At 32.3% G+C, this 72,089-nt stretch overlaps 3 protein-coding genes and 1 long non-coding RNA gene across 4 annotated transcripts in view; 2 read left to right on the top strand and 2 right to left on the bottom strand.

The window, feature by feature from the left end:
* Positions 1-34,948: 34,948 nt before the first annotated feature.
* LOC127734868 (uncharacterized) lies at positions 34,949-47,684 on the top strand. Its single transcript, XM_052244912.1, has 3 exons — positions 34,949-35,303; positions 44,800-45,172; positions 45,894-47,684. The coding sequence occupies exons 1-3, from the start codon at positions 35,145-35,147 to the stop codon at positions 46,895-46,897; spliced, it is 1,536 nt and encodes a 511-aa protein (XP_052100872.1). The 5' UTR covers positions 34,949-35,144; the 3' UTR covers positions 46,898-47,684.
* A 17,332-nt stretch (positions 47,685-65,016) lies between these two features.
* LOC127733527 (putative ATP-dependent DNA helicase Q1) lies at positions 65,017-67,539 on the top strand. The gene is made up of 3 exons (XM_052242879.1): positions 65,017-65,592; positions 66,209-66,350; positions 66,959-67,539. The coding sequence occupies exons 1-3, from the start codon at positions 65,209-65,211 to the stop codon at positions 67,537-67,539; spliced, it is 1,107 nt and encodes a 368-aa protein (XP_052098839.1). The 5' UTR covers positions 65,017-65,208.
* Positions 67,540-69,181: 1,642 nt separating this feature from the next.
* LOC127734876 (uncharacterized) lies at positions 69,182-70,807 on the bottom strand. Its single transcript, XM_052244926.1, has 2 exons — positions 70,643-70,807; positions 69,182-70,098 (listed from the first exon to the last, which is right to left on the bottom strand). The coding sequence occupies exons 1-2, from the start codon at positions 70,800-70,802 to the stop codon at positions 69,356-69,358; spliced, it is 903 nt and encodes a 300-aa protein (XP_052100886.1). The 5' UTR covers positions 70,803-70,807; the 3' UTR covers positions 69,182-69,355.
* Positions 70,808-71,324: 517 nt separating this feature from the next.
* The window catches only part of LOC127734887 (uncharacterized), a 3,254-nt gene continuing 2,489 nt past the window's right edge, over positions 71,325-72,089 (bottom strand). The window contains exon 3 of the long non-coding RNA XR_007997808.1: positions 71,325-71,730. This is a non-coding gene — a long non-coding RNA (uncharacterized LOC127734887). The remainder of the gene's footprint in view (positions 71,731-72,089) is intronic.

The raw sequence follows: 72,089 nt of genomic DNA on the forward strand, positions 1-72,089 counted from the left end.
TATGTTTACTTATATTTTATGAAAATATTTTAAACTACAAAGATACTTGCATGCAGGGGCTCGGGCATACCTCAAGTAGTCTGCGAAATGTGTATTTGTTTTTATGAAAATATTAAAAACTGCCAAGATATCCTGCACAAGGCTCGCGCATGCCTTAAGTAGTACGTGGAAATAACTATTTACTGTTAGAAAATATTAAAAAACAAGCTATATTGGATTTATTAACTTACATGTATGTATGGCCTACTTCAAACACACCTTTTGAGTTGCTTTATATTTGTGATCAAACGTGTCAAATTATAACCGGTAATATACAACATAATTTACAACACAGTTAAATACAATATACTACTCAATACCATAAAAAGTTTAAATAATTCGGTGCTCGTCATAGTACCCTAAACTGTTTTTCCCAGTTTTTTACCATTCAATCTTAATTCTATTTTTTTTTATAAATTAAAAGAAAATCCAATAAGATATAAATAAGTATTAGGTAGTACAACGACCAGGACATAGTCAAAGTTGGTCAGGTCAAGTTTTTTTTACCAAAAACATATATTTTTCCTGTTTTTTTTTAATAAAATAACACAGAAATTTTCATCGGTCAGGTCATTGCTATTGTTGGTCAGGTTATTGTCAACGTTAGAAAGGTCACGTTATCTGAATATTTTATATTTTTTTCTATATTTTTTTATTAATTTATATATTAAATGATTAAACTTTATTATATTTCAAATTTAACATAAACCCTTTAAGAAATAAAAAAGTTATTAGCGTTTTCATTTGGTCCTGGCATTGTCAGCGTTGGTCAGGTCACGTTTAAAGAAGATTTAAAAAAGTTTTCTATATTTTTTTTCCTTATATCTATGTATTGAATGGTCTAAATTTATAACAATTTAAATTTGACATAAATCCTTTGAGAAATAAAAAAGTTATTAGCGTTTTCGTTTTGGTCCAGTCATTAGTGTAACCCATCAAAGGGAGATAATTCGTATTGTGAGGAAAATTGCACAATGATCATTTTTTAGAAATTAATTTCGCATGTTTCTAGGTAGATTCCCCATAACTTTTTTTGAATTTTGACTAAAACAAGAATGAGATTAATTGTTTTTGTGTTTCTTTTTAATAGATGTAGCCGCATAATTTCACAACACTACACCAAATATTGTATTTTTCTCAAAAATCCCAACTTTCTCTGCTGTTACCATGGTAACCAACCAATATATATATGGGTTGACATTATTTTTCTGGCTAATCTAATAGGATCTACATATCAGCCAATTTTCAGAAAAATCGGTGACTATGTGTGCCGAAAAAATTTAAGTGGTTACAGAGAATGAGTATTAAAAACATGAGCACCGACAAGAAATTCGACATATAATTCGATTTTGCTAGTTTTAATTAAATTGTTACTAAACATAAGCACATGGACATGGGGTCATAATAATGTATCCTGCACTCCCCTCCAGCTATTTTTTCAACTTTTATATAGTTTGCCGATATAAAAATAGCTGGATAGTAAAACAGCACAAATAAGTAAAAATATCAGTATAGATGACCAGGAATAGATAGGTAAACGTCATTTGTATAAATGGCTTTAAATCAGAACTTTTACAAAATATTGCCTCGTAAAAAAGAGGGAGGACAGGGTATATCATCATGACCCAATGTACCTGTGTAAATAAGATTTGGTATGAGTGCCAATGAGACCACTCTCCATCCAATATTTTTGTATGATAATTGATATCGGATTAACGTATTTAAGAACCTACATTGTATACATAATTATTATAACAAAACTGGACACACTTAAATGTCTTCCCTGTTTTAGTGTTTATAATTGAAGTTATTTGAAAGTGAACATTTTTTTTTACAACAAGCAATACATTAAATTATCAATTCAATGATCAATGAACATGATGTCAAGGTGAGATAAATCTTTTCAGACAGACATGGAGGCCGTATAAATTCATCCCATGATATACCAAATTAAGTTAACTATCGCTTAAAGTATCTCGGAAGCAAACATCATCAAGAAATAAGAACTTTGACTAATGAACCATTAAATTAGGTCAAGGAAATATGACACAAACCAGACAGACAGTCATGTACACCTTACAACCATTCAATACACAAGATGTATACATGACTTTAATATCACTTATAATATCTGAGAAACTGTCAAAACTATATATCAAGCATTTCATTTTAATTCTATCAGTCTTCTCACAAATAAACAGCTGGCTTGACGGTTTTTGTAGTAAAGTTCCTAAATTTTCTAAAAACATATCTTCCAACATTATTTGTATTTCAAATAACTTCAATTTCAGTGAGCTTTTAACCTCAATTTCATACTTAATACAGGAGATTAACTGACAAAGTTACAATGTAGCGTGACTTTTGTATTAAGTTAAAGTTTTTATTTCATTTTTTTATTCTAGATTTGACAAATTTCTTAAAATTAGACAAGACGGCACGCGTACGGTCCGACCGTATACGTATTTTGAATAAGTTCGTCTACGGTCCAGACCATATACGCGTATGGTCTAAATGCGCATATGGTCTGGAACATCCGTACATTGGATTTGATGTGATTAAAGTGATTACAATTTGATATAATTAGTAGGTGAACTACTAAAAAAATGTTAAAAAACAATTACATTATAAAGTTATGTTGATTTTTACAAAAAGAGGAAGAAGTTATATTTTCATTTATTTAATGCTGAATGACTGTCTATCAGTTACTTGATGTGTGTGGTTGTCGTAATTTTTATACTGCAACTAGTTGTGTTTTTTTATACTGCAACTAGTTTTGTTTATTTCCTAAATATAGTAACACAGCTATATTTTGTGCAATGTCAATTTCATCATGGAACACTTTCTCCACAAACAGGGGTTCATTAAGGGATAAAAATAAGTTTGACATTTGTGTTACAATTTAAATAGCTATCGATGTAATAATTTAAGTTGCAGTATAAAAACAATATTAGGTCAATGTCATAAAAATATAAACTTTTTTGTATTTGGCACAAAACTGGATGGGCTCGGTAAAACCTCGCCCTTCCCAGTTTCTCAGCCTCATACAAAAAAGTTTATATTTTTCTGACATTGACCTAATATTGTATATATATATTTCGTTTTGCTGCCTCATGTGTATTATGATTTCTATGATTAAACCCAATGGGTAATTATATAGAACAATATAGGGCAGCTATCAGGTTATCTAACTTATGTAGATACACTTTTAGACTCTTTAAAAGAAATATTACTTACCAATTTCAGATGCTCGTTACTCGTCGTCTCTCTCTCACTTCTCCAGAGCTAATTCCGAATATAGATATTGTTTTTCTGTTATTTGTTTTAAATTCCATCCTAATTATTGGAAATATTGAGACTAATCCAGGTCCGAATACAGATATTATAACTGATTCTACTAGTATCAATGAAACCTCACTATCCATATGAAACATAAACGTACGTACATGTAGTCTAAGAAATAAGCTTAATTTTCTTCAACATTTTACTGATGAATTTGATATAGTAACTATAACTGAAACTCATTTAGATCCAAGTGTTAACATAGACGATTTGCAGCTTTTCTCATTTTCAAAGAATATAATCCGAAAGGATCGTAACAGTGCCGGCGGAGGCATTGTAATCTATGTAAAAGATGATATATCCATCTTACGTAAAGGTGAACTCGAAAACCACATGGATGAGACAATATGGGTAGAGATTAAAGGTAAAGGCCAGTCATTTCTTCTTTGTTGTACTTATAGGCCTGAGTGGACGGACAATGACTATTGGACAAGACTTATTTATTCACTGGGATTGAGTTACCAACTAAGTGAGAATATTGTGATAACAGGAGATTTGAACTCTGATTTATTTTCAATTCATAATGATAAATTATATGATACAATGAATCTTACGGAAGCGTATTAGCGCCACACATTTTTTTTTTATATTTTTTCCTATGTTTGCGTTATAACGCAAACCTTTGCGAAATAACGCAAACATTTGCGTTATAACGCAAACATTTTGATTTTAATTATTCATTAAGTTTTGAATATTTAATAATAAAAAAACTATATATAATATTAAATTTACATTTTATGTTTATTATATAATTTGAAAGCAATGTTTTGTAAATGTCGGTATTTGCATGTCCGTCTGTCATCAAATTTCGGTTGTGATTTAGTTAAGAGAAGAACCATGAACATACGGCCAAATCTTTATAATAAATATGCATAGAAATAAAGGAATACTTGAAGTGTAATTATACACAAACTAAGAATGGAATTTGCATCAGAAAATTATATAGATTTAACAAGTAAATAGATATGGTATAGGCAAATTTTAATTGAAAGACCAAGATTTTGAAAGTTTTGATTAACGGAAAGTGGTAAACTAGATAAGAGCAAAAATAATGTCATACAATTGTGAAACTATAAGTCAAATAGACAAAATGATCTTTCTGCTTAAAAATTTATCATTCAGAAAAAAAACATTTTTTTTAAAATTTTGATGTAAGAAATCGTTTGTTGAAATCTCAGAATATGATAAAGATTCTTTAAAAAAAGTCATGGAATTTTAATTTCAATCTATTGAGGTAGCTATTTAAGATGCTTGGGTAGCAATTTGTATGTAGAGAACATAATTATAATAAGATAACACCTTCATCTTATACATTTATGGAAAAAGGGTAGCTTGTTTGAATCTAACCAATCTTACACAATGCTCAAACGAGCGCTTACTTTGGAAGTATATTTAAATTCGGCTACACTAGCGGGGTTGATTTTTTATTTTCTTCGGTATAACTTCAATTTACTCAATTTTCTTTGTAATATATATATATATATATATACATGTATTATCCTGCTCATTATTATCCCATGATGAGTGCTAAACACTCAAGCATTTTACATTGCAATGAGTACAAAGTGTGATAAATTTTGATATATGCAGCCTCCTCCATTTATAACAGCTGCTTCCTTTGAAACTCAAATAAGAAATAAAATAAAAACAAAGGTTTGCGTTATTTCGCAAAGGGTTGCGTTATAACGCATTTAGGTTTGCGTTATAACGCAAAGGTTTGCGTTATTTTGCAAAGGTTTGCGTTATTTCGCAAAGGTTTGCGTTATAACGCAAATGTTTGCGTTATTTCGCAAAGGTTTACGTTATAACGCAAACATAGGAAGAAATATAAAAAAAAAACATGTGGCGCTAATATGCTTCCGTAGAATCTTTTTAATTTAGAAAATGTAATAAATAAACGACAAAGGTGACTGGACACAGTACCACATTGCTAGACCCGATAATATTCAGCGACACTATATAAATAACACATAGCTGAGAGGGTGATAGAGCAGATTGTTACCCCGAGAAAACAATGTCAACTGAGGCGAAGCCAAGGTTGACAATGTCTTTTCGAATGGTAACAAAATGTTCAACAGTTCACCAGCTTTTAGACATTTACAACTGTATTTTAAATTCACTAGAAAATAAAGAAATTAACTGTTTTGTTTTCTGTGACTGCTAAAGCTTTTGATAAAGTTTGGCATCAAGGATTGCTACTTAAAATGAAGTCATACGGTGTGAACGGGAAATTATTGAATTGGTTTAAAAGTTACCTGAACAACACAGGCGGAAACCCAGTTGAAATAGAACAAAAGAATCGAAGCGCTTTGTTAGAGAAGGCGATAAATGCTAACTGTAATGTTTACTATAGTAACAAAAATTTTAAAATTTAATAGAAACAAATAAAATGACAGTTTTCGGCTAAATTACGAAGTATTTTATCATAAAAACACCATTTGCATAAGTTTTTAATTTATCTATTACTTCATTAAGCAGAACAATTAGATATCAAGTCGACGACATGGTTGTCTATTCAGTTGGATCAAAAAAATGCATATCCGATTTAAAAAAAAAATGCCACGGACGGAGAAAATATCAATCTATTTGTTCCTTAATTTTCGTTTCTGCCCTTCCATTATGTGATTCAAGAAATAATTCCAAAAATGGGTAACAATTGCATTGAAAAGAGAAAATCGAGTGCACCTTTTTATGTCTGAAAAATGTAAAAAGCAAAAGTATTTGATAAATCATTTCGCTTCAGATTCTATCATTTTTATATATCAAGGCTACAGGTTGACTTTATAACATCGGAAATTCACAGTGCTAAAAAAATGAAGTATATGGGTCAAGTGAAATACCTTTCTAATGAATCACAAAAACAGAATAGGTGTGTTCGAATATCAATTTTTACTAAAAATACTTGACGACAGACTTTTAAGTTGGATCTTAAAAATGCATATCTTCGAAAAAAACTTCATTTTTTGTGTGTGATATCTAGGGTTTATAGTCTTCAACCACTGAAACTTTTAGTCTGCCCTTCCACCAAATATTGAATTAGAATTTTTTTTAAATGTTTATGAATTTTCGAAAATTCCACCAGACAACCGATCAGACAATAGTTTTAGGTTGACTAAATGTAGACAAGTACATTAGCTGATGCTCATTAGCTAGTAGATACATTTGTCTTTTAAAATACAACTGGCATATAAGGATCGTAATGGTGCTATGTGGATAAATTTATCGGTTTTCAAGAGCTAAATTGGCAGCGCGTTATCCCTACAATGGCTTCCATTTTTTCGATTGTAAAAACGAACTGGCGTAATGGGGAGATCATTTTGACAAAGTAGAATCCTGAACAGACAACAGCGAGTTGTTATTAAACAATCATCGTCAGAGCTTTGTAGTATTTCAGCTGGTGTCCCACAGGGTTCTGTTTTGGGACCGCTCTTATTCATTATCTATATAATTGATATTGCTGAAAATTTGATCTCTTTATGTAGATTATTAGCAGATGACACATCTCTCAGCTACTCTAGTCGTGACACGTCACAAATAAAATCAGTGATCATTAACGACCTGAGTAAGCTGAGCGATTGGTCTTAGAAATGGCTAATATCCTTTAACCCAGAGGAAGTTACAATTATTTCATAATATTCAACATAATAATGCACAAGCCTATCTTTACAATTTAATACCACCAACAATCCAAAGTACAGCTGTTTACCCCTTACGTAATGGGAATGATATAATATACCCTTTTTGTAGACTTTCATTGACCCAAGAATCCTTCATACCTTCAACTATACGACTGTGGAATAACCTTAATGTGGTGACCGGCAACATTGACTCTTTAGGTAAATTTAAAACCGAATTAAAAAGTCTTAAGCTGAATTCAAAAGCCCAAATACCCAAACATTATGAATTTGGCAATCGTAAACTCAACATCATTTTGCTCACCCTCTTTTTTGAATTATGATCTTAACAGAGTCAATATAATTTCAGATCCGTCTTGTAGCTGTAGTGCTAAGCGTGAAGATTCATATCACTTTTTTTGAATGTCCTAATTATACGAATATAAGAATCAAACTATCTAACAATCTGAACTTGTTACCAGAGAACTCTCCACTAAATTTGAATATCTTAACCTCAGGTGAATCGTCATTAACTAATGATGAAAATGAAAGAATTTTAAAGAATGTATATGAATTTATTGAAGAGTCAAAGGGGTTTCTAATTGTGTAATATAGCACACTAAAGTGTATATACATGTATATTGTGTACAACCATTCACATCATCACACATCATCATTTTACATATCCAATATATATAATGTATTGTTTGCATGCATGCTTTGTAAAAAAGTCTATTGTTATAAATTGTTCATGGGAGAAGACTTTATAAGTTTGATTAACTTGTGTCTCATCCCTTTTGCATATTTATGCAAATAAAATATGTTGAAACTAATGAAAAAAAGTAATTTTCATTAATTTGGTATGAAAATTGTAGCAAGTTACAAAACTAATTCTAGTTATAAGTATACTTCCATAGAAGGCCTACTCTGACAAAACAAAGCACTTTAAATGTTGCTGATTACTTAAATTACACGTAGCAAATATAAAAAAGAAGATGTGATATGATTGTCAATGAGACAACTATTCACAAAAGACCAAATGACACAGAAAGTAATATCTATAGGACACTGAAGGGCCTTAAACAATGAGCAAAGTCATACCGCATTATCAGCTATAAAAGGCCCCGAAATGACAAATGCAATTCAAACGAGAAAAGCAACGGCCTAATTTATGTACAAAAGAATGAACGAAAAACAAATATATAACATTTGCATAACTAAATTTTTTATGAAATATAAATATATATTTGGACGTCTACGAGCCCAACTTTTCTTGGCTATGGTTTTGCATTGAAATACTTTTGTAGATATGCTTCTACATAATATTCTCATCAAAGTTATTCAGAAAACCAGAGTGTTGCTTTAGTAAAATGCATTAGGTGACTTCCGGGAGATCACCTGTCCTGCATTAACTTAAAATTTGCATATTGAAAGTTAATGCATGCACACGCAGGCTAATAATTATATAATAATTTTAAGACAGCTGTGAAAATTGAAAATTGTAGTTCAATAAATCATGATTTCGAATTGGTTGCATGTCAACGTACCAAAATTGACCTATTTTCGTGGATTTTTTTCTTTGTTTACATAAAGTCCTCTGTTGTTGACTTTGCAGCGATTTTTTCGTGCGATTTAATCAATTTATTTTCATATTTATTTAAAGAAAGTAACTGTAGAGTTTATTATTTCCGCTTTATTGTCCTACTTAAAAATGTCGAGTAGATAAATTGCATAACAAAACTAGTTGGTTTGAAATATTATCTTTCCAAAAAAGTCAGATTAAAAAGAAACCCCATGACAGTGCGCGAACTGTAAACTAGTCCGCCATTCCATCTAAAGCTTCACTGTAAATAAAAGTGTTAAGAATCTGAACACTTTTTGAACGCCCTTTTGTAACACTTCTGAAACGTGTAACAGTGTTCTAAATATCAACATTGGTGTTCCAGTTTTTAACATCATGTGTGCATATTTCGAACGCTATGTGTGTTATTCTTGAACGGATAGTTATTAAAGAAATCTGCTAGGATTATAGTAGAAGCTGACATAATGACATCATCCAGTTTGTTGTTTAATAGTTTAAACTGGTTAAATGTGGAAAAACGCATTCAATATCAAAAGGCAATACTTGTATTTAAATCATTAAATGATATGGTTCCTAACTATTTACAAGAAAACTTTCATTTTATTGGTAATCAGAATTATAATTTACGTTCAGCTGATGAAAAACTATTAAATCTTCCGAAACCAAAAACAAACTTATTAAAGAAAACATTCACATATTCAGGTTCTCAAATATGGAACAGTTTACCAAATGAAATAAAAATGAGTAATACACTTGTATCTTTTAAAACAAAATGTTACACATTTTTCATCAATTGTGCAAATTAATATGCTTTTTTCATTATTATCTAGATACAATTGTATATTGTGTATAATATATCATTATAATACTGTATGTACTTATAAATATGTTATTATTATTTTGAGGACTCTCAGGAAGATTAGTTTTAACTAATGGGATTATCCTCTTGAAATAAAGATTATTTATGTTATTTATTTTATTTTACTCCTTGAACGCCTAGTGTTTGAATCTGGAACGCGAAACGGTGTTCTAAATATTAACATTGGTGTTCCAGTTTTTAACATCATGTGTGCATCTTTCGAACGCTATGTGTGTTATTCTTGAACGGAGTGTGTACTCCTTGAACGCCTATTGTTTGAATCTGAAACATGTCCTTGTGAGCAAAATTGTACGCCGTTACGCTTTCCAAGCCTTGTAACACTTCTGGAACACCAAAACTTAAATGTGTCATTAGTGTTGCATTATTTATCAGAAGAGATAATTAGATTACAGTAAGATTGCCCAACTGAAGGCTTTTGTCGGTAATGTTTTGTAAATCTTGAAGATTTCTTTAATCAATATTGTTGCCTCCATTGTCAGTAAAACCACGCCTTTCAATATTTTGTTTGTGGTTTGTTTACATGTAAATTCTGAATGCTCGTGTTTTAAATTTCTATTGATAAAGAAACTGAGCAACTTAGCTTTGTAGAAAGATGTCAAGATGAAATAAATGAGTTTTCCTAAAGTTTGTGCATTGCTGTTGGACTGTTAAGAGGCCATCTTCTTTGTGTCTTAATTTGGCAATTTCTTTCAATCCCGCCTCGAAGTACGTTTTCATAAGAACTGGCTAGGTGACTTTTAGAAAATGCTAGTCACTGAGGGAAAGGAAAGACCCACGAAAGTTCATCTGTATATTCAATTTTGAACATTAACATACGATCTGTTTGCCGTCTTAATTCCACATTTGGCACACTTGACATTTTTATCAAGGATGGGCTTTGGGTTTCAGTTTGCATGACATTGTAGTTCACAAAGTTTATGACAAAATAAAGATTTGATTTGATTATTAATACGACATGCCAAGTTATGGTCCGATTACCCTGACGTCCAACGGCTGTTTTGCAAGACAAGCTGGGGCCATGCTTGTCTAGGAAAACAGTCGCTAGACGTCAGAGAACTAGCCAAGTTATTCTAAAAAAAAAAAGCTCCCCGCATGCTATTCATATCAAAGAAATACCAAATGAAAATACTCATGATTTTTGAACAAAGACAAAACTATTGCGTAGTGTGTAAGTATTTCAATTTTTCATTTTTTTTAACAGATTTGAATATGGAAGATGCGCATACCTGCACATCATAAAAGTGCAAAGTCTGTTCTTTAACACACGTGGTTAGTTTGGATCACATGTTTTCTAGTCCTATATTATAAGAATTCGAAGGTTCATATCATTTACATTCAACGTTTTTATGGGATTTTTTTCACTATCAATGTTGAACCTCGAGGTTACATTAATAGTAAAAAACATCCGATAAAAAACGTTGAATGTAAATGATATGAACCTTTAAAGTTTTATATTATAGGACTCATGTTTTTCAAACATAATATGTAACAGTTGATCATTTATATTATGATAATTTCAATACACTTCACATTAGGTAATTTGTCACGTGTATTGATTACATTATATCGAGTTGTTCCAACGATACACTTATCGGTGTGCTCGATCATACGAATTTACAGACATTGATATAGACAAAATGACCCAACTTTGAAAAATTCTTGTGGCGAAACTACATTTTGAAAAATTGGATCCTCAGAAAGCTACATTATTAAGGTTTGATATATATTTAAAAAAAACCCGAAAAATATGCAGTCAAGATTGGCAGTTTTTTATACACCCTATGTTGAGCAATAAATTGTTTAATTAACAGCATATTTGGCAACTAAAAAATCATATATCAACAAATTTAGCTTTAAAATATACTTTACTTATAGTGGTTGTATAAAAGTTATATTATGGTTTTGTGTTTTAAGAGATATTCATCCCTATGCATATCGAGTTTTATGTGTTAATTGTCTTTTTTTTTTTTTTTACCTTTTCTTCTATCTCTTTCATAAGAAGAGTTACTTTTCTATTGTTCTAGTGTCACTGGAAATCCTACTGATGAAAGCATGAGTAAAACTGCTATTTTCTCAATGCTGCAATAAGTAATAGTTATTGAACATGCAAGCTGGTATATGTCATTTAATCTGCACGGCTCGGGTGACCCTACTTGCCCAGAACGACGTAGGAGTTCGGGTGAAAGGGTCATTCCGCCCATGCAGATTTAAAAATGATATACTGTGGATTCATTATTATTCGTTGGATACCAATTTTCGTGGATTTCGTGGGTACAGGGGAACCACGAATTTAAAAGTTCAACGAAATACAAATTTTCTATATGAATATATGTAGACTTTGGCAAAACCACGAAATCAAATATCAACGAAATTGGAAGTTTATCTCAAACCACGAAAATTGGTACCCACGAAAATAAATGAATCTACAGTATACCGATTTCATTGGACAATAACTGTTTTAACACATGACGCCATCAATTTACATGAACGTTTTGGAAATACGAGGACGATTTATTCAATCCACACCTCCGAGGAAAGTTCTCTTGTAGTAAAAGAAAGGGGAAAATAGTAAAAGGTTGGTAACTTCTAAATTGTGAACTTTTTTTTTGTATTCATGATTTCTCCTAGATTGTTATATTATTTGGAAAATTACGTTGTAATGGAAGATCTTTAATTATTTCTGTTAAATTTATTCACAATTTTTATATGAATCGTTACTTTTAGAACTTGACATATTGTGCAGACACCTGTCTATTGTTGGATACTATATGTTGCCCTCTAGATGTCCTTATGTTGTTTTTGTCGTTTGATTGCTGTCTTATTGACGTATAACCCACATCTCATACAGTTTTTGATTCGTTTGATATACTTTAAAGTTTGGATCGGTTTCGATAAACCATAACTGAAAGGATTATTGAGTATAGATTTATTGCTTTTCTTTCCATCAAGAATATACTCAGAGGAAGAATCATCGAAGAGAGATGAACCTAAATTTATAGTGCGAAATAAACAGAAAAAAGTTTCACTTATCAACCTTTAACCCCAAAATATCATAAAATTATCCCAGTTTAAGGAATGAGAAACACTTTCTTTTTCATATTTTGAAGCGACGAAGTTTGTAAAAAGTTGTTAATTGATCAACTATGTCGTAATTGCAAGGCCTGTGACGGATTCAGGTTGAGAGGAGAAAGCGTACATGTATGTCTTGTTTTGATTGAAAATTATGTAAAACTTCGGCGGTATTCTTCAGTTTTATGGAATTACGCACACCTTTTGAAAAGTCCTAGATCCGCCCCGTAGGTAAGAAGAAGTTTCTTAACTTATGGAATCTTTTAATTGACAATAATAAATTTGCTTTCTTAGCAGAGAGAAGCGAACTGGTCGATTTTCGCAGATGGTAGTTTTTTGAGCAACTACAAAACCTTCAACATAAGGCTGTTTCAAGAACAATAAACATAAGTTGCATTTTAGAATTATTCCTCGACCTAGACACCATGCATTTATTTGGTTTTGGACGTATAAATATTGATCACCGAAGATATATTTTACTTTTTGAGCATTTTCCCTCATTTTTGGAGGATTTATTTTCTAATGAATTGCAGTTTTCTATAAATTGTATCAGGTAAAATGTTCTACATTTTCTTCACAAATACCTCAACACGATGATTTAACATTATATTACTAGTATTCAATCGAAGCTCGAGGATACTGAAGGAGCCATCTGAAAACAGTTATAAATTTGCAAATGATTGCTTTGCTTTTCATTTATACATTATCTATTTTCACCGGGCTTTAACTTATGAAGTCAGAGGCGGATTTTATATTTATTTCTTTTCTTTTCTTTTTTTATTTGGGGGGGGGGGGGGGGCACCGGGGAACGGACTGAGCTGGAGCTACATATATGGTAAATGTGTACACTTTTTTTAAGTGCCGCTTCAAACGTTGCCTAATTGATTTAGAAATGTCGAATATTGAACGTTATATTCAATGGGTTAACACAACACCCAAAAATTAAAAAAAATACATGAAATTTAAAACAAAAAAATAAAAATAAAGCCAAAATATATATTGATTGATTGATTTGATTTTTGGTGTTTTAACGCCACTTTTAAGCACCGCTTTTGGGATATTTCGTGGCGGCCAGTTTTTATCGGTGGAGGAAGCCGGAGTGCCCGGAGAAAACCACCGACCTTCGATAGGAAAACTGACAATCCTAGTCAATTAAGATTTGAGTCGAGTGCACCTGCACGAGCGGGGTTCGAACTCACAACCTTAGTGTTGACTGGCTAGTGATTACAGTAGTAACTACTTAGACCACTCGGCCACCGAGGCCCCAAAAATATATATTGAAGTTCATAACCAATTTAACAGCTACATATCTTATGCACATCTTGCAACAGACTAGATATATCTAAATATACACAAAATGTTCATAGTATATATCAACAGATGAAGTAGTCACTGAAGAAAGTAAAATCTACGGAAACGTCGCCATGCGACGTCCACAACTTTTAAAATATGTTACTGACATCCATTTCTTGAAAAAAAAAAGGAAAAGTAAGCATAGACTATTGTTATGAATATTTGGAGAAATAAAACAAAATATCAGTTATTCGATTTTTACGGTTGGGAATTAAAGCATAGAACTTTAGCAGTTCGGTTCAAACTTATTTTTCTATCATTCAATAAAGATTCAAAGATAAAATGGTGGAACTATCTATTATAGTATATAAGGATACATCTATGAAATAAACACAGAATAGAAACTTTTGTCAGGATCACAAACAAACGTATTCAGTGGTTGTCGTCTGTTCATACATGTAAGTTTTTATCGTTTCTCGTTTTTTTATATGAATTAGACCGTTGGTTTTCCTGTTTGAATGGTTTTACACTAGTCATTTTGGGCTCTTTATAGCTTGCTGTTCGGTGTGTACCAAGGGTCCGTGTTGAAGGCTGTACTTTGACCCATAATTGTTTACTTTTTACACATTGTGACTTGGATGGAGAGTTGTCTCATTGGCACGCATACCCTAGTAAGTGAAAAACCTGTTTATATAGGTTCTATGTGAGTACCCTCACGTTAAGATTGCATATTAGCAGTCGTTGTGTAGTTGTATCATTATTGAAGAAAATACTGGCAAGTTCGAGCCGCAAATGTGTAATATATTTTTTTTGGAAGTTGAAAGTTAGAATAATAGATAATTTAGGTTGACAAAGGATTCTTCAAAAATAATCTACTGATAGAACAATAGACTGATGTCTGAGAAATGGGTTACAGACCAGTACCCGGAGATCCCTTTTATTTAATAAAGCAAATGTCGTTAATATATTTTCATTTCATCATTGATATCTTTACTTTATTCTGAAAAAAGCGGATCCCATTTATCAAAATTCTTCGTCAACTCCTGCAGACAAAACTTAATACCCGAAGTAAAGAAACAGACCACACTATAATAACTAATACCGAATCATTCGTCACAACTCGGCCGATAAGTAGCGGATTCACCCGAGGATTGCCGATTGCTACCAAATATCAAAAACCTGACGCGAGCGTAACAGACGTAAATCGGAAGTTACTAAAATTTGGTATACAAAAAGGCAAACTGTATCTCAAAAAGAAATTTGTTTTTCTAAAGCGTTTAGAAGTAGAATTTCCTGTAAACACAATTTCATGAAATGATTCAATATATCTGATAAGCGCATGTGATGTAACTTGTGCTTGTAACTGCATGTACTGGTTACAACTCATTTCCTTCCTCCTAATAGATTTTGACATACTCTGAGTATCCTTAATATGTTAGGTAAGTTTAAAAACTCATTTTGCATGTTTTAAGATATAAATCTATACAATGTTTGTTAGTTTTTGAACGGCAGTAAAAGAACACATATTTACAATAGAGCAACTAAGCAACAAAAAGCAACACACATATATATATATATATAATTGACCACACGGTCGTCCATAACCAGCAGCTTAGCCATATGCATCCTATAGCTTTCTATATAGTATGTTCTTTTGCTCATTGTTAAAGGCCACATGATGATCTTTAGTTGCTAACATCAACGTCCTTTGGTCTCTGGTTGATATGCGTTTCCACTGTGTGTGTCTTATTGGCAAAAATACCGCATCTCACTTTCTATATTAAATGGACGCGTTTACCTTATTCAATATAAATCTTAAAAACAATTCAAAAGTTATAGAGAGTCTACCCAACATCTGATTTGGTGCTAATAACTTTCCTTTTATTCCTATTTTATTTTCTTGCTTCAAGTCTGGAACATTGGAAGTGTTCCCTGTATAAATATGTGCACACTAAACGTTGTTCTAAATTATTTAAAGGTACTGCCATAAAAGATTGTGCTTGTCTCATCCTTCTGGTCTATTCAATAAGGACTTCGAAGTTTGTATGTCATATGCAACCATAGGGATTCTGTGGAACGCCAAAACTGTCTTGGTATGCCCATTTTCTTTATATGATGTGCATTTACCTTTATATGATGTGCACTTGTCATTATATAATGTGCAAACACCTTTATATGATGTGCAAATATCCTTATATGATGTGCAAACATCATTATATGATGTGCAAACATACTTATATAATGTGCATATATACTTGTATAATGTGCAAATATACTTATATGATGTGCAAATGTACTTAAATGATGTGCAAACATTTTTATATGATGTGCAAATGTACTTATATGATGTGCAAATATCCTTATATGATGTGCAAATATACTTATATGATGTGCAAATGTACTTATATGATGTGCAAAGATCCTTATATGGTGTGCAAATATACTTATATGAAGTGCAAATATACTTATATGATGTGCAAAAATCCTTATATGATGTGCATTTTCCCTTATATTATGTGCAAACATCTTTATATGATGTGGTTGTGTCATTATATTATGTGCTTGTAATCTTATATCATGTGGTTCGGTTTACTTCATTATATGATGTCGAAACGTCATTATATGATGTGCTTTCATCGTCGTTATGGTCAATGAACATGATTACGATTAGAATGATTACTAGCTGTCTACGTCATAACTGGTTCAGATCTGCTACTGCGGAGTTAACAAAACCCGGCTCAAAGGACAAGGTATGATAAGGGGCGTTTTTGGCCCCCTCTCAAAATAAGCTTATATTCATATCATTGATAGCCTTTGTATAGAAACTTGTGAAAACAATGATTTTTTTATGTTCCGGTTAAAGGAAGGTTGCCTAGCAACGGTTTTATTTAATAGCAAAATTATCACTTATGGATTGCATTATCTATACAAATGAGCTCAATTCCAAATGTTATTGTTTGCTTTAGAGGGACCTGAAGTTACGATCGAACGGTCACGTTAATTTTCAGTTTACTAAAATGCTTAGCAACAACCTAGCAACAAAATTGTTGCCTAGCAACATATCAAACAATGGTAAGTGTTTCCCTCTGAGGTATTTAATAGCAATATTTGTAGATTAAGCATCCATAAATTGTTTTTCAGTCTTATATAATAGTTCAGTCATCTTTTTCTTTTGTCGATGTTCATATTGAGCATAGCAACACAAATATTGCTTAGCAACAGTCAAAAATGAATAAATTGAAGAGAAATATAAAAACAAGTCTTTTATTGTACAAGTTACAATAAAAGCAAAACTGATTGGCATATAAGAATAAATAACTGTAAGAAATAAAAGTAATTTTAATTGAAGTTCATGTTTATCAACAACGTTTCAACCAAAATAGTGCCTAGCAACGGTTTAATAATGATTCTTTTTTTTTATCTCAAGTATGAATTTTGCTATTTTTAAAAACTTACTTTCACATATGGAGTACACTATGATATGAATATCTTATTCAATAGTCTTTTTTTATGAAGTCCATATTGTGCATAGCAACACAAATGTTGCTTAGCAACTATCAATCATGTTAAGATTAAAGACAACTAGACTAGTATTTTCATATTCTACAAATAAATAGATTGTCCAGTTCTGTACAAGAAGACTAGAAAGAAATAAAAAGGCAGTTCAATTATAACTTTTTTAGTAATTACAACAACCTAGCATGTGCATATATATAATTTTCCAACAGAAAATAGTATTATATACATTTAAACAACACAGTTATCATACTGACATCCAGCTAAAGCATATCCAGAAGAGAAGATCGTCATACCGACATTGTTTGCTTTTAGTTTAAATTATAATCATAGTTTGTTTTAATGTATGAATTTAAGAACGTTAATTAAAATTAATCATTTTTTTTCATATCAGATTTCATTCATACGCTCGCACAAATAAGCATTGATAATTATCAATTTCATATTAAACAATCTGCGTTCACATACAAAATAATTCAAATGTATCTTGTTCATACAATTTTTCATTCTCGTACATACACTTTCTCATGAACTTTTATGATTCCATCAACAGTAATTAACCAATATTAACAAATTGATTAACATTAAAAAGCTTTTAAGTGACACTTATCTTTATAAATATTAGTAAGAGTCAAAAATAAAGCATTGACCCTACCGTTTTGTAAACTACATTAAAACACAAAGAGATTAAAAATACTATTGAAAATTGAGTAACAGATCACGAAGTTTTCTGTATTTGTAACAAAAGCGTGTTGCTTCTAGAATTCAATTTTTTATCTGTTGGTGAACTGTTAACCAATTACAGGGACATTTTAAATACGTAATAGCGAATGAAAAGTTCAGTGTTCTTGGTCAACACTTAATAAAAGAAATAGGCATAAAGATGGTAAACTCCATGAACTATTTCATTTTTCTCTAAAAAAATATTATATTGCTAGATTTCTTGAAATTAACACATATGGTCTCGTCTCATTTGCAATCATACCACATCTCTTTATTTTATACAGAATGGGACACATATGTGTATATGGAAAGATAATTATACATATGTACTTGGAATGAAATATTTTACAAAAACTCTACATTTTAAATTGATTAGATATCTTAAACGTCCTTTTACAGTATGTTAATGGTGTGGCCAATAGTATCAAGGGAAATAGACACAGTTACACGACACACTTGACCAAACACGACAAGGAGATTTATACAAAGCGACATGTGTCCAGTGGGTATGTCTGCAACAAAAACATGTGTAAACAAAGCGAAAAATTGAAATAAATACCAAATCAAGTCTTCCACTTCTTACACTCAAACATGTTCCAACGAGACACAGAAAAGATAGGTGGCCATTCTTCAAGTTAGGTTTTAGAAAACAGCCATTACAAGTTAGATAAAATAAATCTCGTGGTTAAAAAGTGCTTTTTTTCAGAAAAATTATATAAATGTGATGACATATGGAATGTGAAACAGTACCTTACTTAAATGACCTTCATTCATTTTAGATTATAACAGCAATGTACATCTTACAAATAAACAAGAATAGTTGCGAGGCGTTTGTTCAAGTCATTCTTAGCTACGGTTAAATTCATTATGATTGTAAGTTATTCTTCTATATATGAATCAACACTTTCTACGTCAGACAGATCGGACTCTTCAGGAACATCTTTAGCATTGAGTATGGAACTCGAAAACTTTCCGGAAGCATTGACAGATTGAGCAGTCCCAATATTCCACCTATGATATCCAAGATACCAAACAACGCTGGCGATGTGGGCACAACACCCAACCATACGTGACCCAACTTTACAAGTACAGTACCAACCAGTGACTTCATTTTCATCGTACTCCAACCACAAATGGTAGCATCTTGAAGATGAATGGTGAGAGTGCATCTTTACTCGCAACAGATCTGGCCTATCCTTGCAAATGAACAATACATAGTTGTCGTCCTCCTGATGGGCATCCGTGTACCTTTTAGCTGATTTGATTTGGTAAATACCCATTGTAATTTGTCTAAGATGGTCTAGAGATATTCTGGGAAACATATCAAGCTCAGTCGCACCATCAACTTCTTTGTAGACCGTTTTTCTTCTCAAAAGGTTGTGCTCCTCTACATATGTTTTTACATGGTTGTCTAGTTGTGCCTTTTCAATCATTTCTTTACTTATGTCATCATTGCCAAAATCATTTATAAGAGGCGGTCTAAAACAGTTGACAAGTGCACAGACAATTCTTACAAAGTCCCCAGTGTGTGGCACGTAGTGGTTGGCAACAACTTTATCCAAAAATTTCCACTGTTTTATTCTACCATTTGCACTTTCCACTAACCAGCGAACTTTAGTCACCAGTCGCGTTGTATTCGCTTCATCAACTGTTTGTTGTTTTGCTCCCTTAGAAAGAAAACAAGGCATCTCAACTTTGAAATTCATTTTTTTCAAAAACTCTTCTGCATCACGGAATCCTCTGTCTACAACCATGACATCATCCTCGTGCATCCATGTGTTAATCTCATCAGCATTAGTCTTAAATGCATGCTTTATGATAGAAGCATCAGTGTTATGACCGTCAGCATAATATGGGCCGAGGACATTAAGAATATAACCGTCTGTAGCGACAATCATCATGGGCTTGACTAAGGACCTCCTTTTATGCATACTGTATGTCTGCTTTTGAAAATGATGGTGGGAACTTTTCTGTAGGTAAATGTAAGTCCCATCAAGGACAAGAATCCTAGTATCTAGTTGATTATCTGCAAACAAAGTTCTCGCTGTTGGAGTGGTGTGGTCCCTAGTGAACTTGTCGTGGGACATATGTTGAAAGCCGAGAAACGAAGGCACGAATGACTTCATCAAGGATGATCTAGCTGCGTGTGTCGCTCTTTGAATTTGGTGTATTTCCAATGAAAATAATGTAGCTAAAATGGAGTTGGAGAGTCCAGTCCTAAGTTTAACTAAAAGAATGGCCAAACATGTCTTTACAGATCTTATTTCAGATTTTCTTAGGTCAGTTACTGTATTTGCAACAGCTTCGAACTGATTCCTGGTTAAACCAGTCAGTCGCTGGTAGTCCTCCTCTGACAATGAGTGTGAACAATCAAAATTAAGTTTGCCATTTAATGTCAATGTTCCTTGAACCCTGTTTAATAGTTCAGTGATGTCACTTCTATTAAAAAGTGTAGTGTTATTTACCTCTGGTATCTTTGAAATAGACTCCTGTGTAAAATAGTTTCCCAAAAGATGATTTGGACAGCATCTGCTATTTGCTGGTATAACAATACATTTGTCAATGAACGCCTGAGTTCGAGCCTCATGCGGTACAACTACCTGCCGATGTCGATTACTGCTATTTTTCTGGCAAACAGTACAACTTCTATGAGATTTAGATGTAGATGAAAGGTTTAACTGTATATATTTCGGGCTAATTAGTTCTAATGGTAACGTTTCCTCTGCTAAAAAATCTGGATCATCATCATCGTTTGACTGGCAAGTTGCTTTACCTTGTATTATCTGTGGTGAGTTCATCACTGTTTTCCTATCTCTGTATACTTGTGCCCTGCATTTCAAGCATATAGTTGCATTCTCAACATTCCTTTTAAGAGTCCTGGCCAGATAATCTTTTAATTTTTCATTTATTACAGTTCTTCTTTTTGCCATAGCTAAATGCCTAAAAAAAATAAAAATGAAAAAATATATTATATATATATATATATATTTGTATGTATTAACTAGTATCCTACATATGTTTATTGCAAATATTTAAGATATGAAGACAACACAAGTCTGTTTTTAGCACATGTACTCAAAAGTCTTGAATTGTCTTGTCTTGTCATGCTAACAGCACCTTGTGCTGTGTCATGACCTTTATATTATTTGTATCGTCTTGTTTAGTTTATACTGTCTTGTCTTTTGTCTAATGTCCTTTTTCTTGTCTTGTTTCTTGTCTCGTTTACATTGTCTCTTGTCTCTTATCTCGTTTACATTGTCTTGTCTTTTGTCTCTTGTCTCGTTTACATTGTCTTGTCTTTTGTCTCTTATCTCGTTTACATTGTCTTGTCTGTTGTCTTTTGTCTCTTGTATCTTGTATCGTTTACATTGTCGTTTACATTGTCGTTTACATTGTCTCCTGTTTTTTGTCTCTTGTATCTTGTCTCGTTTACATTGGTTTGTCTCTTGTCTCGTTCAAATTGTCTCTTGTCTTGTTTACGTTGTCTTGTCTCTTGTATCTTGTCTAGTTCACATTGTTTGTCTCTTGTCTCGTTTACATTGTCTCTTGTCTTTTATCTCTTGTAACTTGTCTCATTAACATTTCCTTTTGTCTCTTGTCTCATTTACATTGTGTTTGTCTCTTGGCTCGTTTACATTGTCTAAAGTCTTGTCCCTTGTCTCGATTACAATGTCTTGTCTCTTGTCTCGTTTTCATTGACCTGTCTTTTGTCTCGTTTACATTTTGCTTGTCTCTTGTCTCGTTTAAATTGTCTTTTCTGTTGTCTTTTGTCTCTTGTCTCATTTACATTGTTTTTTGTTTTTGTCTTGCTTACAATGTCTCTTGTCTTTCTTGTCTCTTGTCTTGTTTACAATGTCTCTTGTCTCGTTTACATTGTTTTTCGTGTCTTGTCTCGTTCACATTGTCTCTTCGTCTTGTGTACGTTGTTTTGTTTTGTATCTTGTCTAGTTCACATTGTCTTGTCTCTTGTCTGGTTTACATTGTCTCTTGTCTTTTGTCTCTTGTCTTTTGTCTCTTGTATCTTGTCTCATTATCATTTCCTTTTGTCTCTTGTCCCTTGTCTCGATTACATTGTCTTGTCTCTTGTTTCGTTATCATTATCTTGTCTCGTTTACATTGTCTTGTCGCTTGTCTCGGTTACATTGTCTTTTCTGTTGTCTTTTGTCTCTTGTATCTTGTCTCATTTACATTGTCTTGTCTCTTGTCTCGGTTGCATTATCTCTTGTCGCTAATATCTTGTCTCGTTTACATTATCTTGTCTCTTGTCTCGTTCAAATTGTCTCTTGTCTTGTTTACCTTTTCTTTTGTCTTGTATCTTGTCTAGTTTACATTGTCTTGTTTCTTGTCTCGTTTACATTGTCTGTTGTCTTTTGTCTCTTGCATCTTGTCTCATTAACAATTCCTTTTGTCTCTTGTCTCATCAACATTTCCTTTTGTCTCTTGTCTCGTTTACATTGTCTAAAGTTGTGACCCTTGTCTCGATTACAATGTCTTGTACCTTGTCTTGTTTACATTGACCTGTCTTTTGTCTCGTTTACATTTTGCTTGTCTCTTGTCTTGTTTACATCGTCTTGTCTCTTGTCTATATAACATTGTCTATTCTGTTGTTTTTTGTCTCTTGTCTCATTTACATTGTCTTTTGTTTCTTGTCTCGCTTACAATGTCTCTTGTCTTTTCTTGTCTCTTGTCTTGTTTACCATGTCTCTTGTCTCGTTCACATTGTCTCTTCGTCTTTTGTACGTTGTTTTGTTTTGTATCTTGTCTAGTTCACATTGTCTTGTCTCTTGTCTGGTTTACATTGTCTCCTGTCTTTTGTCTCTTGTATCTTGTCTCATTAACATTTCCTTTTGTCTCTTGTCTCGTTTATATTATCTAGTCTCTTGTCCCTTGTCTCGATTACATTGTCTTGTCTCTTGTTTCGTTATCATTATCTTGTCTCGTTTTCATTGTCTTGTCGCTTGTCTCGTTTACATTGTCTTTTCTGTTGTCTTTTGTCTCTTGTATCTTGTCTCATTTACATTGTCTTGTCTCTTGTCTCGTTTGCATTATCTCTTGTTTTTTGTCTCTTGTCGCTAATATCTTGTCTCGTTTACATTATCTTGTCTCTTGTCTCGTTCAAATTGTCTCTTGTCTTGTTTACGTTTTCTTTTGTCTTGTATCTTGTCTAGTTTACATTGTCTTGTTTCTTGTCTCGTTTACATTGTCTCTTGCATCTTGTCTCATTAACATTTCCTTTTGTCTCTTGTCTCGTTTACATTCTCTAAAGTTGTGACCCTTGTCTCGATTACAATGTCTTGTATCTTGTTTTGTTTACATTGACCTGTCTTTTGTCTCGTTTACATTTTGCTTGTCTCTTGTCTCATTTACATCGTCTTGTCTCTTGTCTCGTTTACATTGTCTTTTCTGTTGTCTTTTGTCTCTTGTCTCATTTACATTGTCTTTTGTTTCTTGTCTCGCTTACAATGTCTCTTGTCTTGTTTACCATGTCTCTTGTCTCGTTTACATTGTCTGTTGTCTCTTGTCTGTCTCGTTTACATTGTTTTGTCTCTTGTCTCGTTTACATTGTCTCTTCGTCTTTTGATCGTTGTTTTGTTTTGTATCTTTTCTAGTTCACATTGTCTTGTCTCTTGTCTGGTTTACATTGCCTCCTGTCTTTTGTCTCTTGTATGTTGTCTCATTAACATTTCCTTTTGTCTCTTGTCTCGTTTATATTATCTAGTCTCTTGTCCCTTGTCTCGATTACATTGTCTTGTCTCTTGTTTCGTTATCATTATCTTGTCTCGTTTACATTGTCTTGTCGCTTGTCTCGTTTACATTGACTTTTCTGTTGTCTTTTGTATCTTGTCTCATTTACATTGTCTTGTCTCTTGTCTCGTTTGCATTACCTCTTGTTTTTTGTCTCTTGTCGCTAATATCTTGTCTCGTTTACATTATCTTGTCTCTTGTCTCGTTTACATTGTCTGTTGTCTTTTGTCTCTTCAGTCTTGTATCGTTGACATTGTCTCTTTTCTCATTTACATTGTCTTTTGTCTTTTGTCTCGTTTACAATGTCTGTTGTCTTTTCTTTACTCTTGTTTCTTGTCTTGTTTACAATGTCTTTTGTCTCTTGTCTCGTTTACATTGTCTTTTGTCTCTTGTCTTTTTCACATTGTTTTTGTCTTGTTTACATTGTCTTATGTCTTGTATTCTGTCTCGTGTACATTGTCTTTTGTCTTGTTTACATTATTTGTCTCTTGTCTTGTTCACATTGTCTCTTGTCTGGTTTACGTTGTCTTGTCTCTTGTATCTTGTCTCGTTCACATTGTCTTGTCTCTATTGTATCCTGTCTCGTTTAAATTGTCTCGTTTACATTGTCTCTTGCATCTTGTCTCGTTTACATTTTCTTTTGTCTCCTGTCTCATTTACATTGTGTTTTGTTTCTTGTCTCGTTTACATTGTCAAGTATCTTGTCTCGTTTACATTATCTTGTCACTTGTCTCGTTATCATTATCTTGTCTCGTTTACATTGACCTGTCTCTTGTCTCGTTTACATTGTCTTGTCTCTTGTCTCGTTTACATTGACCTGTCTCTTGTCTCGTTTACATTTTGATTGTTTCTTGTCTCGTTTACATTGTCTTGTCTCTTTTCTTTTGTCTCGTCTCGTCTTGTCTTGCTTAGAGGCCCTTGTGCTGTGTCATGACCTTTATGTTATTTGTCATGTCTTAATCTTTGTCTTGTCTTATATTTTACTATCTTGCCTAGTCATCATATCTTGTTTTCTGTTGTTTCTATCTTGTCTTGTAACTGTTTTTCAATGTAATCTTATTTACTATTTTTTGTCCTATCTGACTTTAGTGTTCATGTCTTTCTTGTTTCTTTTTGTTTTGTATTATATTGTTGAATGTCCTGTAATTTTTTTTTGAAACTAATGCAAAAATAACTACTGTGAATGTTAACGGAAGAGGGACATTTTTTAAACTTGACAAATTCTGTTCTGTTTTCATTTTACTCTTGGGTAATTTCCAATTCAGGGTTTAACAGAATGAATGCAAACTATATATAGGCCTAGTTACCGTTATAAACGTATGCCACATGCCGGGGCAATGTATATATTTTACAGAAAAAGGATTACCATATAACTGTTTTGTTATAGATTCGGCCGTGAGTTTTCTCTATTGACTTGTTACATTTTTTCATGTCTGGGCCTTGTATAGCCAACTATGTGGAACGGTTTTCTCATTGCTAAAGGCTCCACTGTTTCATATAATTGTTTAAATCTACTTCATTAGAACTTTGGTGGATAGTTGTCTAGTTGGGAATCATACCACAACTCCTTATTTTCATATATGCACAATGAAACTATCTTGGTTTCTTCGAACACTTAAATAGTTGTGTGGTCAGATTGGGAGTATACATTTCTGTATTTTGTAATTATTCTGATAAATTCCCTATTTTATGAATCCATTATAACATGTATCTATTCTGTTTATCATAACCATCTTGCTGGAATTTCGAAAGTGCTGCAAAATGTAAAAAAAAAATCCATATATATTTGATGATAAATCTTAAAAGATTTGCAAATAAACAAATACTTGAACGTATTTAGTCCGTCATAATTTCACCTTTGGTTAATACTTCAAAGACCATGTTTCAAAAACTACTTTCGTAGTAAGGTAAGCATTTTTTCGATTTTCTGATAAAGATTTATGCGCGATACACATGCATGCCATTGGGATGCCTGGTTTCCTAGAAAAATTGAAATTGAGAAAAGGTCCAGAACTGTTAAATTAAAAGTACATGTGTATAATGCATAACAAAGAAAAATAAGACACAGTAATTTAGAAAAAGAGTATATACAACTATACAATACATTTTACGTGAACATTTATAATCGATCTTGGCGTATTAAATAAGTTTAACGTAATGGCATAATATGACGTCGTACAACTAAAAACTTTTAAGCTAAACAATATTCCGTTACTTGTACGCTTCATATTAGGATATTCCCCTGAAATGGAGACTCTAAAGTAAGTGTTGTTTCAATGTATTTTTATTGGGGTTGGGGGAGGTGGTTCATTATATATTCTCTTTATGTTTTCATCATAAATAAGAAGAGTTCTTCATATAGTTTTTAAATCAAAACAATCATAGCTTATTTTTTTTATTCATAAGTTCATATTTCACTTCACAAAAATGAAAATATATTGATTAAGATTCGATTACGGTGAGTTGTTTTTATAGAAACCATATACTCTAAGGAGCTTACTGAATATGAAAAAATATCATTAACTTATTTTAGTTGTTTGGGACTGTAGACTCTCTTATTTTCACGAGAACTGCGAACAACAGAAAAGATAATCACTATTAGTGTTTTGCATTGCCTGTGTAAAGTGGTATCTTTTAAACAAAATTTAGCAAAGAATCATATGGCCAGATTGCACAGTATACAATTTTTTTAATTACAAATGAAAGGGGAAAAAGGTTCTGCTTAAACTTTTAGCCGGGCCTTTTTTTCTGTTTGAGTACTGGTACATTGTTGTATTAGTGTACGGAAGTCATCGTTTATGAATATTGCAGTACATCCGAAGAGTTGTAAATGTGTTGTAACAGAAGTGGTTCGGATAGATATATTTTGGAAAGAATGAGCACTGGTATAAAATAAGCAGATATTGTATGATTTACCTAAATATCTTCTATCAGATATAACTAGTTATACATTTTGTTCTGGTATACTCTTCTTTGGGTTTTGTAGTGTGTTTTGTTGGCAATATCAACAGGAGCTAAAAGAAAAGAAATGCTAAATAAACAACAAATTTTTATTTTATGAATACAGCTTATCAAGTTCAACAATTGTGAAAGAGTGCTTAACAATCTATATTAACTGGAGAATGTGTCCATGGGACATGATGCCCCTCCCACTCTGCATATAGCTATATAATGAGAACGGTAAAAGTGACACCACCCAAATTCGCACTTGATCTGTGTTTTGTGGAAATAAGCATTGTGTATCAGTTTCATATCATTTGGCTGAGACAAACTAAAGTTAAAGAACGAAAACCAATTTTTTGACGGACGGACGGACGTACAGACGGACAAGGCTAACACTTAATGCCCCCTCCGGTTACGGTATGGGCATAAAATGTATTAAATGTAAATAGGGTGTCAATATGTAAATTACACTATGGATGAGTATTATTAGCTTGCTTTCAGTAACTGAACTCTATATCTTGAAGGAATTATATTGTTTACTGAGTCTTTTAATGTTGTTTACCATTGGTTAGAGTACAGTGTTTTAACAGTACCTACTTATATGCATGTTTTTTAAAAAAACGTTTTGTAAGTCAAGTAATTAACACACGAAAGGGAGAGGTTGAAATCTAAGTGTTATCACTCCTGCATATGCATGTTCCAAGTAAGACCTCTTTTGGTGATAAGCTTTTGTGATACTGATAATTTCATAATCTTTTATTTTTGATTGTGTTCTTTCTTTCTTTTTTTTTGGTGAATTTTGTCATGACCACAAATCTTTTCATTGTTTTTTGTAAATTTATTTTCTTTTGTTTTGCTATTGAGTTGAGTTTCACATGTAGTATACACATTTAAAAAAAAAACTGATAGTGCAGATTTTAAATCGGTCAGAGCATGCATTTTGATGACATTGAGTACAGTGGGCTCTACTGAAAGACTTCTACTATTTGATTACCCCTGTATAACTATAACTTGGGTGATATTTATCAACCTTTACTCCCAATGAGGGTCTCGAACTGGGCGGCCCACGATTAGTTTTACTTTGATGGCACTCTTTTAATATAAGTCTATGCGACTGCGTACAAGTGAGAGGTTTAGTTAACCAGGTTTATTTCACCATTTTCTACAGAGGAAAGTGATCAGATATTTGATTGAATTAGCCATTTGATATAAAAAAAAAACCCTCTTAATTAATTGATAAATGACTTCTCGTACATGTTTTCCCTTTGTATTGAATGATGTGGATAGCTAGTAACGACCTGGATTACCCATTATATGGCCATAGAAGTTTTCATTTATTTATTTGTTGTATAGATTTTAACTGATAGATTGCTTCGTCTATTTGTTGGTGTTTAACGACTTTGAATGGCTGGTAAGCCCTCGCACGGTCGGCAAACTGATGAATTGCATGTGGACAGTTCTTTTATTATATATCCCTCTACATCACGTTTTCTGTACTTGGTACAATATAAAATTTCCAAATGCAAAATATATTGATGAAAATGAACAATTTACTTCAAAGTTATAAAAGAGAAATCTTTTTATAAAAACCTTATTATAAAGTATACTTATAAGGTATTTTTGAATATTTGAAAAACTTATAGGCGGAAAATTAATTCACCAGTTTTCAGGGGACATCACTCTTTTATTATGTAAACAAAGCTACGTCGTCTGCACTGCGGTGGACTTTTATTGCCTGTGTTTAATTACACGTCTAACATATAATCTTTATGAGAGTAATATGTGTTGTGGAAATACGTTATAGCTATGAGTGCCTGATATTTTGATTAATTATTAACCCCCGGAATATATTTAATTTGGCACCCTCCCCCTACAGACTACAGTCACAAGAAATTCTATCAAGAAATATCTTAAATCTGGCAAAATATAATTTGAATAATATATGATTAAAAGTTTATTCCCAGTAATTGAGGCAATGATACATGTTATTTGTATCCAATATGCGATCGTTTATTGTTGATTCTGAATTCAATGCCTGATCACTGGCCCGGCTTGTAAATAAAAATACACTCACTTGCATTTATAATTGCTTATTGCAAACATGCAGATTACCAGTATTTTTTTTTCATTTTTCTGCAATTAAGTGTTGGGTTGGAAATTTGTTGCTTACCCGTATTTTCTTTGGAGTGATTGGCAATCTGGTTGTCCGTCTGCATCTAAAGCTACCGGAATAGTCCCGGAACCGGACCGTTTCATTTGACGTATTATATCGACTTGTCAAAATTGTAAACAATCGGATATTTATTTTTTTCAATTTAAAATATGAGCGCCAACGTAGACCACCATGATATTTTATTAAATGGAAGATATATGAGAGAAGAATAGCTGGTTGAACATTTCAGGATGGTCTACGTTGGCGCTGATGTCGAATATCTTCTCCAAACGTTACAAAATTGTAGATTTTACACACTTTGCGTCGTTCATGACCCTTTTAAGGTCTCTTTATGCAGAGTTTGAGTACATAATTCAACAAAATAAGATCCTACATTGACGAACAGATACTTCAGGTCATTTCACAAGCAGGATGGGATTCAACATAAAATTTTCTCAAATCGGGAAAAAGGGGGGCCAAATATGCCCCTTATCATACCTTGTCCTTTGTAGCTTTCGCTAGCGAAATTGCATATTATAGGAAAAATGAGACAGTGCAATTTAACAAAAATCAACGTTTCAAACATTTCGGAGGAAGATTAGGATCAATTAATACAGTATCTATTTAAAGAATTTCCCGGCTGCGGCGAAAATATGATAAAACAAATTTTGTGACCCTTTATAGCTTGCTGGTTGGTAGAATTCTATACTAGACAGCTAATTTTATGTACAATGAGCTGCAAAAGTTTCTTATCTACATCCGATTTCACCTGGATAGATGCACGCTTGATGAAGCTAGTTTGTCTAGCGAAATATTGCGTTTATTTTTTGTCGCGTTGTAAATATTTTAAACATTCTAATATTTACATACTCAATAGTGTGTTAAAAGTACATTGTTGGGCAATTTATATATATATATAATATATATAATTCGTCTAAATAACAGCCCAACATTTTTTTTTGTTCTTCCCTGGCCGGGATTCGAACTCATTCGCGGCCTAGGTGGTCGAGTGGTCTAGCGCGTCGGGCATAGTGCAAGGCGATTTTGTGCCACGATATCTCAGTAGCATGAGTTCGAATGAGTTCAAATCTCGGCAAGGGAAGAACAAAAACTTTGCTTCCTCAAATTTACAAATCTAACATTGTTGGGCTGTTATTTAGACGAGTTATGTATACAGAATGTGTTTTCAGCCTTGTATCACCATCACTGGTAATCCGGTGGATAAAATCTGTCGTAGAGTTGTCACTGGTCAGACGTACACATATATTATATTATATATATATATAAACAAGTCTAAATTGAAAACAACGTTCAAACCTATGATTTGCGTTGGATAAAAACCGCAATTTTTATACGTGTGCATGCGAAACAAATTTTATGTTAGAGGGGTCTAAATACAGCACAAACAACATTTTCCAAAAGACCAAAAAAGTGAAAAGGTATATTTTAACAAAACGCATTTGACTAGCAGGTCGAACAACGGATGTTCTTAAACCATGCTGACTGCCATTGGCGATTGCCAAATATACGGATCACCAGATGTAACAAAATGGATCTTATTTATTAATTTAATACCAAACAGAAAACAATAAACTTGCAGAAAAGAATGTATACCGCAAACAAAAGGTGCAAAAATTAGTACACCATATCCGGATTTCGACAATTAATGTCTCTTCAGTGAAGTTAGGAATCGAAACGGTATTTGGAAGGCCATATAATTTAATATACTATATATTAGTGCTTTCTTTATATAGTAGTTTATTAACGTATTTGCACGGATATTTCGTTAACGGTTACTAGATGTACCAAATCTTAAAATTAAATAACACTTCATGTAAAATAGTACATGAATACGAAGATCTAGAATTTTATTACATATATACAAACTTTATTATAAAAAATTTTCAACTCAGATTTTAATTCCTTTTTATATATAATTTCATGTTCATTATAATAATAAAATTATATTCGTAAATAATAAAAATGATTATAATTATTTTTTTCATACTTATTACTTTTATCGTTATTTTTATCATTTTTATGCCCTCGCCGCACCGGAGGGGGTACTACGTGGTACCCTTGGCCGTCCGTACGTCCCAAATTAGTTTCCGTTTCTAACTTTAGTTTTGTTTGCCTCAATAAAATGTTATACACAAAAACTTTTACACAATGCTTATTACTACAAAACACAGATCAAGTTCGAATTTGTGTTGCGTCACTTTTACCGTTCTTGAGTTATCTCCCTTTATAACGTTATTTGCAAGCGGGGGCATCATCTGTGTCCCATGGACACATCTTCCATTAATTTAATCATTATTTAAAATAAAAGAAAATATGTTCCCTTATGACAGGCATAAGAGCATCATAGGTATGACTATCTTACACAGCTTTGATTTACATTCTATGACATATCATATGATAGTAATAAGATGGTCATAACAATTGTTCTAAGATATATCTTATGACATATTAAGTAAAAATTGACCATACAACTGGACGCATTACATTTGCGCGCATTTGTAGATTATTTTTCTTTTTACGTTTGCGCGCACCTTTTTATACTATTTTCGCGCATTCATTTTACAGGTAATACAGGTAAATATAAAGATAATGCATAAAAAATATGTCGATAGCTATTTATTTTGAACATATTTATCATTTTAAATTATATATTTTTCGCATTGATTTAAAAAAAAATTATCAAGTGATCATGGAAGGAGACATGGGCGCAAATTACTAAAGCGTCACTCCAACGTTTTGGCAATTCATATTCAGAAATTGTTTTTGTTCTTAAATTATGATATGGACTAGCATGTAATATTGAAAAGTTTTACTTCGGAAAGAACATGCATGTTAACAGGAAAAAAATGTTGTTTGCCCATATTCCATATTTTAATTTCCACAACACTGTCATAGGATCGTCAGATCTGAGGACATTTTGCATCCCATGTGTTATGGTTGGTTTTAAAGGCCAATTGACTTTGCCTTGTTTACACAATGGTCATTCAAGTGGCAAATATGCCATGCATATTCAGGACGACTCATGAGCTGCTCATTTTTCTAGTTTTTGGAATGTTGAATGTTATTGCTTCGCATCACGGTGCGGAGCTATTAGTTTCAGTCGATATACACGCCATCTTGAAATAATTACTAATCACATATAGATTCTGATTGGTTGCCTAATGATGCGGCTGAGATACAGCAACAGCTATTGGCTTCAATGAGATAAAGAATTACAAACGTTTCTCGTCTCAGGATAAGACATCAAATGCCGGAAAATTAACTATGTGTATTTCAGTTTCGATCAACTGTCATTAATTCATGTTCGTTTTATTATGCATACATTGCACACTGAAATTCAACATTGAAACATCAATTATTAATACGTGTTTATTAATCTGCAATATGCACGATTTGTTTTGCTAAACAATGTTCCTATACAATGTTTACAAAAATGCATTATCTGTATTTTATAACTTCTGTCAATCTAGGCACACCTTCAGAGAGGCACACCTCCAGAATACTAATTCAACAACCACATGCACACATATTACCTTACATTAGTATAGAGCGAAGCAGTCCACAGCTTTTTAGAAAGCTCAAACTTGTGGGATTTGTCTTTCAATATTAGGCTGTTAAATAAAAATATGGCGTAATATAGGTGTGTCGAACTAGCGGGGTTGCCTTGATCCGCATATCTGAAGTCCAGACTTGAAGTAGATATTTGTACGTGAAACCAAGAATTTGTATAGCAAGACTATACAAATCCTTGGTAAAACATATTTAATTTATTCTTCTGCAAAAAAAAATATTTCTATCTAAAGCCTCTTCAAATCTATATTCAAGTTGTAAAAAGTTGTAAAAAATTAGTAAAATGGTCTTGTTCATTAAAAACTACTCATCAAGTTTATGATGTATATCTGTCTCCGATTGCTATTATAAATGACTGTGAATGTGACAATCGCCAACGTTTAAATACCAAAGAAAAGTCGAAAAGTCGAAATTTTGAGTTTTTAAAAGTCGAAAATGTGAGATTTAAAAGTCAAAATTTCGAGATTGAAAAAGTCGAAATTTTTATTTAAAGTCAAAATTTTGACTAAGTTAAAAATGTTGAAATTTCAAGATTTTAAAAGTCACAATTCCGAGATTTGAAAAGTTAAAATTTTTAGTTGAAGTCAAAATTTTATGATTTTAAATGACATCATTTTGACCTTGAAATAACGTTCAATGTCATTTTTACTATGTCCCTAATACGCTTCTGTAAACTTGCACACTCTACGCCGAGTTATGATACATAGTACATATATTACACAATTTGATTTCCTTGATGTACCATTTACATTACAAATTTTATGAATTAATTTATATAAAAATGTTACCGAATTAATTGATTTAAAAATGTTTATGAATTAATTTATATAAAAATTTAATTAAAAGGCTATGTTTAGCACATGTAAAGTTGTTTGAACACAATAATTAACTGTAAATGACATGACAGCCGTTTGATGATTTAAGTGTCGTCTGCCTTTACATTTAATTGAAGAGCTTCTCCGAGTTTGATCAATACCATGTTAATAGTAAACGATTTTTGATTACGTCATTTGAAGCTGAAAATGCAATTTTCAGTATAATTTTATTTGTTTGAAGCGATATTGGTTAGTACGTAGGTATGAACATGACATCACCAGAACAATTGCCATTTTCGTTACGCGATTCCCGATAACAATTATCCATTGCAATATCCATGAAAAAGAAATAAAAAAAAGCTATTTCTGACTTGTTAATGATGATGTATTTACTATTTCCTGTAAAATGATTACATGATTGTGCAATCAAATGTGATCGTTAGTTCCGAAGTTTAATAATTGTTTCTTCTCTAAAATGATTCATGCTTTTGATTCTAGCTTTAGTTTAATGAATTTTTATTTTCATCAGATTATTATCTATCAACTATAATAATAAAAATTCAAATATTTTAAAATGCAGAAAAAAGAAAAACCAGTGAAGGTAGCTGGGGTGTCTTAATGTTCGACGATAGATTTTTCTTGAACTTCTGTAAAAGACTCCCGGGTCAATTGTACTTTCAAATTTTAATATAAAACCTGGGGGTCACGGAAATTAAAGAATTCACAGTTATTTCATATGGGTTATATAGGCGAAACATCGTTTTTTCCTTTTGAGGAAACATTAAACGATAGAATTGGTTAAAATCCAACAGAATTGCTTTTTGTAAATACTTGCGGAATATAAAATAAAAAATAGTGGGTCCCGGGCCTTATTTTCTTGAATAATCCCCCCTCCTATTAAATTCTATATAATAATCTGCCCTTGATTTTGAAATGATTCTTTTCTAAAAATTTAAAATACACTTAACGGCACTTAATCTTTTTAAAGTTTAATCTTAAAATATCAGGTTTAAAATATCTCTGTTGTATTTTGAATAATACTTTGTAAAATATTTGTAAAACAAAAAAGTATATTTGCAACATGCCCAGAAGGTATGCTCAGAAAAACACACCCGATCTACCTTAAGTTTAAATTTTTACAGGAAATAGTAACGGTTTAAATAAAATGTCTACTAACCAATACGATTTTGTCTCAAAATGCGGAAAGATTTGTGCAAACATCAGTTGATTGCGGTTTAAAAAAAGTATGCATAGAGACCAAATTAAGACTAATAGTGAGATTTGTTTTATTGTGAAAAGGTAAAACTCAAATTTGATATATCCATTAGTAAGAATTACGGGCATACATACAACCAAGATATATGGCAGTTGTTATTTATGATTCACTGCGCTTTTTGCTTCTCGCATGCATCAAACACAATGAACTCATATCATGAAACTTGAAAACAAAAACTAAACTTTATTGAAATAGATAGAGCCTTGCTGTAGCTTGTTCTTTGAAAACTGAGTTAAAAGTACAGAATTATAAAAAAAAAGAAACACTTTGTGTTTAAAGTTTGAATTCGTCAAGGCTGTCAACTTATTTCCTTTATATTATACTGGCATGGTATTGACGTATGCAATTACAAATTGGCGTGACACGAGGAGAAGGGCACGATGCATTCGGGGAACTTTTTCCGCTCTTCTACAATACGTTCTAAATAAAACTGGTCAAACATTATTTATGGGTCCTAAATTGTCATATTTATGAGAAAATCATTGTCTGTAACGACTCCGTCACACATCATGGACTATAACATGTCTAAATCATTCACTTCCATATTTACCGTTCACACATACAGTTATGGATAAACTAACGTTAGTCCAGTTTTTGTTGTGTATTGGGACAGTCTGGGGTCATGGCAGAATGATTGAACCCCCAATGAGGTCCTCTATGTGGAGATATGGATTTAAAACTCCTAAAAATTACAACGACAATGAATTAAACTGTGGCGGATTTGCGGTAAGTTTTGATTTTCGGTTCGTTTAATTCATTTGCATGAAATTATCATTCATATTGTTGTTCATGTATACTTTATTTTGAAATAAACCACAAATACCTTATCCGTTTTCTTTTAATTTTAGACATATCTTATTTGGTACTATGAATAACAAATATGATCAGAAAACTTTATAGATGTTGTCCTCTAAAAATAAATATGGTACGCGTATTTGTGTAATCATAAAGAGAATACACATGCGAAGCAGCTAAAACTATAATTATGAACATTATAAGTTATATTTGTGATTTTCGTAAATTGTTTTAATATATCATAAATTAGGATGTTACTTTTCTCGTTTCACATTTTTCAGATCGGAGCCTTTTATAGCCGACTATACGGTATAAGTTTTCCTCATTGTTGATCCGTACGGTGGTCCTATAATTGCTTTTATCCACTTCATTTGAACTTTGGTGGATAGTTGTCTCATTGGCAATCATACCACATCTCCTTATTCTTATATTGATCTTTTTAATTTAACACAGTCTTGCATATTTGTAAATAGACACCACTAATTTATGACTGTGATATTCCACCAGAAATCAAAGGTTAATAAAATTCAACTCTATAAGAGGACTGTTGGTTTTTTTCGATTTTAATGCCGCAAGTTTGGTTTTTTTTTTCGAGTTTTGAGGGGGGAGGAGGGAGTTCAAAAACCTCCTCAGTTTATTTTAGGAAAGTTGGGGAACTAACTGGCTGTTTTCGTTATTCAAAGATGATATCCACATACCAGAAAATTATGATACATATTTAACACATAATCTAAAATTGTTCCAATTATACAGATTAATTTGTATAACTGTAAAGTGCTGAAACGGAAGGTCCTAGAATAAGAATGAAAAAGAACTGGACTAATTCACAATCCAAAATATCTAGATCTATCAATCTGTATAAATTGACACTGTGATATCCTGATATTCCACTCTTACGGTACAAAATCTGAGTGTGTTTTCAATTAGCCTAAAAATAAGGCACGCGGAAATGTTGCAGACTTTTATTTCGTATTGGAACCGTTTACCACGTGCCCTCATCATTACAAGGTTATCATCATGTAAATCTACATTATTTTGTACTGAAATAAATCAAAACTGTCAATTTTTTTCTCTGTAAATGTAATGTCAGATAATTTTTATTGTAAATATAAGAATTGAATTTAGATTTTGTTAGAAATCAAGCGACAAAGCACATTTTACAGCGAGATGCTGGTTTCATTCGGAACGTAATACGTTACCTGGACCCTCGGTCATAAATTTTCACTCAGTACTGGAGTACAATATTTGTGATCGAAGCATTAAATTCAGTATTTTGATTGGTTGATTACTGAGCCTGAGTACAAAATCGTACTCGAAAGTTTTATAACCGCAAGGTTTGGTGTCTTTTTTCTGAGCATCCCTTCTGGGCATGGTTTAAAAATATTTTACCAAGTGTCATTCAATATATAACAAACACATCTAAAACTTGAAATTCAAATATAAACTATCAAAAAATTAAGTGTCGTAATTTTCAGAAAAAAAATCCTTTTAAAAACAAGGGCAGATAATTATACTGAATTTGAAAGGACAATTTGTGTTTTAGGGGATTTTAAAAAAAAATTGAGGCTCGTGACCATTTATTTTTATTTAATAATTCGGAATTATTTATGAAAAGCAATTGTCTCATTGAATTTTAACCAATTCTATCATTTAATGGTTCCTCAATAAGGAAAAAGTAAGTTTCCCCTGTATAACCCTTATAAAATAACTGTGATTTCGTTAATTTCAATGTATTTTAACGAAAAACAAGGTCCGTGACCTCCGGATTTTATATTAAAATTTGAAAGTTCATTGACCAAGAAGTCTTTTACAGAAGTCAAAGAAAAATCTTAGACACCCAAGCTACCTTTATTAGGAATAGCGACATAATCGGAATTCGATTATTATAATGCATGCCAATACCGAAGTACTGGCTACAAAGTACATGTATAATGCCATATAAAACGGACAGTTCACCAGCAGCTCCAACGTTTATTTCTGTAATCAGTATTGTATTACCCAATTCTTTTATTTTCCACAAATATTCTTTATACTTTTGCACCCCATTATTCTCTATTCCTTATATTTTTTGCTCATTTTTTCTATTCATCATTTTGTTTTGCCATATTCTCTATTCTGTAAACCCCATCAAGACCCTCATACAGGAGGTCTGGGTTGGGTTTACAGAATAGAGAACAATGGACAAAAAGTCCAAAATAAAGGGCAAAAAATATAAATAATAGAGAAAACACAGACCAAAAAGATAAAGAATAGAGAATGATGGACAAAATTTATTAAAGAATACAGAAAATTGGTTTAAAAAATTAAACAATACAGAATTGAAGGACCCCATCCAAACCCTTATACAGTGGGTGTAACCATTGTGTACAGCAGATGTTGATCTGTATTACTTATTGCATCTGCAATGCCAAATAGCCGGTTAATAATGGGTATTTAGTGAAAATAACGTTTCTAAATAATATGGCTTATAATAACTTGATTTGCTGCTTAAAAATATGAGTTATGCTTGATATTGAGAGATAAAGAGGATGAAGCGAGTTATTTATTTATATCAATAAGAAGAAGACAAGAATTATTCTTTTAATAGTCGTTGTACTTGTCCAGGATCTCGATGGTGTAAATATATAAAGAAGATGTGGTATGATTGTCAATGAGACACCTCTCCACAATAGACCAAAATGAAACAGAAATTAACAACTATAGGTCACCGTACGGCCTTCAACAATAAGCTTTATTTAAGAATTGAATGCTTCTTTTTATAATTTTATTGGTGTGTAAAGCTTTGACCGAACCCTTTGCACAAAACTTTACTATTCCAAACTTTAAGACAAACTGAAAATTTATTTCATAAAAAAGAATGTCCGAAGAAGTCTATTTAGGGAGGGGTGAATCGTACAAACACTATGATTCAAACAAAATATTCTCTGAAAATGTTTTATCAAGATGCTTTTTATTTATTTGCAACCTTTTTGTTAAGTTTGTAGGACATGTTTTTCAGCAAACAATCGGCATTCCCATGGGCACCGACTGTCCTCCTCTTCTTGTAGACAACATACAGGAGCTTCTTAGAAAGAACGAAAAGAAGCTAGCATTATCCTTTAAGTGTTCCGGTATTTATATGAGGTCCTCTGACAAAATAATTCAAAGTTAGGTGACTCTGTTGGACGCATCTATACCACTAAACTTGAAATAAAGGACACAACAGATACAGTTTAGTCTGCCTAAATTTTTTTACTTACAATATTGACAATTAGGGCCAGTTGAGATAAAACTGTACGACAATAGAGGTGATTTCAGCTTCCCAATTGTGAAATTTTCATTTCTATGTAGCAACACTCCAGCAGCGCCTACATATGGAGTATTGTTCTCCCTGTTAATACGATATTCTAGAGCTTGCATTACCTATCATGATTTTCTTACAAGGGTTCCAAGTGGTGAAGTTGAAGTCATCGCTACGAACATTTTCAGTCATCACACGAGTTGGTTGACCATTATGGGATATCTGTTTCACAGATGACGACATATATGTTCCAATTGTCGTAACCATGGCACCGTCCTTTTTGCCTCGAATGTGACATCACGGAATTAGACTTGTCATCGAGTTTTTACTTACATGAGCAACACGACAGGTGCTACATGACTGTGCAAGAAAACAGGTGTGAGATGCAAAAATGTATATGCACAATTTTCCGAACGATCTAGAATCACTCAAGTGTTTTCTCGCGGCTTCGGCTTGACCAAAACTCAAGCTTTAAATGTTCGCTGTTTCTTGTTTGTCCGTTCACCTTTTTCGTTTCTTTTGACTGAAAGAATCCTTTAAAATCATTAAAACATTTCGATCTTTCTCATTTGCATTTCCATTTTAACATCTTTTACTGGTTACCCCTAACGTTATTTATGCAATTTACTGAGAGCATGTTGTTTTTTATGTGCGTTTATCTATGCGAAATCTTTGTTTTTTTTAAATATATTTATTCCCTATTACACTTTATCTATCATTAATGATAATTCTTTTATGACGCGAAAGTATAAAAAAAAAATGTGTCAAGGATATTCTGCAATCATTCATGTCAAGAAACCACTGTAGTTGTACAAAATAACATGCACAGCATGTCAATACTATATTTGTCTACAAATTTTATTGTGTTTCATGAGATATTCTGTTGAACGTATCCGTCTTTATTTAGTCATTTTTCTTTTTTGGTAAGACATCATCATATATTATCACAACAAAAAATCCTAAAAGGTATATAGCAACAGCAACACATGACAATTATGATTAACGAGCAAGAAACAAACTTGTACTTTTTACATCTGTACATGATACGATAATAATCGTACATGCTCTGTCTTCTATCTCTTAATGTTATTTGGGGCTATTTCCAAAGAAAACAATTACTGATAGAATATTTTAAAATTGATTTTTGTAAAATCTCTGTTTTGATCTTTTAACGCCAACGGGGTCAGAAGGAATGTTTTTGAAGTAGAATTTTGCAATCCAAAAAAAGGTATGGCCAATTTCCTTTGTAAATGTTTATCTCAGAGGGTAAACATCTAAAATTTGATAAAACCAAGTGGAATTGAATTTTAAAAGATTTGAAATTATGTACGTCATTTTTTTTTTAATATATAGTTTATAATAAAAATGTTATTCAGTGTTATTTTTTGTGTAAACTGCTGTTGAGTGCATTAGTTCTATGTTTTCTAAAATTTTGTATCGTAACATATACCCTGAAGCAAAATGAATTAATTTATAATACTCATCATATAATTTGTTTTCGGTTTGTAATGCCTTTCAATAAAATATTTAAAAAAAAATAGCAAAAAAATACGTGATTATAAATTTGACATAAGAACCTCTACCTTCCAAATAAAGTTGTGATATTGTGGATTTTGGGTAATAATTGAAAACCATAAAACCATAGTTCTGATGTAAAAATGAATTCAGGGGAAATTGCACTATCACTTTCCGACGGTAACAGAAGACTACGCAGACATCGCAAAGGATTGGACAAAAGCCTAAGAATTTCGCTAACTGACTTATTTAGCATTATACACATCCCCGATAACCGATCCGGAAAATTGATTGTTCGTCTTTAGATCAGAAAAGAAACTAATCACAACACTTAATCCGTGTCAATTTCCGAAGCCAGATTTCGGCACCCCGAACTTTCCCGTAGTCCTGCGCTTGATTGTCGAGGTTATAACCTTCTTTCTTTGCCTGGAATTTAGCTCAGGCGCAGATGCATAATACACACAATGTTGTCGTAGTGTTTTTGTCACACACTACCTGTTGACATTCTACACGAAACACCATGCCTAAAAAATTTCCACTTAAACCTTGAAAAGATAACAACTTAAATTGTTGTTTATTTTGTTATTGATTCCTTTTGATATTTTGAGTCTTTACGTGTTTATATTTTGCGGTCGAGCTTACATGCAGATAAAATTAAGGCTGACACATGCCTGCAGCTAGCCAGTATTAAGCCAGTCGTTATCAATTTCCTTTGATATATGAAATGAAAAGTTACGGAATCGTTCAGAACCAAATGTAAAATTTTAGCAATGAACTTTTATACGCTTTTTTTTTTAAATTCCTATACGTTATTGATACAGCAAAGATCACACATTCAGTACACGTATTCCTTTTCCTATTTTGGTGTTTTAGACGTACTAATATCGATTTTTATTTTTTTAAGGATTTTGAAAGCTTGAATATCATGAATATTTAAACAAGATATTAAAGGTTCCTTCTGATCAGAATATGAAGGGAAGGACAGTAAATATGTCATATAATGCATGCGTACTCTAAAGTTGGTCAAACGTTTGTAAAATCTATATTTTTTCTCATAAAAAAGGGTTGCAACAGCTTCCATAAAGTACATGTACCAGATTGTTCAATGGTTTAAGCTGCATCCAACCATCTCTTCTATCCGGATGCGGATTATGCCCCTCCCTCCCCCTCACCCCCACCCCCGAGACGAGTTTGCTTAGTCAAGAATATGTATTGAAAAGAAAAACGAAGCGAAAAATTAAAAGAATAGCTCGTTGTGTCTACTTTCCTTACATATGTTTTATTTGGAACGTGAAATGAATGATGCATGATTGTTTAGCATTTATTATATAATTGGACTGCATTTGTATGTTAAATTAGCATTCTTCTTTGTTAATTAATAAAGTTTATTTATAAATCCCTGTCCTGAAATTGATAGGTTATTATTCGTTGATTCATGTTTTCCCTTCAAATTAATATTTTTATTGCTGCATGTGGTAATATCATTACAATGTTAAATTCATTTGATTTATTTTGGTTAAAAAGTATAAATGCAATGTTCATCAGATTAATAAAATGTTATCCTGTATTAAATCTCGTACTTAACATTCATGAAATGTTTGCCACTGGACATAAAGCAAACAACAATTAACCAATTTTACTTTATCAAATCCATTTTATAACACATTGTTTCCTTGGGCTTTTTTATATTACAAAGATTAACTGCAAGTGTGTAGAGTGGCATTTTTGTGAAGGTTATTGTTATCGACCAAACGTATCAGGAAATACCAGGATATAGAAAAATTAAGGATGTCAACTCCGTAAAGAATTACTAATCGAGTACACGTTTGTTTCACCGAGCGATATTAGAGTACTCGCTCGGTAAAATATCTACAAAATGGGAACACACAATTGTGCATCAATGGGCCAGGAACGATTCAATAGACTAGTACAGATGCAATTACATCTGTATGCGTCAGCAGCGATCGTTGAAACTTTTACACGGAGATATCCAAGAAAATTATTTTGTAAATTACGAGTAAACATTTGCTTTGTAACTGCCCTCATCACAATAACGTTATCTTTTTTTAAATTTTGTAGGTCATTGTATAAAGGACCGGTAAACTATTTAAAGAATTATCTGGGATTGATTTATAGTCCAGGAAAATATATACCATGATTAATAGCTCATTTACTGCATGTACTAATTAAGAAAACAGTGCCATAATCATTAATTTAATAAACACCTATTGAATATAAATGATGACAAAGTCAAACCAGATCAAACAACTGTCACATTGTGTTATCTTAATGACATTCGTCACAACTCGGCCGGTCCCATACCTCCATCTAGATGGAGCAGTCAGGATTCTACTTCCCCATTACGCCACCAAATTTTTTCAGTCGTAAAAATAGAAGCCATTGTAGGGATGATGCGCTGTCAATTTAGCTCTTGAAAACCGATAAATTTATCCACACATCATCATTACGATCCTTTTATCCTGCAATTGGGTGTCTTATTATACATATACAGCCCAACAGATATCGCTAGCCTGTATTTGTATACTATACAGATATCGCTTTAAGCTCCGCCCACTGCCGGACTATGTTTGTGTATTGCTGTTGACGAGTGTTGTATGAACCTCCGTGAACTCAGAATGTGTATTGCAGTCGCATTCCAATGACGTATTGGTTGACCTTGTGTTAACTATAGATTAATTTACGTTCTGTTTGTTTTCAAGCATTTCTTTAAAGCCCATTTTCTGCTGACAGACAAACATGAACAGCAGGATGAACTCCATTTTCTTCGGCGCCAATCTTCAAGTTCAAAACTTTAATGTGTACATGTAATCAACAGTGTCAATTTCAGCATGTTCAGTGAATGTCACGTTCAGTTCAACATTACGAAGCGTAGGACAAATCATACACTTTTGTTTTAAATCGGGCAATGTTTTGTTATTTGTTTTTATTGTTGAAATTAGTTGATATATTATAATAAATAAAATTATTAACTTTGAGCGATGTATTATTGTTGACCATGCGAGATTCTTTTCTGCGTACCGGTCTGATTGTGTGATTTTTAATATTACTACGCGGGCCTCAAATGATTTTAAATCGAAAATAAATGCAATAAATGCGAGTTTTTCTATCTTTTAAAGCAAAAACAATGTACAAAATTAATTGCAGGATAAAGACAATAACTGTTTAGTGTCTATATAGCCAGTTGTATTTTAAAAGACAGATGTATCTGCTACTAGCTATTAAGCATCGTTTAATGTACTTTTAGGCCTTGAGTCAACTTAAAACTAATGTCTGATTGGTTGTCAGGGAGGAATATTCCAAAGTTCAATAACACAAAAAAAATAAACAAAAAGAAATCTAATTAAATATTTCGTGGAAGGGCAGAATAAAAATTTTCATATGTTGAAGACGAATTACCCTAGATAATACACACACATATAAGAAGATGTGGTATGAGTGCCAATGAGACAACTCTCCATCCAAGTCAAAATTTATAAAAGTAAACCATTATAGGTCACATTACGGTCTTCAACACGGAGCCTTGGCTCACACCGAACAGTAAGCTATAAAGGGCCCCCAAAATAACTAGTGTAAAACCATTCAAACGGGAAAACCAACGGTCTAATCTATATAAAAAACGAGAAACGAGAAACACTTATGAACCACATCAACAAACGACAACTACTGAACATCAGATTCCTGACTTAGGACAGGTACAAACAAATGCAGCGGGTTTAAACGTTTTAATGGTACCAAACCTTCACCCTTTTTCTGAAACAATAGTGTAACATCACAAAATAGAAAGACACACTATAAAATATCAACTGAAATAGCTTAACTCAATCAAAGGACATATTAACACCATTGAACATACACTGAACAAATAAATTTGACTTATGATACAATGTAAATACAAAATAAATAAACTAAGGGAAGAATAATAAAAGTAACATGTTATATCGGTATGAAATGTTAAACAATTAAAGAAAAACAATCTGCTCGAACAAAAATATCAGCCGTTTGCAATAACTTTAAACACAGGTAAATGAAAATAATTTTGTTGTTAGGTATACGTATGCATTTTTTAGAATCCCTTATAAACGGAAAATTTCGGAGACATTTTAAACGACAATTTAAAACAAACACACGAAACTATATTTTAATTATGATTAATTGAAGATTACTATTTAATTATCCGATGTGCATTCACAAGAAAATCAATTTTATAAAAAAAGGACAATGTGATACATGTAATAGGAAACCGATCAGTCGAGTATCATTTTGAAATTATATTCGGAACTACCAAGCATACTTGTTGACATCCCTTAAAAAATGATTGTCAAGTTACTTTTCAGAATCTAATGCATTCTATGTGACATTTTCAAGCGTAAACATAAATGTTGAGATTATTTTACAATAGATATTAAACCAATAGTGTAATGATATTTTCTATTTTCATTTTGTAAACAAACCACAAAATAAGAAAAATCCTGCATATTCGGAAAGGGAAAGAACCTTAATCTCATGCGGTCATTTATCTAAATGTTCCTATCATCTCAGGAACAGGAATACAAAATGGACGACGTAATAATTATTGTTGAAAAATTCGAATAATTTCTTTTTTTTCTTCAGAAAATGATGGATGATGGTGGTCGATGTGGCCCTTGCGGTGACCCTTGGATAAGTCCAAGAAATAATGAAGCAGGTGGCAAATATGCCACAGGAACTATTGCCCGGCATTACGCCACAGGACAGATTATAAACGTGACAGTAGAATTAACGAGCAATCATAAAGGGTACTACGAATTCCGACTCTGCCCTAACAATAATCCCTCAAGGGCTGTAACTCAGGAATGTTTAAACAGAAATGTTTTGAATATTATGGGTCACGGAAAGCGATATGTCATAGACTCACCAGATTCTAACTTATTTATGGAATTTCAGTTATCGCTGCCACCAGGATTGAGTTGTTCACAGTGTGTCTTGCAGTGGAAATGGCGAGCAGGTACGCAGATTTTTTAAGGTCTATTAATACAATGTGTTATTGTTAAGACATGCCGATAAATGCAGAATGATTTTAAAAAACAATATATTCCTTTCATATTAGTGATGTGTTTGAGGATAAGACAGAAAGTTAGTTTCAGTAATAAAATGTATGTTTAAATGAAGACGGCAATAAAATGGACACGGGGACGCTTTGTAATAGTTGTCACTCAAACATATACATGTACTATATGAAAATAAGGAGGTGTGGTATGATTGCCAATGAGACAACTATCCACCAAAGTTCAAATGAAGTGTATCTAAGCAATTATAGGCAACCGTAATTCATTCGGGAATATTTTAAGGTACAAGGTTTAATGCCAACAACCATCTTTGGTAATGGTTGCTTAGAAGGGGCTTTGGTCATATCTGTTCTGTACTTAATGGGTCTTCATAGAATTTACTCAACCTAGAATCAAGCTCATACTTATGAACAGTGTTCAGTTTACATATTGGTATGATATAGTGTTTCTTATCGTTTTACCCCAAAATTCTTTTCCCTAAAAATGTACAGCAATATAACTTGTTCGTGAAGTTTTATCTGATTTGACATGAAACTAATTTTGCTGGTATAATCCAAATTAACCCCCAATCTCCATACTAGAAAAAGTGAGTAATTTGGATCACATTTAGTTTAATTATTTGTATTGCATCAAAATGATTTTGTTTGTTGTTGTTTGCAGCTCAGAACAAGGGAAGCAATGGTCAAGGCGGTGAATGTTTTGGATGCGGACCACAAGAACATTTCATCAATTGTGCTGATGTCTCAATAGGCAGCCGAGCCCATGCACTGCCTCTAAATCGTCCTGGACAAAGAGGTGTGTTTATCAGTAAAACAGGTCCTAAAATGAATGTTATTCATAACCCTGCAAAAACTACACCTATACCGAAACAAACCGTTCAAAACGTATACGATGCATCTGTTATGGAACCACCAGTGGATTCGTATTCTAATAATTACCAGCCAACGAACTCAAACGCTCAAAGTTTTAATAAATACCAGCCAACGAAGTCAAACGTTCACAGTTCTAATAAATACCAGCCAACGAACTCAAACGCTCACAGTTCTAATAAATACCAGCCAACGAACTCAAACGCTCAAAGTTCTAATAATTACCAGTATATGAACTCAAACACTCAACGGAGTTTAAATGCTGGCCATAACTCTCAAAATAGAGTCTATGTGTATCAGAGGCAAAAGTCACCTCAACAGTACAGAAACACTCAACCGACACAACGTGAAAGCTTTAGACAACATTCACCAATTTCGAAACAAGTGTCGTATGATTCAATGTTGGATTCTAAAAATCAAATTACAGCTATGGTATTGCAATATGTATCGTCGTTGCCAATGGATACGGCCATGGAATCTGGTATGATTGAATGTGAGGGATTTATTCGCCCTGTATGTAAAGCTGTGCCCTTGTGGAATAACAATAGACCGTTTGACGAATGGTGTTCTGTTTTATGCCCTACGGGAGTATGTCCGGCAGCCGTCTGCTCGTGTACATGCCCGCCTACTCAAAGCTACAGTCAAAACAATGTTCAATATGCGCATGTACAATCAATGAAATGCCGCAGCATGACATCGTTTGGTGATCCATCAATGGATAGATGGTGTACTATCACGTGCAATTCAAACCCAGACAACTGCCCAAGTGATCACTGCTGGTGTGATGGCATGTAATCAAGATATTTGAAGATTTTAATGTGGATTGTATCAACCTAGTTTTCAACAAGCCATACCCCATGCAACTTGCAGTAAATTTAGCACTCATAAGCTATATAAACCTGCATTGTTAGAATTTTATTGATTTTTATTTTCAAATTGATGAACAAATAAAAATTCAAGGAAAGAATGAATCGCAAATCACAAATATTTTGTGAATTTCAACAGCAAAATACTGTTTAACAAGCTACATGTTTTGTCCATTAAGTATACACGGTGACAGGTAAATAACATTTGGGATGTATTTTGTCATTATATATCTGGGACATGCATTAAGTGATGAGTGTAATTTTTTTACTACAATGTGCCAAATATTTAAAATTACAAGGACACAATGATCGGTCAAGAAAGTGATAAAGGAAATGTTTTGGACTCGGTAGATATCGCTCCTTTTTTTTTAGATGAACAACTGTGAGGTCATGGATGCCGTTCTAAATCTGTCATTTAAAATAATTTTGGTTTAATATCAAAAGAAAAAAATGTAACTATAGGTTATCACGAACTAGAGCAGAACATCGACCTCGCCATCAATCTGTTTTACATTTTTGTCATTTTATTTGTGTAATTTATTTGGAACGATGCCTGAAACCATTGAAACATAATAAACATATTTTACCGTTACGTATTTATTTTGTCCATTAAAGTACACGTGTGACGCATTGCATCCATCGCTTCCGGTGCAAACAAGTCATTTGTTACATGGATATCCTTTTATTTAAAAAAATATATAAATTTTGCAACATTGTTACTTTTGTTTTATTTTAAATTATTCGTGTGCTTAATGCTTGCGTTTATCTTACGTTTATACCAGGTGCTGAGTGCCTTTTGTGTACTAATCAAATTTGTGCTATTTAAAGACTTTTTGTTCATCAATTGATAGGCTTTAAAAAGGATGGGCTTGGAATCTAAAAATAAGAGGGCGTAACACCGCTACATGTTCATAAATAGATCCTTGTCAAAGGTTATGTTATTAATTTATATATGTCTTGTCATTTATGGTCTTTGGTAATGACGGTAAAACTTTGCAAACTTTGCTAGTCTCTAAAATCTAATCATTCGCATTGTTTTCTAGAATCCGGGCGGTTTAGAGCGTACCATTTGTATTCGCACTTTTCTATTCTTGAACACGATACCTATGTTGACCTTTTAATTAAATAACTTTGGTTTTTGTCGTCGGTTTACTGTCTCATATATACGCGTATGATTGAATTTACTCACGTTAAATAATAGATTCAGATTCAGATTCTTTATTAAGATAACTAATATTACATTAGTGTTCTCCATTACAAATCATATAATAATATACAAAACAACATTTCAAAGTTTCACATGTAATATAAAATAATACAGTTGTACCCATATTTTTAAGAATTGTTTCTTATTTCTAATGCATCTCTAATAAATTTGTATAAATAATTACATTCAGTAATATTTTGTGGATTTGAAAGTTTAGAAACTGAAAAATAATCATTACCCAAATCTTTTAAATCTAAACCATAAGATTGGAAAAAAGTTTGCCTTATATCTTTATATTTATCACAAGATATCAAAAAATGTTCTTCAGTCTCTACTTTAGTGCAAAATTTGCAAAAACGTTGTTCTCTTGGAATTTTGGGTTTATTATATCTACCCCGTTCTATATTTAAACAATGAGCACTGATAAGTAGTTGTGTAATTTTACTTTTTATATTTTTGGTAAGATTGGTTTGAAGATAGAAGGGAACAAAATTTGGAACAAAAATATTACTGAAAAGCACCAGTTTACTGTCCACAGCTCCAGATTTGATTTTTTGTAGTTGTAAACTTGTCAGATTGCTGACTATAGTATCTTATCAGACTATTTTTAAAAACACTATTATTGGTCAAATTTTTTGTATCAAGTTTAAGTACTTTAAATACTTTATTTAGTGTAGAAAACCAGCATTTTGAGTTTTCATTAGATAATTCTTGATCTGCAGTAAATGCACTATATAATAATAGCAATGTATAAAATAAATTCTCATCAAGACACTACTACCATTTGTATATTATGAACATGATTTTGTTTGTTATTGTAACAATTAAACTCTTTAACATTCGAATCCACCTACTAAACTGACTGATTTTGACCTCGAGGAGGACCAATGTAACCACTTACTAGAGCAGACGACCGGTCTCTTCATCAGTCAGCTGTTGATTTTTTCCCGGGCTTTCTTTTTTCCATTTATTAAAACTTTACGTAAGTAGATTAACCACTGGCGTTGCTTTTTAAAGGAAAAGTCTATGTCGGCTTTTTTTTCAATACACAAATGGAAAAAAAGTCAGTTATAGTTACTAGGTACGCTTATATGCTATAGACAGCATTTTTATCATTAATTTCACAATATATTGTAAAAAAACAAAAACAAACAAAAAAACCCAACATGCAATATGGTCGATCGATACCTTGTAAGATTTGAAAGGTTTAAGCTATGTTAAAGATAATGACACTATAGATATCCTCATGCAGACATACAAAGTAAGCTTGTGATTGTTAGATAAATGTCGATATGATTATGATACATGTATGACTTGTTGTACTAGATAAATTGGTAATTAATGGCAAAATTAGCGCTAAAGATACCATAAAAATGTATGTTTCTACACGAGAAATATTATTAAAGGTCGACAGAGGACACGTTAATCGTAAAAATATATTACAATATACTACCTATACAATGTAACCATTGTATGGGTCATTAGTTACGTGATAGACAATACAAGTCAAAGTCCTTAAAAAAACGTATGCTACCTATCTCTATGCGCATGGTGCGTGTTTCTTGATTATCCTAGCGTCACCAGGTATGCTCGAGATCAAAACTTTAAGAAGCCATAATCATGAAACATTTGGGATTACCTAAAATTAAAGATCAACTAAAACAGTATTAGGTAAAATCGCAATGTATCATTTTGAACACGCCAGTACCGAAGCGCTGACTACTAGATAGCTTAACTTGAGGTGTCATTCCACAATCATTTCTGATCGATTTTTTATAATAAAACACAGAATTTTGATTTACCTTTTTTTATTTAATTTTTGGAACATGTAGGCTCTTATAAATCTTTTGGATGCGTTAACTTTTGAAGAAAAAACATCATCTACTTTAAAACCTCTGATATCGAAACAACTTTTTATATAGTTTCAAGAAAACGAAAACCTGACCATCGTTTCTATAATGAGAACATGAAAACAATAATAGTATTAGGTCATTTATGGTAGAAAAAAAAATAGGTCAGACATTCATGCCTGGGGAGCCTGTAGTTTTATTTTAAACCGAATAGCATCAAAGTGGTTGTTAAGATGTGTGACTATTACACTGACAAAAAAAAGAGTAATATAACTGGGTCAGACATTCAGGCACTTGGAGCCTGTAGTTTTATTCTATACCCGAACAGCATCATACTGATTATAAAGATCATGTGTGAATATTTCACTGACAATTGTAAAGATCCTATGAGCCTATCACCACTGTTAATTTAACCCTTGGCTCTTCAGCCTGGTGTACAGAAGTTCACCAAACAAGCTAACACTATGTTGAAATGGTCTTTTATCGATATTTACGCCCCTAAAACACATAACAACGCACATCAATATCAGATATTTCAACTCTAATAGAAATTAAAAAAAAAGAAAAAAACATTGAATGTCTACAACTTGAATTAAGAAAATAGAGAAGTCACAGACGCTAAGGACATGGACCCCCTCTTTTGTCTATGTCTTTTTTTTCTCCTTTTTTTGTGTGATTTTTTAGGTAAAAATTCTTTAATATTTTCCACTTTTTCACTTGTTTAAGACGTTGCGCACGGTATTGGTACCACTGAGCGTTACACGACGTTTCCAATAAAAAGAGGATTTTGACGTTGTTCCAAAGAACGTTTTAATTAAGGTAGATCATCGGTATATATTTTTTGAGATAGAATTTTCTTATACTTTGCCAAAATGAAGATTTTACTATGCCTTTTTCAAAAATATAATAAAAAGTATGGGTCACCGTGCTATTTTTCAAGCTATGAGTCGTTGAAACTTGCCTAAATCTGGTTAGATTGTTCATGAAAAAACTCATTTGTATGCATAAAAAGAAATCTATGAGATAGAATTTTGAAATAAATTGTGAGAAGATAGGTTTTATAACATGTTTTAAGAAAATAAAAAGAAAAAAATGGTGTCACCGAACTTGTTTTCTTGCTAAAAGTAAAAATTAAAAATTTCCCTATCAAGCCAGTGTAATTTTTTACTAAAAGAGTTATCTCCCCTTAAATGGCTTAGTTGAAAAAAATGATTCCAAAACACAAAATTTAATATTTGTTGGAATATTTTGAATAATACAATAAATCACCAAGTTTTCTTTAAATAAATAAACAGTGTGACAAATAAATTGCAAATCTGTCTCCTAATTTGCAGATTTGGGCAAATAACTAGACCGATTGTGTACTGCGATTGTACAATCCAAGATGGCGGTATACCATGAATCTACCTTAAGCGTACAAGCTTTTTACTTGAAAATGTCGCTAAAGTGACCGCAGAATTTACTTATTTACCCAGTCCTTGCTATGCCTGATGGCACATAGAGAAAGGACAAATTTCACCGTAGAATTTTCCGTCATTTCTTCAAATAAGTAATCATTTTGCAGAGATTTTCGAAGTTGTTTCATTATATATTTTCATTTTCCCAAACCGGGGTTGGCATTAATAAATGCAAGCATTGATATCATAATTTCCATAGAATTAAAAGCATTTTTTATACACATGCAAAATTTGTAATTTTGTGTCAAAATTGTCTCCAACACCAATCTTTAGCACTGAATATAAATTTGATGTCTTGAATGTATGTAACATGATTTAAAATCTTTGTGTATATTATTTAGCGTCTTTCATTTTCAAAATTCAGATGTTTGAAACTTTAAAAATGATTTTGATACTATGAGTGAAACAAAATCAGGGGAAAATATTACTCTTAGAACAAGCGTCCCTCCAAAATATCACAATGAATGTCTTCGTTTATAACATTTGATGTCTTATTTTTTTTTAACTTTCTTTTACTATTTGTGAATTATCAGTTTCTTCTTTTTCTTAAAATTTAGCAATGTTCTCTTTGGCGCAAGACTTCCTCAATCTTGGCTATTGAAATCGTTAATATTTGGTTGCTTGTTTCTGTCTCTTTTCTCCTATCATATGTTTCTTTTTTTTATTCTGGAATTTCTCTCCCTCAATTCGCTTTTTTTCAATTTACGTTAATATTCAAATTATTTCGTGTGTTCTTTTTCTTATCAATACGACACATTTATGTATGCTGCCCCTCTGTTAAGAATGGAGGGGCAGTATATATAAACTAAGTACTGTTATAGTATTATCGTATCGACAAGATTAGAAAACACTAAATAAGTGAAAAAGTTGAAATTTTAAAGAATATTCACTATAAATAAATTATATAAACACAAAAAAAGAAAAAAAAAAGGAAGATCCATTCCCCAAGCGCCTGTGATAGAAGTCATATGTTTTATACATCACACGAAAAATTCTAGTTGCATGTTCTCTAATATATCTTGGAAATGTTTTAGTACTCATTTCTCATTCACATTACCCCTTGAGAAGGTAATTTCACAGTAATTCTAAAGCTTGGCTATGATTTTGCTAAAAAAGATAATAAAAACGTTTTAAAGATATTTCGTGGAGCATTCGACTGTAGTAATGAAGTGTTGTTTGGAAGGAAACTTAAGTAATTTTGGTATTCAGTACAGCAAAGGAACATCCTGCTCGTCATCATTGGTTGAATATAAAACACACCTAAGATTTTTCAGGATTTCCTTTTTGGTAAATGCAGTACGAGCATATGATGTGTTCAAGTGAATTATCAATGCCCGTTTTCCTTATCAATCGGTCATTATTATAGGTTTATTTATTAAGGAAGACAGGTAACAATATCGGCAAATATTGCATATTTATTTTACAAAGAAATCTACATTAATTTTTTGATACTATATAATAAAATGTGATATAACGTTTACAAACATCAACAATATTGTTTGTAGCTCTGTCTGCGGGGACAACAACATGTTTGTCACAAAGTTGAACAGGTGTTCAGCAACATTTGGGTTTTCGGATAAATGTAACATGAGTTTCAAATACCAATGAAGTTTTTTTTTAAATTCTGATTTGTATCTACGTCTTATGTTTCAAGTTTGTATGAAATAATCCTCTACTGACTCTATTTGTATTTTAATATTGTGTTTCAAGTTTACGGATTTGGGCTCAACATTTTTTGCTCCTTTGACACACATTTTGTAGAAAGGTGTTGTTGATAATGAGTAAATTGACCAGTTTTAAAAAACGTCGCTAGCCTGATTACTGTATATATGGAGAGGAAACTTGCAGAAGTACAGCCAAGAGATTTAGACATGAAGCTGTCAATTCTGAGATCCTGCAACACGTGTTTGTAGTTGAAATGTGTGTGGTTTAGGTTTTAGAGATGATTAGAATATAGTTATCATTAAAGAGGGGGTAATTCAGATAAAATTTGCATTTTTGAATTACTGATTCAGGATGAATGATATCGCCTTAATGATGACATCAAGACATAGTTTTTGAAATGATCTTTTCTCCGTTGCATCTTTTCAATACCAACTACTCTGTAGAGTACGTGAAAGGCAATATCTGAAATGATAACTGTAAGTTTGATTTATCTAAATAAAGATTTTTTTACAAGTGTTACCAATACAATATCTACAAAGAATAGATTTTCCCTACGATTTCCGCATAATTGTCAGTCTGAAGGTGATTAGACGGCGACGTTACATAGAGATAATTGCGACCTAAATGGTAGATCATTTATGGACACACTATGAAGAGTAGGTGATCTGTAATGGCGATGACCATGACTGCATCTATGTCGAGAGGCAAAGTTGAAAATATTTATCGTTTATAAGAATCTTCAGGAGGGACAATATATTTATTTATTTATTTATTAATGAAATGCACATTTATACCCCGAGCGGTTGAAGGCATATAAACAATACAATACAAATATATACACAATGCAAAAATCATAACATATTAAACATCATATATAGCATTAGGAAAAAAATGATAATATTTATGAAGGTGTTGTGTCCACTCTCCTCAGTGCAAATGACTTTTTAATAAACGGAACAGTAAGCTGCATAATATCAAATGAAGATAGAAGTGATTTTAATCTATCTGTTTCAGACAATTTAAAGAATTCAGGACAAATATTATTTATGTCTTTTTCAAGATGATTGCATAAAGATTTATTAATTTTACATGTTAAGAAAAAGTGGGTTTCATCTTCAAACTCATTAATATTACAATGTTTACATATTCTATTTTCTCTTTGAATTCTTTTATATCTACCCCTCTCTATTTCCAAAAAATGGTCACTTATTCGCATTTTACATAATATTTTTCGATTTTCAAAATTATTTTTAAGAATGTATTTGTCTATTTCATATTTTGTCTTAATTTTACTGTACAAGAACATTTTACTTGTTTCATTAGTTGATTTAAATTTTTCAAAGAACATATTTTCAAAGCTATCTTTTAGTTCTTTTTTAATTATTTTGGAGAATGAATTCTTCTCTTGTTTATAGTTTATATCCTATATTTGATTTATGTCTAATTTATTTGTATTGGCTATATTTTCTGCATATGAGAACCATGAAAAAGTACCGTTTGTGCTAAGCCATTTAGATAAACAGAAAGCATCATATAATAAAGGGTTATTTTCATCAATGGATATTCTTGCTTAGTATTTCAAAGATTGTACTTTAATAAAGACATCTATGGGATACTGGGCTAGTTCTGTTCTAGCTGCTATATTGGCAGATTGTTTACTAAGCCCAGTATATATTTGCAAAATTTTAAATGTGTCTTCTCCACTTGGAAACTATCAATCATTGCTAAAAGATCAAATTTACTCATGTCTTTACTTCGCGCTCGTCTTTCAGCTCTTAAAATTTTTTCATAAAAATCCATATACCAAATTTCAGAGTTATACATGAGAATGGGTTTAACTAGGGATTTGAACAATTTTTTGTATAGTTTTATAGACACATTTTCTAATGGAGAAAGATACTTAAACATAGTAAACATAACGTTAGTACCTTTCTAAGCCAATGCAATTTGTGATGAAGTTAATTTCCCAGACGCTTCAATTATATTTCCAAGATATTTATATTTTAAAACCTTTTCTGGTTTGTCACCATTTAAGTAAAAATCATATTTATTATATAACATATTCTTCTGTTGAAAAACCATTACTTTAGTTTTTTTGTGTTTTATTGTGAGCTGTCACTTATTACAATAAGAGTTTAGTTTATCTATAGAGATCTGTAGACCTTCAGGAGTTTCAGATAATAACAGAATGTCATCTGCAAATATAAGGCAGTTCATTGACATTTTTTGCAGAGTCACTGGTTTACAGTTTTCATCAAATATTTCTGGAAGATCATTTATATAAACTTTAATTGTTTAACATTTCTTACCGATATAACATGTTACTTTTATTATTCTTCCCTTAGTTTATTTATTTTGTATTCACATTGTGTCATAGGTCAAATTTATTTGTTCAGTGTATGTTCAATGGTGTTAATATGTCCTTTGATTGAGTTAAGCTATTTCAGTTGATATTTTATAGTGTGTCTTTCTATGTTGTGATGTTACACTATTGTTTCAGAAAAAGGGTGAAGGTTTGGTACCATTAAAACGTTTAAAACCGCTGCATTTGTTTGCACCTGTCCTAAGTCAGGAATCTGATGTTCAGTAGTTGTCGTTTGTTGATGTGGTTCATAAGTGTTTCTCGTTTCTCGTTTTTTATATAGATTAGACCGTTGGTTTTCCCGTTTGAATGGTTTTACACTAGTAATTTTTTGGGGCCCTTTATAGCTTACTGTTCGGTGTGAGCCAAGGCTCCGTGTTGAAGACCGTACTGTGACCTATAATGGTTTACTTTTATAAATTTTGACTTGGATGGAGAGTTGTCTCATTGGCACTCATACCACATCTTCTTATATCTATTAAATAAGTTTGGACTCATATTATCCCTTTGATTCACTCCTCTATCAATAGAGACATATTCAGATATATTCTCCTCTGATTTCACTGAAGCTTCAGTATTTGTATACATATTTTTTATCAAATTACAAAAGACCTAACCTCCACACTGAATCAAAAGCCTTTTTTAGGTCTACATCCATAAATCTTTTTCTTTTTATGATTTATATATTTATTAAACAGTCTTTACAATAAAGACACCATCTGAAGTCCTACTGTTCTTCTTAAAGCCTAGTTGATGGTGACATATATTATTTAAAAAAAAGTAAAGTAAGTAACCTACAATTTATAACCATATTAAATAATTTACTCAGACAGCTCATCAGAGAAATTCCTTTGTAGTTTGAAGGATTTAGATAATCCCCACTTTTAAATATAGGAACTATAAATGATTTATTCCAATTTTCAGGATATAGAGAGGTAGATAATATAAGGTTAAAATATTTAGCTATTGCTGTTAACATTACAGAACTACTATGTTTTATAATTTCATAAAAAATTGTTATCTGGTCCACAACTTTTCCCACTTTTTAATCTTTTAATTTGTGTTTTTATTTCAGATATAGTTATTGGTGTATCACTGTCTTTTAAAGTTAGCAACTTCTCTGTTTTACACAATTCTTCGAAAATACTGTTCTCGAAATTTTTATAAATATAGTGTACATGTGCCATCAATTTTGTCATTGCGCAACTACAGGATATGAGACAACACTACCAGGAAGTTCACTCAGAACACTGCCCTCGTTCCATTGGTGGATCCAGACATTTTTAAAAGGGGGGTGGGGGGGTCCCAACCCTCCAGGATAAAGGGGGGTTCCAACTATATGACCCCATTCAAATGCATTGATCGTCAATAAAAAAGGGGGGTTCCAACCCCCGGAACCCCCCTCTGGATCCGCCAATGCGTTCTATGGACCACTCTTGTTCATCCTATCGTGAAGGGATCTAGGATCCGATTCTAAAAACATTGTAGATGTTCAATGTGTGCGATGTCCTAGCACAACGTAAGTATTCTACGTCTGTAAGAGGTAGGGTTTGGTAATAGGATTAACTTACCCTATATTTTCTATAGAAAAAAAACATTAATACAATAGGATATATCATTCTTAAAGTATTTTACTCATCAGAACAGGAAAGAGGAGCTATATCTAAAAGGGTTAAAAATATTAACCAATAATTCTTTTTATGTTGGCACCTTGTACATAATGTGAAAAACAGCAACTTATTACAAATGTGTACCTAATGTATGATTACAAATTTAGAATCATTAATTGTAGGTGCACCAAGAGCAGCAGGCCTGTAGGTGAATAAGTTTTAAATATATATACTTATACTTAAGTCTCAATTACATTCTCTATAGGTACACAAAACACATACTAAGCATGCAGGAAAGTTGTTAAAATCTTTTTTCGTTAAGCACACATTTCGAAAACACGACCAGTCAGAAAAGATACAGAAATCTAAGTTAACACCACCGTTATATTTTCTTTCCCATGAATATAAGGTATCTTTTAAAACAAGTCTCTCACTTAAAAAATAACAATACACCTGAATGTACTACAACAGGGCGCAATTACCAGTTGGTATGTAATCCTCCAAAATCTATAACCGTAAAAACAATTTTGCCAATACAACTGGTATTGCAGTTCCCAATTCCAAATTAAAAGTAAATGTTTTTTGTCTATAGAGGGGTATTTATCGAATAAATTTTCAAGTGATGCCAGCTCATAAGAAGGGGAATGATTAAATAGATTAATACGTCATTTGAATGGTTCTGTATGTCTTATCTACAATATACATAGATGTACATTCGGTTGATTATTCTGCCTTACCAATCACCAAATGTTACACTGTAATCATTATTAGTTCATTTTAAATTCAGATACAATAACTGTAATCCCTTGTGAAGCTAGATTTGGTTGTTGAATTACTGGGTTTACCGTTTTTGGTTGACAGTTTTGTTTATTAAAGGCGAAAATATATTTTAATTCAACAAGTGTGGACACAGATCAGTGTGGATAGTACGTTTGGATGTTTGACAGTGTTTTGTGATGCACAGTGACAGCCAACCTGTACCAAACACTATAAATTAGCAGTGTCATTTATTTAATATTTAGTTTTAATGTTCAAGACTGTCATGGAGGAGACACTAATTGCATGGATTACCAAATGATTATGATAAAATATGTTCCACAACTTTGATTTTGGATAGTAGCAAAAACTCAAAATTAAGAGAGGAACACATTAGGTGACTTTCTGCATGGTGTGATTTTAATATGCGAGATGGTATCTGAGAACCTGTATGCATGTACTATTTGCATGGTTTTGTTTATGTTCCTTTGTGTTGGTTATTTCTTACTTGGGTTTGTCCACAAAAACTGTAAATTAGTTAAGGATGTTCCCAGTATTATTAGTAAAAGATTTCGTTTCAATGTCGAAAATGTTTCTTAGAAGATAACTAATGGTTTTAAGTAATGACAATACCTGACATGACGCTTGGGGCTAGATGAGCTAGAAAGTAAACTTCTGTGTTATTTTAGTTCTTTCTTCGAAAATGTCTTCTCGTAGACCTGGTCGAAGTGAAAAAAAAAAAATTGACCAGTATGAAAATGATATCAATTAAAAATTGTGAGCATGCTTCAAAGACTCATTACTCTTACAAAAGTCAACTGATAAAAATTCTTGTGGATATGAACATCTACATAATATTTTCTTATTATCTACAAAGTTTCCTGAAATTCTGTTGTATGGTTTCAGAGGAGTTGCGATGAAAAGAACAGGACTGATAAACAAACGGACTGCATGACGGGTTAAAACATTATACGTATTTACTTTGTTGTGTGAGGTATAATAACTTGGTAAATCAAATTAATTGGTTTATGATTGTTAATTTCTAGAAATAAATTACGACAAATAATATAGACTTGAAGAAATATGAACTATGATTTTTTAGTATTTGAAATGAAAAAGGTATTGCAAAAGTATTCTTGTTCCAAGATTTTTGTTATACGGATAAAACTATAAGGGATACCAGTACAGAAAGAAGGAGTTTTGTTGTGGTATAAAAGTGAACAGTGTTGTAATTAACATTAACACAGATTATGAAATTAACGAATCAATGATAAATGTTGAACAATGAAAGATAATTTTAGAAAATGATTAGGCCATCTAGGCCTTATGAATTTTGTCCTTATCTTTTACATACATAAACATAATGTATATGTGAACGGCCATTTACACTCAGGACTCGTTAGTAGGCAATACAGATGTTTAAAAAAAGTGTAACAAAACCACCTAGCATCATATTGCTAGTAGCACGAGTAGTATTGTTTGGTAAATTTGTGCTTTTTTTCTGCAATTGCAGCTGTGTAAAGGTGACTGCCAAAAAATAAGTCCATTTATAAGTAAAAAGGGAGAATTTTTGTTTACACATCCTTTTTTTTTGTTAAATTATTGATCCTTATAATTATGTGCAGTTTCATTTAAGGCCAATAAAAAAAGGTGTTTCCTGTTGCATGCTCCTAAAAAATAAATTAGGTCAGCGGCTAATTTCACAAACAGTGAAAATCTTACGAGAAAAAATACTTGTAAATCATGACCATTCCAGTATAACTTACGATTAACTTTTGTCGTAAGATTTTTTGTGAAAAAAAAACCTGGATTTTATATCCATCAACCTTTAGTCTTATCACGAAGTTCGGCAAATGTTACCAACTGCGAGGTTGTGTGAAAAGTTATTTAAATGGATATGCTGACTGAATTATTCTTTTCATTAACCACCCATGGCCATCAGATCAATGGATTACCTGTAACAAAAATAATGACACAGATTTTGTGACTATTGATTTCTCATATATTTAACACTCTCAGACGTGTCCATTTCGCCCAAACGTGTCCTTTATATCACAAATCGCCGAAACATGTCCAATTTCCCATCCCCAAATGGTCCAGTTATTTACTTCGCCAAAATGTGTCAGAATTTTTACTCTCCCGGAACGTGTCCTACAATTGTTATTCGCCAAAAACTTGCCCACTTTATAAAAACTTTTAGCTCTAATATGTCCTCAGTATTAATGCAATAACATTTACGGCATTCAATGATGGGGGACACAACTGAAGACGTCAGGTTTCGGTCATTTCTAAAAAAAAAATTAAAGCCGCTATCCAAGCAAAGGTGTTGTGATCAGTATAGTCCAAGATGTGGTAAACTATGCACAGTGAAAGATGAAATCACTGACTTAATTCTTCTCTCAAATAAATAGACACCAGATAAGAAAAGGAATATCACAATAAATAATTATCTTTACTTGAGAGCTTTTATTAATTTTTGATCAATATGATTATTATTGTTATAATTTGAAGGTATTTCACATTTAACAAATCTTATACATTTTACCTTGCAAGTTTTCTCAGTGCTTCAACTGTTGATTAAGTGGTCATTTATTAATATTTGTTTGATCAAAGTCGGTTGTTTGTATTTAGCATAATTGCAAATTTAATTTGCAACACATACATTAACTCTAGACTGTTGATTGCTTAATGTCCAGTGGCAAATATTCATGCATATTTAGAGCAAACATAAAGATTGCAATTAGTTAGTTTTGTACAGGTAAATTCATTGTTTACAAAGTAAATTCTTTGTACTAATATACTGCAGTGATGCCTTAATTTCTTTATTATGTATCAGGGTATTGCACGGACGGCTTCTTGCAAGAGTGGTTCCTGGGCTTTTAGAGAGTTACTGGTCAAATTTTACAACAAAACAAAAGGAAGGTTCCTGTAATAATATCGATTGGATTTATATTTAAACAACGTGTGATTTTAATAACGTTGGACATGATTGGGCAGTCATAAAAGGGAGACGTTTTGGCTTCATATAGAACGTTTGGGAGATTGGCTACGTTTGGGCGTTCATAAAAAGGACATGTTTTAGTGTTCATTGACGTCTGACATATGGACACGTTTGGGGGGATATACATGTTTCTGAGTGTTACATACATATAACTCCTGACTTGGGAGCACTCAATATGCACTTTAAAAATACATGTAGTTTATACATAATATGATGGGAAAAAGCAATTCAAAAATTATATGCAACCATATACATGTGTATATGTATTTTAACCAAAATACCTTCACTATGTTTTTTTCCAAGTATTTAACAGGTTTGTTAAGATCATATTTTCAATGTGTTGCTTCATGTCGACTTATAGCTATTTATGGATGATGATGTTGGATTGACAAATTTGCTTGGACCTATAAGGGTGCAATGGGCTATTCCAGAAATAGTTGACCCACACCCACCCCTATGGAAGATGCTGGAATTCCAGACATTTTTTGTTATTCTCAAACCCTATGGAAGATGCTGGATATCCAGATTTGGTAAGACAAATAGGTGTAAATCGAGTAATTTTTTCAAAATGTCACGTGATTTTTCAATGATGCCAGATTCAATATTATTCTAGAACATCGTCCGCCCAGGCGGAAACCCAGTTGAAATTAAACAAAAGAAATGGAACTCTTTATTAGAGAAGGTAAAACAGGCCAAGTTGGTAAATTTGAATTGTTTACATCTGCTGTTTCTATGGGCTTTAAAAGTTTAATGAATGTGCCTAATTTAGGATTTTATGCGTCTTATGTATGTGTTTTTACTTAAGTTATGGTATGGAGCTTCGAGACATTTGTAAACTTTAAATTATAGACAAATTTTCAAAAAACAGTCGATTGTGGTAGGTGCAAATACATGTGGATCTTTTTTGTGCATAAGCATAAATTCCACCGAAAAAAATTGCAAAGAAAGATAAAAGATTGATCTTTTTAAACCATTAATTGGCATCTCTGCCCCCGGCGATAGTTTTTTGGGAAAAAATCCCCAAAATGGGCAATAATTTCACCGAAAACACCTTTTTATGTTCAGGCGTGTTTGAGTTGACTATTCTGTCTTCAAAACGTATAAAAGAAAATATTTGATACATCATCTCGATTCAGATTCTATTATTTTTATATATTTAGGCTCTAGGTTGATATAATAACATTAAAAATTTACAGTACTGAAAAATGAAATATATGGGTCAAGTCAAAATACCTTTCTAATGAGTCATGACAACAGAGTAGGTGTGTTCGAATAACAAATTTTTACTAAAAGTACTTGACAACAGACTTTTCAATTGGATCTTAAAAATGCATAACTTCAAAAAAACTTCATTTTCTGTGTGTGCTTTCTAGGGTAATTAGTCTTCAACCTCTGAAAATTTTTAGTCTGCCCTTCCACGAAATATTTAATTAGAATTTTTTTAAATATTTTTGAACTTTCGAAAATTCCCACTGACAACCGATCAGACAATAGTTTCAAGTTGACCAAATGCATAAAAGTACATTAAATGATGCTCAATAGCTAGTAGATACATTTGTTTATTAAAATACAACTGGAATATAAGGATCGTAATGATGCTATGTGGATAAATTTATCGGTTTTCAAGATCTAAATTGACAGCGCGTCATCACTACAATGGCTTCCATTTTTACGATTATAAATATTAGGTGGCGTAATGGGGAGACAATTTTGACGAAGTAGAATCCTGACTGCGCCATCTTTATGTGTGCATACAAAATTCCACATCATAAGCCATTTATCTTGTAAAAACAAGTTGCTTTTAAAAAAAAAGAAGACAATACGTGAACCTTAGAACTTTTTTATTCTATTTATTAATTCAACTGAATAAAAAATTATATATCAGTGTTATCTTGGCCATGTGTGTGGAGAATAATATTTTCTTTTTATTGTAAATCATTACAGTTTTGGCATGTTGAGAGAAGTGTTAAATATAAAGCAAGGAGAGAAAAAAAAAGATTCCCAGACGTATAATTTCTTAAAGAATAATAATAATTCAAAACATGGAGGACAAATGTACCTTCTTCCAAAAATTCATAAAATTAATCAGAAATAAGTAATGAGGCATTGGCGGAACTGGTCAGCTAGCAGGACACATTAATGTTCGTTACCGACCAATCATAATTAAGTGTAACTCTCCCGCGAGAGATACTTACTTGATCTAATTATAAATATAATAAAGAAGATGTGGTATGATTGCCAATGAGACAACTCTCCACAAGAGACCAAATGACACAGACTTAAACAACTATAGGTCACCGTACGGCCTTCAACAATGAGCAAAGCCCATACCGCATAGTCAGCTATAAAAGGCCCCGAAATGACAAATGTAAAACAATTCAAACGAGAAAACTAACGGCCTAATTTATGTACAAAAAATGAACGAAAAACAAATATGTAACACATCAACAAACGACAACCACTGAATTACAGGTTCCTGATTTGGGACAGGCACATACATACAGATTGTGGCGGGGTTAACATGCCAGTTAGCGGGATCCCAACCTTCCCCCTAACCTGGGACAGTGGTGTAACAGTACAACATAAGAACGAACTATATAAATCAGTTGAAAAAGGCTTAACTCATCAGATGGATACAAACAGAAATACTACACAGAGTGGACGTGGCCGGGTACTTGTATATCCCAACAACAAATAGACACTAAGTACAGATGTGAGAGTACTCGCAGTTACTGACAGCTAGTTCAAAGCCACCAACTAATTAAAAAAATCATGCATCTAAGACTAAATTATCAATTAGTACACATCCAACATCCAATTATTGAAGAGGCATAACTTTTACATTTAAGATACAAAAAATTTCATTAATAAAATAGAGTCACACGAGGTAAAAAAAGTATGCATTCTTATTGCCTATGATGTACGTCAATGTACACAAGTATGATCATTGATAATTTAGAAAAAAAAATAAACTGATATCAACGCATTAGAATTTATTGACACACAGGAGAATATACTTTAAAGATTCACAACAAAATAGATTTAACTGCATTTATTAAATTAATTCTTAGAAACAATGAATTTGAGTTTAATGGACTGTTATACAAACACATTATAGGAGCTCCCATTGTCACCAACATGTACAGATCTGCATATGTCTGCCCTATTCATTAAAATCTTAGATAAGTTCCAATGGAGAGAAAACATCAAATTACACTGTCAATAGGGATGACGGTTTTATGGTCTTCACAGGCAAATTATAGCAAGTTGAAGATTTCTTTAACCTTGCAAACGAAATTGACCATCTACTTAAGTTCTGATATGAGGTGTCGACATCTAGTATGGCCTATTTAGAGGGTGGTAAAGGGTTATTTTCGTGCAACGTTTTCGGCCTTTTTATTTCACGTGTTTCCGTGTTTCGACGTTTTGTTTTTTTTTCGTTTTCTCGTGTTTGGTTCGATGTGCGTGCTTCGTATTTTCCCTTAATTATTTTCCGTGTTTCGTATCGGTACTCTTATTTTCTCGTGCTTTGATTAAAAGTAAACCGGGACTAATTCAAAGTCAGCCCAAATATTTTTTTAAATTATAAACTAATTAACTGGTCCCAAGACATTTATTAATAGCCTATTGTATTACTTTAACTGGCCACCCGCTGATTGATACTTCGACACAAACAACGGGTCAGTGGTAAATTGATATCGGCTGATTAGACCATCGCATTGGTCAATTGATTTTTCAGTGACTCTAGAGATATTCCGATACGCAGCGTCCTAGATAAACATGGCGGACTTTGAAAAGAAAATTAGACTCGTGAATGAAATAAAGTTAGTTTTGACAACCATTAACAAATTAAGGGGCACTGAATTTAGAATTTTGAAACCAGCTCAGATTCTGTGTATCAGAGAAGCGTTGATTCGGGACACATTAGCCGTTCTACCAACAGGATATGGAAAATCATTAATATTTGAGACACTGCCGTATTTCAGAAATTCATCTATTCTGGTAATTTCTCCGCTGAATTCTATCATAGAGGAACAGTTAGTACGCTATGGAGATAAAGCTGTACATTTGAACTCAGATATTGTACGTTGCTTAAAAACTGGTGTATTATCTGAGGACTTTCAAGCTGACATTGAAAAATTGAAAAGTTGCAATTTTTCATACATCTTGGGTCACCCAGAACAATTTATTGATAAAGCCGTGTTTGGACTTTTTAAGTCAGAGAAATGGCAGAGTAAAATCTCACATATAGTTGTGGATGAAGCACACTGTGTAGTTCAATGGGGTCATGGATTCAGGGAAAAATTCACTGAACTTGTAAAACTGAGGTCAATGTTTCCAAATGCAAGAATGTTGGCTTTGACTGCAACTGCTACAACCAAAATGCAAAATGAAATAAGAAAACAGCTTGGAATGAAGAGCGCATTGACTGTCCAATCATCAATGGACCGACCAAACATAAAATTGACATTGGTCAAAAGACCAGCTGGATGTGGTGGAAAAAACACTGTCCAGGAATCATATGATTTTATCTATCAACCATTAGTTGATGAACTACGGGCAGACAAGTCAAGTTTTGAAAGGACAATAGTTTATTCGAAAATAAATTGGTGTGGCTATGGTTATGAGGAAGTGGTCAGGCCATTGAAAAATGGAGACAAAGAGGACAATATTGAGAAATGTGTTGCCCAGTTTCACAGCCCATGTACATCAGAGGTAAATGTCTTATAACTTTCTTTGGTGTCATTAAAGAAACTATTCAAATTCAAAAGAAATTAAAGGTTTCTGTCCCATATCATCAAAATAAGAAATTATAAAACATTTAAATTGCTAAAAATATATTTCTTTTCCAGGCTCCATTTATGCATGTACATGTATGTTCAGCTGGGTCTGTCCAGTCATCCACTGTATCACACCATTAATTTTAAAACGAGATTTTAAATCAAATATGACAAATCAAAATTACTTTCAAAGCTGAACCGTAACAGTATAATTCTATATAGCTATATATATATATATATATATATAGTTCCATGTACATTGAGATTTAAAATGAACGACAGCTCTGTCAAGCCTGTCTATATGATGTACCACACCATCAACAATTTTGAAACTGAACCAGATCATTTACAACAAACATGTTACTGTACTGTTACTCATTTAGTCTGAGATTAAGAGTTGTCACTTCAGCAATCATACTATTTTTTTTTGTTTTTATATTGTAAATACAGGTATATTGCATCGGTCTGACAATGTACATGTACCCATAATTTTTTTGGTGTTATTATAGTATGATAAATTTTCAAATATTTCTATTTTTTCAATTTTCTAGATGAAGAGCAAAGTTTTGAGTGACATGGCAAGTCCTGGAAGTGACCTTAAACTGCTTTTTGCAACGGAAGCATTTAGTATGGGTACAGATTCACCAAATGTTAGAAGGGTTGTTCATGCTGGAGTTCCAAAAACACTAGAAAGTATGTTTCAAATACAATTGCAAATTAAGTAGTCTATAATAAGATATAAAATTTCACTGATCACTCGAGATGAATTTCATTGAAAATTGGATTTTGTCCTCTAACTATATGCTTTCAGATATCACACCGAACAAAAAAAAAGCCTCATTTTCGACCTGTACACTTGACAAGTTTACGATAAAAATGAAAACAAACAGACAAGTTACTTGCATATTATAGTTTTCTAATATATATACATGAATGTATTTCAAAACATCATAATTCAGTGGTACAAAAAAAGCAATAAATAATATGCATATATATATATATATATATACAAAGTCTATACATATGTACAATTAAATTCATCAATTTATACACACAAAAAAAAACAAGTTAAATACTGTAATACAGTATTGGAATGTCCATTTATCAAATTTTGTATAAATTTATCGTTTTATACAAAAATCTACCAGTAAAAACCCTTGTTAACGTTTCAAAATTTGGAATGTTCTTAATTTAGATTAACCTATATATATGTACATGTATGTTATACATGTGTTTTTACATGTATGCAAACATAAACAATGATAGATAACAATTAACATGTTAATTTATTTTCATTTCAGTATACATACAAGAAATAGGCAGAGCTGGAAGAGATGGTAAATCATCAACAGCTATTTTGTACTATAACAAATCTGATATTTCACAAGCTGTTCCTGGTATGACAGATGGAATGAGAGATTATTGCAATTCAAAAACTTGTCGACGTGCCTATTTATGTGAACATTTTGGTTGTGAATTCAGTGAAATGAATTTCAAGCATGAATGTTGTGATTTATGTGAAATGGAATGCACATGTAATCAGTGTTCTGAAAAAAAAAGTGAAATTCCAAGTGAAATGGAACAAACAGACAATATCATTGATGTGCCACAATCTGCTACTGATGTTAGTTTAAAAAGTTCAGTATTAGCAACTGTTATCGACTATTTTGAATCAGAAAACGAATGTCTTAACATGCCAAATGCAGCAATTTATACAGGTCTCACCAAAGAGCTTGCAAATTTGATATCTGAGAACTATCAAGCCTACCTTTCTGGTACCATTATACTAGAACAATATCCTAAAATTGGTCCAGAAATTGCAGAAAATTTCAATCATTGTTCAAAGTATTGTGCTAAACAATTCATATTATTAAAATCTTAATTAATCATCATTATTTATTATTGTATTTTTGCAGACCAGCAGTTGTATAGCTATGGTTTTAGGCTTAACCAATTTGATTTGTACTTTTTTAATTCATGCACTAATGCTGGGGAAAAAAAACCATTAAGGTGATCAAAAGTATTTTTTCTGCATTTAATAAAGAAATGTCAAGTCATAGTATAAAGAATGGAACTGGGGAATGTGTCAAAGAGACATCAACCTAACCAAAATATACAAAGTCAACCGAATGCTATCAATGTGACTTAAGTTTATTCTTATGAATCTTGTGTCATACAATGTAAAATGCATGTATTAAGACTTTGAAAGTGATGCCGCGATGTCTTGATCTTTATTCCATACAACTATAGGAGCCAAAAAGAATATTTGAATTGTAATTGAAAGTAAAGCATATATATATATAGCTGCAGTGCGGAAACATGCCCCCAAACACCACACTGAGGAATGACACAGCATAGGTTTCTGATACAGAATGAATGTGGTCTAAGAACTTAAAATTTTTTAATTTACCTATTCAAACCATATCATTATTATTTGCTTTTATATATAAATCAGAAATAACCAATTTAAAATGGAAAATTTTAAAGAAAAAAAAAAGGAAACCACCCCCCCCCCCCCCTCCCCCAAATTTTTTGAACCCCCTTATGATTCATCACCCCCAAACTCAATCCCAGCCTTCCCTTTGTGGTATGGTACCTTGCAGTACAATTTCAGAGAGATCCATACATTTGTACACTTGAACACAAGTTATTGTCTGGAAACTAGAAAAATGCTTGTTTTTTGGCCCCTTTTTGGCCCCAAATTCCTCAACGTTTAGGGCAATTACCCCCAAACTCAAACCCATCTTTTTCTTTGTGATATGGAACCTTGCAGTACAATTTCATAAAGATCCATACACTTACACATAAGTTATTGTCCTAAAACTAGAAAAGTGCTTGTTTTTTTGCCCCTTTATGGCCCCTAATTCCTAACATTTTGAGGCAATTACCCCCAAAATCAATCCCAGCCTTCCCTTTGTGGTATGGCACCTTGCAGTACAATTTCAGAGAGATCCATACACTTGAACACAAGTTATTGTCTGGAAACTAGAAAAATGCTTATTTTTGGCCCCTTATTCCTAAACGTTTTGGGCAATTACCCCAAACTCAATTCCAGCTTTCCCTTTGTGATATGGAACCTTGTAGTAAAATTTCATAAAGATCCATACACTTACACACAAGTTATTGACATGAGACTAGAAAAATGCTTGTTTTTTGCCCCTTTTTGGCCCCTAATTTCTAAAATTTGGAGGCAATTACCCCCAAAATCAATCCCAGCATTCCCTTTGTGATATGGAACCTTGTGGTACAATGTCAGAGAGATCCATACACTTACACACAAGTTATTGTCATGAAACTAGAAAAATGCTTGTTTTTTGCCTCTTTTTGACCCCTAATTCCTAAAATTTGGAGGCAATTACCCCCAAAATCAATCCCAGCATTCCCTTTGTGACATGGAACCTTGTGGTACAATGTCAGAGAGATCCATACACTAACACACAAGTTATGTCTGGAAGTTACAAAAATGCTTATTTTTGGCCCCTAATTCCTTAACTGTTGGTACCATAACCCCCAAAATCAATCCCCACCTTCCTTTTGTAGTATTGAACCTTATGGTAAAATTTCATAGAGATCCATTCACTTAAACTAAAGTTAGAGTGCGAAAACCAATGTGTCTTCGGACGACGACGCCAACGTCATACCAATATACGATTTTGCAGTCGTATAAAAATGTTAAAGTTAGCATGATGAGTAGAGAATTAATTTCCGAGTTCAGTAGCATGTTTGTATACATTGCTTTCTATCCAAGAATGAAAATGATGCACATCCAAGAGCTTGTCCATTCTACTAGATATTGTTTTAAATGAGTCATGAGATCTGCCTGCTGTAAAAGTGAAAGGATTTACATTTTGCAGGTCGAATATTATGTCCAATTCATCCTTGATGACATCAATGCTGGAATGTTTTTTACAACGGATGATTACTCCTGAAGTTTTGTCAAAATTTTCAGCTATATCCTTTATTGCTGGAAGAGCACTTGTTCTTGTCGTTATGTTTTTATCGGTCTTATTTGAAAACATGTGTTTAATGTTACGTTTTACGGACTTCACAATGTATTCCATTTGTAAATCAAATGGTATATGGCTGTCTATTTTCCCTTTAGTGTTCACGAAGAGTCCATAAAACTCTTCATGTGCCTCCTGCTCTGACAATATGCACAACTGATGAACCAATAATCTTAAAATTTCATAGGCATACTTGGACAAGTTGTTGTTTGCCTTGAAATGTATCATGCAAACTTTCAATAGTCGTAGACCACGATCCCTATCTGGCAGTTTGCAAAGATCCAGTATTGCCTTGAACTGTAACCCAAGTTCAAGACATAAATGTCCATAATTTTTCACTTTGTCTTCTTGTGGTGTTTGTGATTTCTGTGCCTTTTTAATTACATAGGACCGTCTCTTTCCATTACTTAGTTGAATTGGAATGACAACACCATCAACTGAAACGATAAAATTATTTGTAAAATACATTTGAAATTTATTAAAGGGGCATGTTCACCTATTTGACACAAATTCTCATATTAGATTTATAACAATCATATACACAATGTTAAACATTTATCCAAATTATAAAAAGTGTAAAATAATCAATTTACATTGATTTTTTTTTCTCTTCCTATTTTGAGTTTTTATTATCTTCACAAAATTGTAATTGAATGAGAATAAACATGATAAATTGATTTTAATAAATCATAATTCCTATTCAGAATATTGTTTTTATTCAACATTCAATTATTTTTTTTTAATTTCTCAAAATATTTGTTTCTGTATTAACCATGTTAACCTTTTGCCCATTTTGTTTACTGATCAATTAAATATTAAAATTATATCAGAATTTCACTATAAGAAGCTACAAAATGTATAATGCACCACTGATTTCAAGACTTCAAATAAAACCTTAAATGCTCAAATTAGGAAGTAAGGAAACAAACTCCATTTCTCGATTTCTGTAAACTTTTTATGTATATTAATGATTTAACATACCTTCAACATTATCCTCTTGGTTTTGTTTGTTCTCTTTATCCCACACATAGATTTCAACAATTTTTTGGAACATATCCATCACCCATTCCTTCTTTTGGTCCTCTGTACAAACATTGTCAGGTAATACATTTTTTCTTGGTGCAGAAAACACACTTTCCATATAAAAAAAAATGGGTAATGGCCTCAACAATATATGCATCTGTGAATGACACAATAAAGTCCTTATCTGCATCAAAATGCTCATTAACATTTGGGTTCAAACTCGTTCTTAGAACCCTATTTGCTTCACATTTTAGGGTGCCTTGTTCCTGCAGTCCTTCTTCACTATACAAACGTTTGAACATCAATTTTACATAGTTCATTTGCATGTGAAACAATTCGAAAGTTATTGGAGATAAATGTTCGAATCTATTGGATGGTGTGGCAGCTCCTGATCTTAATCTCTTTGCTCCAGAATACCGTTCACGCGTCAACTGGTCACCCCCACAATGAACGTGCGTATTGTTGTTAAAGTCCAATCCAGCTTTTTCATAAGTGTCACTTAGGAAATTTTCATAATAGTCCATAATCTGAACAACATCATCACATTTCTGTTCATTCAAATGGAGCACGGGTAAAGGAACAACCTTGTTTTTCTTCTTCAATTGCTCACTATATTGACCAACAATCTGTTTTATAATTAATTTTTCAAAAATCTTAAAGTAAGGAATATGTTTGAAGGCAACATGAAGCATATGTATGGCATATTCCTCCTTGATATGCTTCCATTCTTCCGACGAAGGAAGGAAAAGCTGATGGTCTACTTCATAGAAAAGTTTTTGAGGTTTAATTCTGCTTATATTGTCAAAAGATAGGGTCTGAACAATCACAGCGGATCCAAAAGCATGATGCATTTTACCATGGTTGTCTTGTCTCTCGTCGTGAACATTTGTCTTCCAATTAATGTTGTCTCCTACCAAGCGAATCCTTTTCTCATCTTTCAGAGCATCAATGACAGCGGAGTTGAAATTTCCAGAAAATTTGTCCAATATGGTCAAACCATGACCATAGCTCAAACAGACACCTATAGGTTGCAATCTGTCAAATACCTGTTGATGAGAAATTCACTTGTTAAAAATGATTTTGTACCAATGAAAACAACTTGACAACATTTTTTATATTCATTCTATTTGCACAGGTGAATAGGCTGTTTTAACCACAGGCGCTTGTGGAGTGGACCTCCCCCTTTTTTATTTTTTGTGTCTACTATTTTTTATTTGAAAATATTTTTTCATATAAACTTATTTTAACTTATTCAGAGTGTTCTTACTCTTAATATCAATGCAATTTAACCGTTTCTTTGTATGTCATGTACGTTGCACCTCTATTCTTATTTTCCATAACGGTTTAACCTACTTCTGTATTACAGTGTAGAAATCTTGTGTTCACCCATTCCACATTAAAACAA

The sequence above is a fragment of the Mytilus californianus genome, unplaced genomic scaffold, assembly GCF_021869535.1.
Source record: "Mytilus californianus isolate M0D057914Y unplaced genomic scaffold, xbMytCali1.0.p SCAF_3, whole genome shotgun sequence".
Classification (NCBI taxonomy): domain Eukaryota; kingdom Metazoa; phylum Mollusca; class Bivalvia; order Mytilida; family Mytilidae; genus Mytilus; species Mytilus californianus.

Bases quoted from the DNA above. Each gene is read 5' to 3' on its own strand.
- LOC127734876 (XM_052244926.1), bottom strand. From the start codon at position 70,802: ATGGAAAGTGTGTTTTCTGCACCAAGAAAAAATGTATTACCTGACAAT. The intron at 70,099-70,642 runs GTATGTTAAATC...TTATCGTTTCAG, and splicing joins CCAAGAGGATAATGTTGAAG to TTGATGGTGTTGTCATTCCA.
- LOC127733527 (XM_052242879.1), top strand. From the start codon at position 65,209: ATGTTTCCAAATGCAAGAATGTTGGCTTTGACTGCAACTGCTACAACC. The intron at 65,593-66,208 runs GTAAATGTCTTA...TCAATTTTCTAG, and splicing joins ACAGCCCATGTACATCAGAG to ATGAAGAGCAAAGTTTTGAG. The intron at 66,351-66,958 runs GTATGTTTCAAA...TTTTCATTTCAG, and splicing joins AGTTCCAAAAACACTAGAAA to TATACATACAAGAAATAGGC.
- LOC127734868 (XM_052244912.1), top strand. From the start codon at position 35,145: ATGGATAAACTAACGTTAGTCCAGTTTTTGTTGTGTATTGGGACAGTC. The intron at 35,304-44,799 runs GTAAGTTTTGAT...TTTTTTCTTCAG, and splicing joins TAAACTGTGGCGGATTTGCG to AAAATGATGGATGATGGTGG. The intron at 45,173-45,893 runs GTACGCAGATTT...TGTTGTTTGCAG, and splicing joins GCAGTGGAAATGGCGAGCAG to CTCAGAACAAGGGAAGCAAT.